Genomic DNA, 72,089 nt, shown 5'->3' with positions numbered 1-72,089 from the left:
TAACAGGATGGCAGAATCAGCCTCTGATACCATTTGTAATGTCCCCAACTCCGCAATCTAAAGAAACATATAAACAATGTATTTCAACGGTCGATTCTTGGGTATGAATAATTTATCTAGAGTGTAATTAGCCAAATTCACTTAAGGTTATTTGTGATCAATAAGTCAATTCCCATATTTGATTCCTAATGAAATCGAGAGGACTAGCCACCATAGGATGCCCGTAGCGCTTATCAGGCCCAAGGGCGGTACACTCCCCCTTGGCCCAACTGTCAGTAGACCCTTAGTCAACTGCAGTGGGTGGCCTACCTGACAGAGGCCTAGTTCCTACTATCCCTGTTGCTTAATTCCTCATCTATCTCACTAGGTTAGGATATGCAATTGCCTTATTCATCATCTTGGTAATATCTCAGTTCATTCCTACTAGTCCTTAATTGAATAATGCTATTTATTCTTCAAATTATAGATGTAATCTGCTTAATTAATTTAGTACATGTAGATGTATTCATATTGTATACCCATATATATATATATATATATATATATATATTATATTGGTTTTCATTATATAATTTCCATTTATGTAAAAAATGTATTTTAGCCATATCTAAGTATATATAATTATATTGAATTAACCGCTACATAAACTTATGCATCTATGAAATAAATACTTATCTATTTATAAGCATGTAACCCCATTGATATATGAAAATATTACTGCAGATCTAAATAAGTGCGGTAAGTGTCTTACATGCGTCTCCTGCCTTTCCTTTATCGCTCTCCTTTTTCCCTCGCGCCTTGTGTGTCCCTTCCTTCCTCTCGGCTTGCATTTTAAATACCGGCGGGGAAGGTGTGTGAGCGGATACCTCCAAGGGTCGTGACTGCTGCGGTGAGTGGTGGTGACTGTTGGAGTCACCGCTTCCTGCTCCAGCCGCACTAACCCTTGGCGCTTCAATTAAAAGTCACCGTGGTTTCATCTCTTGCGTCTACTTAAGGTAATACGCCCTTTCTATGGTATGTGATTAATAAAATTTGTTTAGTAAATACTTTATAGAGTTCTAATATCGTATGGTGTTTAGGTATTATTCCATAATAATTATAAAGTATTTCTTGGATGATTTATATTGTCTATTAATAATATTATATTTTTTTATGTTTATTTTATAATATATTATATGATAAATATAATGTTATATTATATAATATTGTATATCAATATTGCATTGTATGATAAATTTAATGTTATATTATATTATGTATCAATATAAAGTTCATTTAACAGTTAACATTAATAATTTTAAAAATATGATCAATATATGTTAAAAATAAAACAAGGAGTTATTTCCTTTTTTTTTTTTTTTTTTAAATAATGGGAGATATAAATGTTATCTTTTATTGAATAATTACAAAAATGTGGGGTTATGACACATTCATCTTCCATTCATCATCACTTTGCCTTGAACTTAACTTATCAAACCTCCTCCTATCATGATCAAGTCAATTCACCATCAATTTAGCTTAAAACAAGGTTATTTTAATGCATTAGGCAAAATAGAGAGTCTTTCTAGGAATTTCGCTCCAGTACCCTTGGAAGGACAGGACCTTAGATGAATTTCACTCTGGACCCTTTGGAAGGGTTGGGAGCGAAATTTTGCTTTTTGGCTCAAATTCCTCATAGAACTTCATCTCACTTGGTTGCAACTCACTTCAAAGGTATGCATGAATCAACCTTGCCTCAATCACACCAAAGATTTTGACCCAAACAAGGATATCAAAGGAAATTCGCTCTAGACCCTTTGGAAGGGTCCGGAGCAAAATTTGCTTCTTGGTCAAATTCCTAACATTTTCATCATCCAATCTTGTTTGAATACACTCACAAGGCATAAATAGGTCATTCCTCATTCAATCAAGGCGTAGGAGCAAGCCTTTTTGACCTAAGTTAGGAGATCCAAGGAAATTCGCTCTGGACCCTTTGGAAGGGTCAGGAGCAAATTTCGCAATAATGCTCAAATTCATGACCTTTTCTCCAAATTTCTAGGTCTAAGTTTGTCCAAGGCGTCCAAAGGGTGAATTCAAGCTAATTTCTTCCCAATCCACACCTTAAAGCGAAGGTTTTGTCCAAAATAGGAGTCAAAAGGGAGCTAAGGAAGATTTCACTCCTGTCCCTTTAGAAGGGTCAGGAGCGAAATTGAGGTTCTCACTCAAATTCCTCATTCAACTCTCAAATTTTCAAGTCTAGGCTTGGTCACTAGGCATTTTCTAAGGATAAATAGGTCAATTTCACATCAATCAATGCCTAGAAGTAAAAAAACTTCATAATTAACTGGACCAATCTCAAACCCTCAAAGGGAAGAATCCTTGAGAACACATACTCACAAACCTCCATTCACTTGCTTAACTCAATGACATAGGTCTCAAAAGGCAAGACTCCTAGCATGACACCGAGACTTCCTTAAACTCAATCAAGACTCGACCCAAGACCCAGGCCTAACCAGGGGGAGGCTTTCAACAAAGACCCTGACCTGGACCACCTACTGACCCACTTGAGCCTAAGCAAACCATCCTATCCTAACGAGCTCACTGGCAACTCTCCAATGCAAAGATTAATAGCCAAGAACCTAAAAGACCAAGAAAATTAACCCTAGAAAGCAAAAAGCAGGGGTCCCCATTTGCAATGGGGCGATGTGTGAATACGTCACAACAATTCCCAAATTGCATCATCTTGATGATCAAGTTTCTAACTTTTCTTAACTCTTTTGAATGTCTTGATCACATTTCACTTTCAATTTTGAGATTTAGGAATTCACCTTCTCTTGTGATGCATCTCCACTTTCAACCTTTGAATCTTGAAACATTTCTTCACCTTGGAATGTATACCTTGTCTTGAAATTTCCTTGATGTAGAGATAATTCCTTTGAATTGTTGAGTTCCTTGGTGTAATTATTGACTTCCTTATAGTGTGAAACTTGTCTTGATACCATCACCCTCTTGAAATTTTGGATACCCTCGACCTTGATCTTGGATTTCCAAAGGAAATCCAAGGTTGTCTTGGATTCTTCCTTGTAAAGCAATCCCACCTATTCCTTTGGTGATTTTCTTGGAATCTTCTTGAAATTGTTGATCTTGTCCTTGATTTCTCCTTGTTTGTATGTTGCCATAGAGTTCTTTGTTGTATCTTCATTTTCTCCATCAATGTTTTGAACCTTGATGTCTTTGCGTTGATGATTTTTCTTCCATCATAAAGAAAACTTGCATTGTTGAATCATCCATGTCATGATTGCATCTTTTTTTCATCCTTTTTCATATGTTGTAATACTTCTTCATTGTGCAAAGCAATGCTCGTCTTCTTCTTTCCATCAATCCTTGACATTGAAACTCTCTTCCTTCACATTGTTGGAGGCCGACCTAGCTTCCTAGAAGGGTGCATTTAGAAGACTAAGAGGAAATTTCCTCCAAGAAAGTGCAATTGCATCATATAGGTGGATTAGTGCCCTTGCAAAGTGAGATGGGCAGGATTTGCTAATGACTAGTGAAATAGTGCCCATGTATTGTTTCTTTCATTGGGCGAAATTGCGAAGGGGAGAGGAAATTGCACCCTTGTCTCATGACTTAGCTAATTCACCACCTTCCTTGCACGACTTGATTTTCTTAAATGTCTTGAACTTGTCTCCTTTTGCACTTTCAACTCCATATAGTTGAGGTATCTCTCTTCATGTATCATTCCTTGCATCAAAACATAAAATATGTTTTCACAAACGGAAACGAAATTAAATATTGAATTTGGAACACAATGCAGTGATAACTTCAAACTTGCACATCAACAAATCTTGAGAAACCTCTAAAAGACAACCATGCTACTCAGTTCTCATAAGAAAATTGTAAAACTGATTTCAACAATATCATTCACATGCTTTGCAAATCTTAAGTTTTTACCTTTGCACAATATCTTCCAAAAATAATGATCTCAAATTATGTCTGGTTTTTACCTCTGAAACGTTACTTTCAGATTGGAGAATTCTGGAAATGGAAGTGTCAATCTGAATTAATGCTTATAGTGCTGATTGAAAATGGCTCAGGTCTGAAAGAAATGGATTTGTTTCTTCTTCAACACATAATCAGATATCTGGTCTTTTTTTACCTTAGCTACAGTCTGATCCAAATTGACCTCTGCTTGTATTCTGCTCCAACCTCTCTTGTCTAACTCGCACATCACCTTTTCTCCTCTTGCAATCTGCTTCTGCTCTGCTTGCTTGCGAATTGTTTGTGGAGGAGTGCATTTTGAATTGTGAAAATGGTTTACCTTGCTCCTCCTTTATATGACTCTTACAAACACCCACCACACTTGCTTTGAGTCGGCCAAGGGCATTTTGTTTTGGTTCATCATATTTTCCCCCAAAAAATATTTGAAATTGTTTGTTCTTTTAGTCTGGTCGGCCTCATTGTTGCTCCACAAGTTTCAAAGCCTTGTCCTTTCACACGTTTCCTTTTTACATTTTAAGGTCTTGTTGACGTGTTTGTTATGACAGTGCCTAACACAGAATAAAGTTACCAATGGTCACTTCACTCTCTCTTGATCAAAGTTTAACTGTATGCTAAGATTGTGGAAAGTTCAAACGGCTAACTCCAAGGTTCCTTCACGCAACGAACATGACTCAATTAGCGGATGTGATTGTTGGTAATCCAAGGGGCCTTACGTTTGGATCGTTCTTTCACTTCTTCACTATGGCTGGAACTTCATCATCGGATATGGCAATTTTGTGATGTTGCTGCTTCGAACAAACTAAAATGAACTGAAAATAAAAGAGAAAGGGTTTAGAAGGATATAAATCTACTCCTAAGGGCAGTGATATCAACAGATAATGATTTAGTGGACAAATTCCAAATAAACCAAGCTCTGCTTCACCAAGTTTAACTACAACTCCGCAAGAACTGGTGCAATATTCTGAGGATGTTGGAGGATTTTCACATTGAGAAAGTGCATTTGAATACCCAACACGGCGCAATCCAAACGACTATTCACAATCAAACTTAGCACAAATTTGGGGTTCAGACTAACTTTACACTGCAACTTACAATCAGCAAGATGCAAAATGTATGAACCATGGAAATTCATCAAACACCATCACATTCTCTATTGAAATCAAAGTACTTTATCTAACTACTGAGAAAATAAAATTCTACTCTAAGTGAGGAAGGTGAAACCATGCAAGTTTTGAAAAAATAACTTAAGTGGACACCATCAAAGAACAATGTTTCACTGTTATTATCTCAAAACTTATCGCAACAATTTCATACAATTCTCCCTCCTTTTTACAAATGAAGGGATCACACCTTTATATAGGCCTCAAGCCATGATTACATGTGAAGCCCTAATTAGGGTTTTCCCAAAAAGATTCCCCACACATGATGCAACAAGGTGGGAATCAGCATTTAATACCCATTAAGCCCAAATACAATCAATTCAAAAATACCCAAAATAGCATCCATTTATGCACTAAATGCACCACCTTTACCAAATTCGCCCACATGCACTGAATTTTCCCTCATGCAAAAATCGCACATAATGCTTTAAATGCTCTACCATCTCCACATGCGACGACTACATGCAAAAAGGAATCTGCCACAATGCCATAAATGCGATGACTACATGCAAAAGATGCTCCATTACCTTAGCATGCGTTGACCCGATTGCCACTTGGCGAGAAACCCTTGGAGGATGAAAACTTAAGGAGAGAGAATCTTTGACTCTGGAAGCATTTTCTTGAAGTTTTTTCAACTTTCCCTGTTCTGGAGGAGGTTTTCGACGTTTTTCCATCATCTCCTTTTTTTTAGGAATTTTCCTAAAATTTAGGACCTGGGTCCAAGAGAGAGAGAATTCTCTCATGATTCCAAATCTACAAAAATTTTGAAATTCAAATGAGATTTGGTGTCTAAACATGGATTTTTCCTAAAAATTTCCTGAGGGGATTTCCGCTTTTCATTCATCCTTGACCCTTAGATTTTCATGCCTTAGACAATTTCTCTTCATTCTTTGACTTGAACGTGGAATCCAACTTGGTGAAGGAATTTCATTATTTCCATGCCTTAGAAAATTTTCAACTTCCTGACTGGGCTTGGAATTTTAACTTTGGTAGAGGAAATTCATCCTTTCCTTGTTCTTCCTTCATACCTTGACTTGGGCACTTGCCTTTGGACTTGGGCAATGATTCTACACTTGGTAAGGAATTTTATCATTCTTGCTCTTTCAATGACAACCTAGGTTTGCCACCCTTACCTTCTTGGGTGCTAGAATGCATGCATCATGGAATTCATCCATGCTTTGATTTTTCCAAGATCCATTGACTTTGGCGCCCTACCTCGTCTTAGGGCGGAATTTTGCTAGGTGGAAGGAATTTGAGGCTTTTGGCACTCTCCATGGGATTGTGGTTTTGGAGCCTAAGTCTCCCCATGAGCGCCATTTTGCTTTGGAGATGGAATTTCATCCATTCATGAATTCCAAGGACCCCCCATTTTGGCGCCCTATCTCTTCCTACGGCGCAATTTCAACTTTGTCATGGAATTCATGCTTTCCATGTTGACTTCACTTTGGCACCCTCCTTCACTGTTGGGCGCTCTTTCACCCTTGGCATGGATTCTCGCAATTTTCCATCTCTCCATGCATACTTCATTTTGGCGCCCTTCCTTGGCTTGGGGCGGATTTTTGCAATGAAGGAGGACTTCATCATTTTCCATGAATTCCATGGCTACTTGAGTTTAGCGCCCTATCCTATCTTAGGGCAGAATTTTGGCTTGAAGAGGGAATTTTATCCTTTCCTTGCTTCTTCCAGACTTGGTGAATTTTCTGAGCTTTCCTTTTCAAAAATGGGCTTCCAACACAGCCATTTTTGACTGATTTTGTCTGCTTTTTGACTTTCCGGAATTGGAAGTAGTCGTGAATGCTTGATCTTAATCACCTGCCCGAATGGACCTGTCAGAAATAAACTTTCCAAGAATAGAAACTTTTCAGACCATCAGCGTAAGACCCCAAAACAGGACATCAGATGACTTACTATAAATAGAAACTTACTAAAAATAGTACCTTTGATTTTTGGCAAAATGAAGACATTCCGGGACTCAGTAAAATCCCTAAAAAATAGGAACTTTCTAAAAATAGAAAGTTGCTCCGTTTTCATTCAAATTTTACTAGGAGGTTCCTCGAAAGGTCTTGATTCCAGTTTCATGCTCAGTTTTCCAAAACCCTAACAGAAACCCCTAAAATCTAGGACTAAAGACAGAAACCCTAAAATTGACAATATGAGCCCTAGACTTCACCAAAATCACTCAAACGAAAAGCAGACTTAATCAAATTGACCCCCAAACATTTGCAAAAGCAAAGAGACCGAAGAAACTGCTGCAAAAAGACCCCAAACAAAATCCAAACGACCAAGAGGGCCAAAAAAGTAGGGGGTCCCCATTTGCAATGGGGAGATGTGTGGAAAGGTCACAACAAGTGTAATGTCCCCTTTTTTCGCTCTAGTTGGTTTTGGGGACTGTTGGCCAATTCTTAAACCCGTTGGCCCATTAGAGGCATGTTAGGATTCCCAAAGATACTGAGAGGGGGGGTGAATCAGTATCTAACTGGTTGTGAGATTTTCTGAACTTATTTAGTATTTTGCATTCCAAAACAATGTACCGGTAAACAAGAATTAATGCAGTAAATATGAACAATAAAGACAACATAGAAAGAACACCATAACACAAGATTTGTGGCGAGGAAACCCGGTGTGGGAAAAACCTTGGTGGGATTTGTGACCCACAATATTCACTCACTAGCCAATGAATGGATATTACTTATAATGAGGTACCTGCACATGCAGGAAGGCCAACTGCCTAGAGCTCACTGCTCAAATACAAAAGGAAGTCTCACTGACTTACAAAATGGATTATGAGAATCCAATATAATGTACTGCTATAAAAGTCATCTACTATGTCAGGTTCAGTACTGGTTTAAGCTCATACAATAACCATAAACCTTACTACAGAATCTGCCTTTTTATTCGCTCTACATGTCCATCTTATCATATATATCACACACACAATGATCTACAAGATCTCATACTTATATATGAGTCTTATTACAATATGCCATGTCGACTTACAAAAGATATTACAATTAAATACAAAATACAATAATCAAAATCCTGTCAGTTAGGGTGTCAGTAAACATTATTGTCGTTGTCGGTGTACTATCTGTCGATGTAGAGTCTGTCGGTGCCGGTGCCATAAGATTGCAAGGTTGCCATCAATGACAACACCTTCAATCACCTACAATTTGGAGTGTGTAATGCCAACAATCTCCCCCTTTGGCATTGATGGCAACACTCATGAGAAAAATTCAAAAATGCGTTCCAAAATTGAGTTCCAAAAATCTTACCAAAACTGTGTGCTCCCCCTGAGCAGATGATCTCTTCTGCAAGTCATTTTTCTCAGTTCTACTACTCCCCCTTTGACATCAATGACAAAGGTTGTCAAAATGTCAACTGAGTGCAGTTTCAGTTCGAACCTTGTAACCGGTTGGTTACAATCTGAAATAAGTCTGCTAATACCAAATTCAGGCTCTGAGTAAACCTGTTACTGTCCTTTAATGCTGCCTCTGTCCTCTAAATAGTACCGGTGAGGTGATGCATTTGTTCTTCCGGTGTCTTCTGTCCTAGAATAAGTGCCTCAGAGATCTCTTTCCTTAAAGAGATGAGGTTATCCAATTTAGGATTGGGTCTACATTTTAGCTCTTTTGCTTTGCCTTTTATTCTTTCCTTCTCTTTTTCCAATTTTTCAAGTTTCTCCTCGAATCCAGCTATCTCTTGTTCTATAACTGATATTGGTTCAGATGAACCAATGATATTGTCAGCTATATCATCAATTTCTTTTTGCACTTTGCTGATCTCCTTGTCAATATCCACTGTCAAAAGATTAGTCTTACATGTGTCCCTGTACAGTTCCTTAAATTCCATTATTGTTGTGTTCAGTGCCAGTAAGAGGGTGTTAATGTGTTCCGTGCACTTCTTTATTGTCTCTTCAAAGAATTTATGTTTTTCCTTATCCATTTTCTCTTTAAATGTCTCTTCATTTATTTGGTCCACAGTCAATAAATTGCCGGTTATGTACTTAGACAATGTGTCTAACGGACTCAAAGAATCTTTATTATCTACATTGCACTTGGGTGCAATCAATTTAAGAATAGGAATGGTGTCATCTATAGCCTTATATGCCAATACATTACAATCTGTTATTTTCTTAATTGAATCTAATAGTACCTCAGTCACATTTGTTGGTCTAAATTTTGTCATGGAAGTTCCAGATGTCTGCCCAACTGCTTTCACAATCTCCATGTTGTTGGTGTGAGTAACCACTTTGCTTGTCTCGACCTCTGGTAGGTCAGTTTGTGTCTGCATTTCAACTAGCAAAGGTTTAGGTTTTTCAGCAGTTGTCGATGGCACTGTCTTTGTGTGTACCTGAAGATCAACATGTTTGTCAGTTTGTGTCTCTGTCTGTTTCACTGTGCTCTCTTCTGCCGGTTTTTCTGATGGTTTCTCAATATTGACAGTATCAGTAACCATTTCATTAACTCCAATCTCAATGTGTTCCACTGTATGTTCTGCTTGTTTAACTTGTCTCTCAATGTGTTCTGCCTGAATCTCAACTTCAATATTATCAGCCGGTTGCTCAGAAGCAACATCTTTCTTCTTTTCCTCAGTATTCTCTTTATCAACTACAATATTGACCTCTTCAGTGTCTATGTTCATGGTATACAAAATTTCAGACTCAGGATTTGTATCCTCATGTGGAGTCTCCACATCATCAGTAGTCGGTGAATTATCAGTTAGTACCTGTGGAGTAACTGAAGGTGGTGGTAGATTATCTGTCACTTTTATATTTGGTGGTCCACCTACCTTGCCTTTTCGCTTATCCTTATCCTTTTGGTATACCTTGAATGCTTTTGGTCTTTTTAGCTCTTCTTGTTTCTCCTTCTCTACAAAGAAGATGTCCCATTTATCTGTTGTCTCTTCTAAGATTTCATTAACCCTGTCGGCCATTAGGCTTACATGCCGGTGTCCACTAGAAAAGACTGTCCTGTTGGCTTCACTGATTAACTCATCAATTTCTTCAACTGATTTTACAGGGTGAACAGCAAGTAATTTCTCTATCTTTATTTTCTTGTCAAGTTCCATAATAGCTAACCTTTTAGCATCAAGCCGCCTATACAAATCACTAGGTAAATCATCTACAACCTCTATCAAAACTTTCTTATAAATGTCTAGGTGTAAGATGATACTGTTTTCTATGCTTTCTTTCTCCTCATTTGTAAAAGTATCATACAATTTACTTACATTAGACAAATTACCATCATCTGTTATCTCATTCAATAGGTTGTCAAGTGGAGGAATAACATGTTTTTCCTTTCTCCTTTTAGGCGTCATCTTTTTAGCTGGTGGCCTCACTACCTGTTCTTTCCTTCTTGCCTTCTTAGGTGTAGGAGAGGGTACCGGTGAAGGTTTTCTCTTCCTATCTACTCTTTTAAACTCTGCAGGGATTTCACTGTCTGATGAAGTTCCAACAGGTGAGAGATGAGCTTCCGGTTGCAACCCTTTTAAGTCGCTTTCTTTGATACCGGTGATATTCATTATGTTTTCCTTTATCTCTTTTACCTGCTTGGTTGCACTTCCCATGTATTTCTCTCTTCTCTTACTCTGTTTTAGTGTTTGTACACCACTCTCTATAGTCTCAGCATTACCAAACACTTTTTCTTTTGGTTCTCTAGGGGCTTCAAGTAGGGCTTTGGCATATGTTTCAATTATGTTCACATCAGCCTCATATCCCATCTCTGTTACCCAAACAGTTCTAGGAAGAACTGCCTCCATCCAAATTTCATCCTTCTTGATCACAAAACAAATTTCTTTCTAATACTTGTCTACAATGCTTTGTGGTAATCTCTCCCTTGTTTTCATTTTTGCCTTAAAGGCTTGGATTTACTCTGTTATTTTGTTTTCCCTATCTGTCCCCATACCAGTGAATATATCTAACAGTTGTTTCCCTACCGGTATGTCATAACCAAAGTCCTTTTTGCCTATACTAGGAACCTCTTTTGTAAGATATAGCATTAAGCATACAAGAAGATTACCAAAACGGAAAGTACCTTTCTTATCTCCTTTAATTTTCTTCAGATTATCAATCAATTCATCTTTCAACCACTCACATACATCTATCTTAGCATCATTGTTAACCATATCATATGCACTTTTGATACATAGACTGGAAACTGAGTTCAATCGGTTAGCATGTGTGGCCTTATATCCTAATATCATGCTTATGAATCTAACATTCTCATCCTTTACATCATTAACTCTCAAGGATCTGTTGTCATAAGTTGCACCTGTTAAAGTCATCACTGTTTTATTTGAAACTTTCTTGGTTTTATTTGGCCTGCTACCGATGGAGGGTAAGCCAGTCACTGCCCTAACTGCTTCCTTTGTGATTTTATGAATAGAGTCCAGCCAAAAGAATTCACCATGTATGAATAGAGTCCAGCCAAAAGAATTCACCATGAACTCTACTAAGCACTATCCTTATTACTTCCTTAGGAAATTCTGGGATATCAAGGATTTCCACAAAACCTAGGGTTTCTATAACCTTATGTTTTGGTTTCACAGTTCCATTTTCATCACAGATAACATTCTTATACATTTTCATGATTTCTTCTGAACCTAATTCCTCAATGTGGCAATGTATGTAAATTCTTGGGTCTTCTGCATATGCAACTCCTTTAGGGATTGTTGAAAATGCACCTAGGATATCATCCTGCTTCGCTACTTCGGGAATAATCTTGAATACGGGCCTAGGGCGTTTAACCACTTCTATAATAGTAGGGTTTGCAATGAATTCTGGAGCAGAGGAGGAAGCCATTGACAAATACCTTAATCTGCCTGATCAGTTTGGATGCTTGTAAGAACTTTGCTTCACTTCTCGCTAAGGATACCTTCGCTCGGAATCTTCGCGCTCTTAGGAAATTTAAATGCTCGGTGAATGAAAAAGAGGGAAAAACACAGATTTATAATGTCTTTTCCTTCAACAACCACGATAAATGCATGTCGGTTAAGTGAAATTTAACACATCTGCCGGTAAAGAAGAAGTTCATCTTCTTACCATCAACCGAGGTGTAAACTTGTATGATTTTCAACTTGTTGCCATACCCCCAAAAGGTTTCTTTTTAGTTAGATGAAGAATCTCCTGCCGGTGGAGTGATACTTTGTTCTACCGGTGAAGGAATAGTCTCATCAACATTCTGATCTCTCTTTCTAATCCACTGTTTTGAAAATTCTTGCTTTACCTCATCTACCTTCTCTTTGCCTTTCAAACAGGGTCCATTGTTATTTGTCGGTGATGTCTTACTTCTACAAAATTTTGCAATATGTCCATTCTTGTTACAAGCATAACAAGTCACATTGTTTTTTTGAATAGCCTTTCCATATCCTATGCCGGTATGTGTTCTGCATTGATTAGATAGGTGTCCAAATCTTCCACAAACATAACATCTTACATTCATTCAGCAGTTTTCTGAATTATGACCAATTTTGTTGCATTTGGAGCATTGACTGGTGGGTGCATTAATGTTCTGATAGTTTCTAAATCTACAATGATTTGCTTTATGACCATACTTGTTAGAGTTAAAGCATATCCCATTAAATTTGTAAGCATTAGGTTGTCTTACCGGTTTGCTGTGATCATGATTGTTTGCAGTATCGGAGCTTTCACCAACTTCAAAGCCAAGTCCATTAGTATCTCCATTAGGTTTCTGATTTTTCAGCATATTATCAAGTTCTTCTGAACTCTTCTTGAATTTCTCTTTGTGTTGATTTGCAATAGCCAACTCATTTTCCAAGATTCCCTTCTGTCTCATAAGTTCAGTTTTATCATTTTGTAAGTGCATCAAGTCTGTCTTCAATATATCACTTTCATGACTAAGTCTTACATTTTCATTTCCAGCATCATTGAGTCTCCTAGTCAAGTCATCTTCATTCTTCTTTTTGTCTTCAATGTCTTTACAAAACCTCATAGTCATATCTTGCATCTCATTCCTTATAGCATTGTTTTCTTGCCTCAATTTGTTCACAAGGTCATTAAGAGTTTCTTTTTCATCATCATCACTCTGCATTTTCTCATGAAGTTCTCTTCTTTTGTTTCTAGCAATAGTGAGATTTTCCTAAAGTCCTTGAATGAATTCCTGTGCAGTCCTCAAGTCATCTTCAAGTTTGATATTCTTCAACTTTTATGCATCAAAGTCTGCAAGAGCTGTTTCCAATTGCTTTCTCAAGTTTTCCATCTGTACCGGTGTCAGGATCTCCCTCAAGCTGTTAGACTTTTGAAAATAGAGGACCAAGCTCTAATACCAATTGTTAGGATTCCCAAAGATACTGAGAGGTGGGGGTGAATCAGTATCTAATCGGTTGTGATATTTTTTGAACTTATTTAGTATTCTGCATTCCAAAACAATGTACCGGTAAACAAGAATTAATGCAGTAAATATGAACAATAAAGACAACATAGAAAGCACACCATAACACAAGATTTTTTGCGAGGAAACCCGGTGTGGGAAAAACCTCGGTGGGATTTGTGATCCACAATATTCACTCATTGGCCAATGAATGGATATTACTTATAATGAGGTGCATGCACATGCAGGAAGGCCAACTGCCTAGAGCTCACTACTCAAATACAAAAGGAAGTCTCACTGACTTACAAAATGGATTATGAGAATCCAATATAATGTACTGCTATAAAAGGCATTTGCTATGCCAGGTTCAGTACCGGTTTAAGCTCATACAATAACCATAAACCTTACTACAGAATCTGCCTTTTTATTCGCTCTACATATCCATCTTATCATATATATCACACACACAATGATCTACAAGATCTCATACTTATATATGAGTCTTATTACAATATGCCATGTCGGCTTACAAAAGATATTACAATTTAATACAAAATACAATAATCAAAATCCTGTTGGTTAGGGTGCCGGTAATTATTATTGTCGCTATCGGTGTACTATCTGTCGATGTAGAGTTTGTCGGTGTCGGTGCCTACCGGTGCCATAAGATTGCAAGGTTGCCATTAATGATAACACCTTCAATCACCTACAATTTGGGGTGTGTAATGCCAACAAGGCAGAAATTAGGGTTTCCTATTTTCTAGGAGGATGCTTTGGCAATTTTGGTGGCTTGCATGTTGGAATTTTACAGTTCTGATTCTGGATTCCTTTTGGGTTTTCAGAAAGCTTCGCGATGAGGCTACATGCATAGCAAGTAATGGAGTTTGACTGACTTACTATTTTTAGTAAGTGTAGGCAGAATCAACTAAGTTCTCTAGGTTTTTCTGGGTTTTCTGAGAGCTTTGAGATGGTATAACATGCAAACCAATCCAAAGACCTTTCCGGGACTTACTATTTTTTAAGTTTGGCAGCTGCTCAGAATGTGGAGAAAATCACTTTGGAAACACTTACTATTTTTAGCAGTATGCTATTTATAGTAAGTACTATTTTTGGCAGTGTTATTTTTAGCAAGGGCCAACAACTCAGCTCAGTGTCTATCTCCGGCAAATACCTTGGCCTCAGTTCATTTTGGCAGTATTCAAGTTTTGGAAGAGGAAGTATTTTTTAATACTTTATTTTTTTATCCATGGCCTAGGCGAAATTTGTTTATGACTTCTAGGGGCCGATTTGGTGTTAGAGATTAAATTATAACTCAAGGCAAATGGGCGATTTCCTTAGTATATTGCCTTAGTTGTATTTTTATTTTTGAAGTCATATTTGGGCATCCACTTAATACATTATTTTATGTGTCTTACACTTATCAAAATGGCGATTTATGGTGAAAATGAATGGGGCGAACTTGTGCAAGGAAATGAAATAAAATGCAACGCCAAATGTGGATGAAATGTAATGGCATTTGGTTTGGGCATATTTGGAGTGCATTTGAATTTGAATTTGGCTAGCAAAAAGTTATAATTCAGGCCTTGGGCTCTCATTTTGGTATCCATTCTTGTTTGATAACGAAGTCTTGTCGAAATGTTGTCAGGCTTTCTACTTCGAGGGATGCTTACCTCCTAGTGCTTCAATTTCGTGCTTGAGAGATAGCACCTAGCTGAATCTAAGACTGTTTCTCATCCAAAGGAGCAGATTGGAGCTCATTGAAGATGAAGATTTTTGTGGTGTTCTGATTAGTGTTGTAGTGTGTTTTTTCGGGTTGCTGGTTTGGTGTGGCTGAAGTGAGTTTTCGTTCGTAGCTCCTTGTGTGTGCATCAAATCATTCTGGGTATTTTCTCATTCATCTCCTATGTCATGGGCGATTCATCTTGTAAGTTTTCATTGGTTTTCTTAGAGTATTGAATTTTATTATGCAAGTCGAAGTTTTCTGCTGTAAATGCCTTTTTCTGGGAGTGCTTTGGGTTGTGTGCCATGGGTTTGGGCATTGTTAGTTGATGCCTTTCATTTCCATCCTTATCGCCATCATTATATCTCTCATTTGCATCTGTTTGGAGGTGATTCAGTCAGGTGTGGATAGAGTTATGAGTAAATTAGTGAGTTCCTAGCTTGCTGGTCTGTGTGTTTTCAGCATGTTGGGAGTATATCAAATATAGAGATTTTCCGTTTTGGAGTGTCTTCTTGTGTGGAGGTGGTCATAGGGTGTGTGGGTTCTTTGGTGTGGAGAGAAAGTGATCTTGATAATTGTTTGCAGTTGTTGGTTCTTCATTCTTATCTTCTATGATTCATATTGTAATGTTGGTAGTATGTAATGTCCCCTATCTGATTAACATAATTAATTAATTTCAATATACTAAAATTGATTGAAAGACTAAACATGGAGCCAGTCGTTGATATTCTTCAATTAGTTATTAACAAGTACTTGTGTATTTTTCCTCGTTAGACGATTAATCTCGTTATTCCTCCCATTGACTATTTCCTAAGAGTTCTTTCTAATTTTTTTATTGACCCAATATTATTATTACTTTTATCAAAACATCCTCTATATATATATAACCAATTATCATGAATTTTATTATTACCTTTTTATAAATCCTTAATACTACTACTTCTTTTAAAAAACATTAATCATTAATATATCTATTGTGGCTGGTCAAGACAGACAGATCTGACACATGTTAGATCTGGTCTGCCACTTTAATTAAATTATCTAATTACCATCATACAGACTACAGACTGTTAATACTATCGGGCTTCCATATATTAAGTATGCATATTAAGCACATCCTGTGCTTACCACCAAGAACAAGGATATAATCAGCAATCCAAACTGGGTATGAAATAAAATAAGTTCTTCCCTATTCCTTTGATCTGCTGTGTGCACCCATATATGTATGTTTATGTTCTTCCCTATTCCTTTGATCTGCTGTATGTTTATGGAACAGCATGTCTTTTATCAAAGAGTCACCTTTATTAACTCGTGGCTTTTGGAAACAGATCCAATAATTATCACCGTGGCTTTTCAACTAATATCTATCATCATGACTTTTCAATCATGGTTGTTCATAACTAATATTCATAACCCTTATATTATTTCTTATTCTAATTGGAATATATATATATATATATATATATATATATATATATAAATAAATGAATTAAATAATATTACCAATAATTTATGTACTTGCTAATTACCTATTCTATAAATTATTAATATTACCACTGCTTAAAAATATTTGTTATTAATATATTTAGTAGCTGGTAATGGCAGACAGAACTGACGCATGTCAGATCTGTTCTGTCACTGTCATGAAATTATATATTACCATAATACATATTTCAGACTATGTTAGTATTATGATTCAAATTCTGCATAAAATCATTATCGGGCTTCATATATTAAACATACTTATTCCAAAATGCATTAATCTTCAGAGATGAATTCCGTGTCCTCCTAGAATGAGATGGATCCTCAATATATATCTTGCAACACTAAAGGGTCGCATCTCTTGAAGGCCTAAGAGACACGGTGCGTCTTAATCACACCTCCCAGAATATATGTGAATCGGTTTGTATGCAAACTGTGATTTGTTTATTTATTTTCTAATTATTCCCTGGTAGCACATGCTCTAAATCGCTGTTTTCATAATCATTTTCTTAACCTTTATCGATATCATGACTAATCGTTGGATTGGTTAATCACTTTATCATTAATAGATTCTTAACAAGAAGATTTCATGGAGGTTATTACCTTCTCTAATGCCTTAATTCCACTGATTTGCAACCACGATCTGCAGTTGCTATCTTTATACCTTTCATCGATTGGATTGGCTTCTTGTATGACCAATCCACCATTCATTATAATCTTTGCTGATGGTACCGATTATCTAAAATATTCAACTTTCTTACGTATGACAATCTGATTCATTATCTCAATTTGTAATGTTTATAATAATATTGATTTATTCTTATTTGAATATTTTCAGAATATTATTATTAATGAATATTAATTAAATAATAATTTTTAATAAATAAACAAGTATTTAATGATTTCCATTAATCTTTCATTAATAAATATTATATTAATAATAATCATTTCATTTAGGTTTTATATATATAATGATCAAGAAGGGGACATGACATAGTAGTACTAACAGCAATTTCTTTGATCTCTCCTAGTCCCACTGTATAAGTGGAAGAGGCTGGCCTTGCCGCCTAGTTTGGACAGTGATTCTAGTAATTTTGTAATGCATGTTTGCATTGTAAAGCTGATTAGTAGTACTAACAGCTATATATTTGGATTCTTATGTACTGTAACACTATCCTCCCGCTGAATAAGCGGTCGAGTGGATTGTACTCTCATTTCAGTCCTCCTGTTGAATAAACGGTTGAGTTGATTGCTACTCCATTTCTAGTCCTCCCGTTGCATAAGCGGTCGAGTGATTGTTGTTCTTCAGTTTGTAATCTTTTAATTGGCTAGTTGCACCGCCATACTGTTGTAGTAGTTCTTACACCCGCTGGATAAGCAGGAGGGGTTGTCTTGCTGCCCAGTATTGTATTTTAGATTTCATTTCCAGTAGTTATTTGAGCTAATGATCCCCTTGACACCATATGCTCTCACCCTCCCATATTGGGCTCTCGGTGATCAGAAAGTAAAAGGGTTACTTTCAGCATTTCCTTTCTGTGCAAGTTTGATTATTCTAACCTTAACGAGTGAATCTTGTTGTGTTAAAAATCAAAAAAATTTAGGGGGATATTACAACAGGCCTCAATGCTCAGGTTGGCCTCCTCAAATCTTCATGTTTCATTGCATTTCCCTTAATTTGCACTTTAGCTTGTGTTCTATACTATCACCCTGTTGTGAACTTTTTCACACATCGCCCCATTGCAAATGGGACCCCTGTTTTTGCTTTTTAGGGTTTTGTTAGAGCTTCACAAACCTTCCTAGCACCATTTTTGTCAATTTTCAATAGTCTAAGTTTTGGAAGTCGTAAGTCAGTTTGTGCAAGCCATGGTCAGAGTCTAGACATCGTCAATGCGCCTAGAAAGTCCGAAGGACGAAGATTGCAATTAATTTGGGTCAATTTGGACAACTTTCTATTTTTGGATAGTTTTTCTAATTTGTTTTTTCCTATTTTTTAGGAAGTTTCGTTTTTGGCACTTTAGGCACGATCCTTGAAATGGCTATTTTTAGAAAGTTTTTCCTATTTTTTAGGAATGCTTATTTTTTCTATTTTTGGAAAGGGGGTCTAGGGTTTGCATTGTTGGCTCTGAATTACATTGAAAATGATCAAGAATTTCCTCCAAAATTCAAGTTTTGTCTGAAAAAGCTAGGTTCCTAGATTTTAAGGATCCGGAGGAATTCAGAGATTAAGAGATATGTGATTTTCAAATTTCAAGAAGATCCGAGTTGAAATGCATTTGTTATGAAGGTTTTGAATCTGATTCTCATGGAGATCATCTCTTTCCAAGTCCACCCAGCAAGGATGTTCACAAGGCCAAGGGTCACATGAAGTCCGGCTTGAAGGGGACTTGACTTGGTCAAGCAAGCAAGGAAGTCTGCCCATGATGTGGTGCATAAAACCAATGAACTCTGCCGTTGATTGAGTATAAGGTGCATGAGTCTCTTGAACTCCGCCCAGCAAAGAGGTTCATAGGGTCATGAGTTTGATGAAGTCCGCCAGGTTAGAAAGGTTCTCAACTCCCCTCAAGTCCACCTTGTGAAGTGCAAAGAAAGAAATGCAAAGACATATCTAAGTCCGCTTTGAAGCATGAAGTGCAAAGGTATGGTCAAGTCCGCCCTAAAGTGAGAGAAGAAGCAAGTTGAGAGATGCATGGAATCAACCAAGTCCGCCCTCCATGGAGAATGTGCCTTACGAAGTCCGCCTTGAAGAAGATTGAACATGGTGCAAAAGATTGATCAAGTCCGCCTAGAGGTTAAGAACGTGGCAATTAAGAGATGCACAAGTTCCATGAAGTCCGCCCACATGTGAAATACATTTCAAGTAGAAGGTGCATGAGTTTGATAAAGTCTGCCATGTAGATGGAGAAGAGGTTCTTCCAAGTCCGCCCTCATTGCTTGATAAGATGGAAGATATTCCATGAAGTCCACCCAAGCTGGAAAAGAATAAGAAAAATCTATGACAAAGTCCACCTTGGCTGGGAAATAGTATGGTTGGCAGCAAGAAAAGAAAAGCATTCACTCAACTATGCCAAGGAAAGAAACTCATTAATCTCGCCAACATAAGGAAAGGATTCCCATGAAGTCCGCCCTGACTTGAAAATCTGATCAGCAAGCAAGGAAAATATTTACCAACTCCACTGTGGTGAAGGAAAGAAAGTTTCAAAATTCGAGCTAGGGGAAAGAAGAAAGTTTTAGAAAGTTTCAAAATTTTGAAGAAGAAAGAAAGATGGAGTTCGATTCATGAACTCAAACTAAAAATAGAAACTTTCTCAAAGAACTAAACTCAAACTAGAAACAAAATCAGAACTTTCTCAAGTGACCGAGTTCAACTAAAACTAAAAATTGAAACTTTCTCAATGAACTGAAATTGACAAGGAAATAAGATCATGAGAATAGAAACAAGATAAGTTCGATTTGGGAAGGATGAATCATGTTTCTAAATGTGGAAAGTGAACTCTTTGTGAGTTTTTACTTATAATGAATTGTTCATTCATTTCAAAGGTTCGAACTTGGAAGAGAAAGACACAAGAGGAGGAGAAGATTTTAAGAGTTTTTGTACAGATTTCAAGAACAATTCGAAAATTATCAAGAAGCCAAGGCATGATTGTGGGGTTTTCAATCCACTTTTCAAAGTTTTGGAGCAGATTTTCAGGGATTTGGTCTAGTTTTCACATATTTTCCAGAATTAGAATTTGATTTCAACATTTATTTCATAGAAACTTTGGGACTAATTTATTCATTTTCAGACAAATTTCACTCCCAACCCTTCAAACCAGATTGAGTTTTCAAGGGTTTCTAAAATTTCCAAGTGCTTACAACCTGTCAAAAACTCTAAGTTCTGAGGAATTGGAGAATTAGAGCACACTCTGCCATCAAACCTTCAAGATTTACACAGTACGAATTTTAACTTAATTTTCTTTTGGTTTTGCAGATCATGGATGAGAGCTAAGGCGGAATCATCGCAGAAAACACAAATGGAGTTTCAAGCTAAATTCAGAATTGAAGACAGGTCCACAAGCAAGGTTCGTCTAAGCATAAAGATGGCCAAAATTTGGCTAAGTATGGGAAAACCATTTCATAGAAAAAAATTTCTAAATTCCTCCATTATGGCAAAAGCATAAAGGAATTTTTCTCCAAATTCAAGGCACTTGAAAGAATTTCAAGATATCAAGAAAGAAAGGTCCTCAGACTTGGTGAAGATATGGAAAAGTTAAATAAATTTCCAACTTCTTGAAGGATTTAATCTCCTAGAGAATTAAAGACAAGCTTCCAATCAAAATCAGATGGTGACAAGAAGAAACAAATTTCCATACTTAGACAATTTCTTCACACAAATTGGAGAATTCGGGGAAGACATCCAACACACTGAGGTGGCGCCTCGTCATCTTCCAAACAATCAAATTGTTCCAAGTCAACATGTCCAGGTTCAATGAACCTGACTTATCCACAGAAGCTTCTAGAGGGCACACTTCACAATGCAACAACCTTCTATTTTTATTGTTGGTTCATATTTAGCAAGAAGGACAAGTGTCCCCAAATGTAATTTTCTCATTGGTCGAGGGGTAGTTAGTTGTAACAAACCCTGATTAGGGTTTTGATCTTTCAATCTGAGCCCTATATAAGGTTGCCTCCTCTCATTTCGAGAGTGTGAGGTTTTTTAAATATTGTTGCAAGAAGGTCATTTTCGGATAATATATTACTTGTGTGCTTTTTAGGCTTTGTAATCTCTATTATTTGAGTGATTAGCAAGGTTTTCAATTTCCTCAACACAATAGTTTAGATTTTATTTCATGTATGTTAGACGAATGCAAGATCTGATAAGTATTGGTTTGTGGTGAATCTCCGCTCATACTTTTGATGAACAAATGATTTTTGTTCATTGTGTAAAGTTAGTCTAAGCTTTCCTTTGTGTATGCTTAACTTCCGATCATAAGCACATCCCTAGAAGATTGCATCCACTTTGTGTAGTTGTCCTAAGCGAGGCAAAGCAAAGTTTGGTTATTGAGATCACCTAGTCAAGATAGTCTCTTGAATTCTAGGAGTAGATTAGAATTTCTAAACCCTTGTCTCCTTTTCAGTTTTTTTCCATGATCCAAGTCCCAATTGATAGAGCTTCATTGTCTAAACCTTCATTGTGAATTGAACAATCCAAGTCTAAGTCCCTTTGTGTATTACCAACATATCACAACGCCCATTGAGCTTATCCACACGTCGAGACCTGACAAAAGAAAACTTGGAATCGCCATATGATCTTCTCGCAATCTTAGCATAAGCGATGATTTTTCAAGAGAGGATAGAGTATCTTTGGACATTTTATTCTGAGTTTGGTGAATGATAAAACAAACACCAACACACCCCAGCTGACCTTAATGAGGACCAAACCTATCTCACACGTTTTGCATACAATTCACCCTTCTTCTTGCAGAAATATTACCTATTGCTGGATTTTCCAGTGGGTTTGAACTTTTTGAAGCATTGTGAGGGAATTTCGAGCGGAATTCCAACATTGTTATGGATTTCCACCAAATTCCAAGCATGTGAGAAGCATCAACAAGGATTTTAGAGTGGAAATCAGGCTAATCCATGGATAGTGAAGTGGAAAATCAGCCTTATCATGGAATTCCAAGTGGAAATCCAACCTAGTTAGGAAATGTGAAGTGAAAATTCAAGATGGAGGCAGATTTAGAAGTGGAGATTTCACCTTGACATGGAATGTGAAGCAGAAATGTGACTTGATCAAGAAATGTGACAAGGAAAATTGACTTTGTCATGGAATTTGAGGTGGAAATTGACTGTCATGGAATTTGAGGTGGAAAATCGACTATGTCATGGAAAATGAGGTGGAAATGCAAGGTGGATAAGAAATTGAGCTCTCCCTACTGCGTGGAAAATTGACTTTGTCATGGAATTTGAGGTGGAAATTGACTGTCATGGAATTTGAGGTGGAAAATCAACTATGTCATGGAAAATGAGGTGGAAATGCAAGGTGGATAAGAAATTGCGCTCTCCCTTTCTCTTCCTTGGGCGGAATTACAAGGTGGATAGGAAATTTGCAAGGTGAATAAAAAATTGCAAGGTGTGAATGCAATTCTTCATCTTGAGCACATTTCTTATGTTGTCAAGAAATTGCCTCTTGAAGGGCGCAAACTAGAGGTGAGGAGGAAGTTTCCCAAGTGCAATTTCATATTCTTCAAGGAATTGAGCGCATTTTCATTATATATAGGAAATCTTGAAGTGGAATTTTACATATGACAAGAAATTACGAGTGTAATTTCACCTTTGACAAGGAATTTGTAATGCTTTGGAAGGAAATCTTAAGTGTACTTGAGATAATAAGAGGAAATTTCCTCCTTAAGGGTTTTCAAAGAATCTTCTCTATTTTCCTATCCTATCAAGGTCAGAAAATCTGACCTTGACAAGGAATTTTTTCTTGTCAAGATTGTCACATCATTAAGATTTTCCACCATTTTCCACACTTAGCATTTTAACTCAACAATCTTCCTAACAACTTGTCTTGACGACATTGACAACTTTTCTTGCACTCTGACAACATTTAACAACTTTGTCAACATTGTGAATTTCCATACCTCAATTCCAATCCTGACGTTTGTTCATGGATTCTAGACTTGAAATTTGAATTCTTGACTCAATTTACCCATTCCTAACTGACAAGACATCACTTCCTTCCTTAAGAGCTAGGAGACGAAACTACTGCCAAGCTATGCAAGACTAACCTAAGAAAAACACCTATGCTAACGAGAAAAAAAGTGGGGGTCCCCATTTGCAATGGGGTGATGTGTGAAAACATCACAACAAATACTAAAGGCTACTAGGGTGTTGGCCCTCTTCATCTCTTACCTAAGTCAAGAGAAAGGATGAATATAATAACTTGGGATCTTCCAATTATTAAGATTATAAAGATGAATAGGCCACTAATAAATCATTTTGCATGCATTAATTGCAATATATCCCTCCTAGTTCTTTTTAAAAGCATAAGAAAATGAAGAATAAAAGCACAAGAAAATGAAGAATAGAGAGCCAAGATATCATCTAACTGCCCAATATCAGTTTAATTTATTACAAGTTTCAACTTGTTCGAATGTCTATTTTAGACTCTCTTCAATTATTCTTCTCTAAACTACAATATGTCTTCATGCTCATGTTGTTGTGGTCCTCCATATTGAGGGGTTTGTTCTAGAGAAACTCTTCATTGTTACCTAACATCTCTTTGAAGAGAAGAAACAAAAGGTATTCCGCATTTTGGCCTTAAGATCTAACTGCAATAGAAACTTCCATATTGGATTCTCTTATTCAATACATACAAGTAAATAATACCCCCAAATACCCAAATAGAATTGCATGCATTAAATCGTGAAAGATGTGGTATACATCAAGGTGAGTGCATATAGTAGCTTAGGCCAAATATAAAATGCATTTGTACATATTATCTCAAAGTATTTGCAAAAGGCACCTTTAATAGCAGAAATAAACAAAATCCAGAACAATCCAACCAACAACAATTCACTTTCCACCAAATTATAAAATGAGCAATAAGCAAACGACATTTATAGTTATTTGTATGATTCTCCAAGTTTTCTACGTAAAAACAACTATTCCAATGAAAAACCCTATGAAATCGTCTTCCAAAATTGTTAGTTTAATGAAGTTGTTACTAGAACAAAAGATTAATTACAAGCTACTATGAACCCTAACATATTGATTAAGGGAAGGACTTAACTACATCTTATGCCCTATCTAATGAATGGAAAAACACAAAAAATATATATATATGATAAGCATTCACCTCAAAATCTTTCCAATCCATAAGTTTCATATTTGATGTTTTTACTAAGGAACCGAAGTTTGAACAATTTCGTTTGAATCGTCTAAGTCCTTTGAATGACCCAGCAGGATCTGCAAATTCACAATCTTCCTTGTAGATTGAAATAGTCAAGTTTCCTGTTCACGTTAAATTAAATCCTTAAAAATTATCTTGTTCAAGGGACCCAATATCAAAGAATAGTAAATACAACATCCATAAGCTAGGAATTAAAATTGTATTCATCTGGTTATAAATTTATGATAATTCTAATTTTGACTAAATAATTTCAATTAAGAAATAGTTATCAGACAATAATACTTACGAAGAGGAAGACATTTCCCATCAATATTATACTAGAGATTTGTCAATTACAACTAAAAAAGTTACTCATTTTTTCACCTGACATAAAAAGAATACTCAAAAATGGATAATCCTATTGAAGAGGACAAGTTCAAAATCAACCTAGAATACTTGGACTTGGGAGTGACAATTCAACAAGGGCCCATCGGTACACATCTCTGGCCCAATGCATGACATTTCAAGCATTATGGGGCAAATGGATGAGGACGAAACTTTCCCCTACCATCCCTAACACCTAAGCCCCTAAAAGGAGATGTCGCCTTATTGGGGGATGTGTGGGGATGTGTGGGGGTGCCCTACTATCCCCAACACAACGAACAAGACATCTTAGCATCCCTCAACCCCTGACAGGGAAAAAAAAGCAATACAAAAAGAAAAAGTGTTGATTTACATTACATTAAGATAAAAAGTTTACATCTAACCTCCAAGACAAAAATTGGGCAGCATTTTTCCTTACAAAATGATGTCTAGTTGATTACAATACCCCCAAAAATATGAAGGCTAAATATAAGAAATTATGTAAGTTCTAAATGAGAAACTAGAAACCTTATCCCACAAAATTTCACAATCTTCAACCAGCACATCCAAAAGTACACTCTTGATCTCCTAACCTACAAATAAACTATTTAAAGGTCCTCCCTCACCTTCAACCTGCACGAAAACCATTGGAAAGATATCAAACTTAGCTCATTTCTCTTTTCATAACCTCTTTAAGTATGGTTCCTACCTATAAGATTATAATCAACTAGTCAACAATGGTGCTCCCAAATGCATATGTACTAGTAAATAACGCTTTCTACCTATTAGAAATAAATTTATGAATAAATAAAAAATACCTTTGCAAGTTGGTTATATCCAAAATAACTGCTATGTTCTATCTACATTAAGAACCTTTTTCCCGAGATATTAAAATATTATGATAAGTTTCACTTTTTTATCATGTCCCCATGAGACAAATGATAATTCAGATCTACTTATCTAAGATCTGTGTAGCAGTAATACAAAAGAAAATCCAAAGGAAGTGTTGTCACAAAAGCTTGCACCCTTGCTGAGCTATCAACTCAGCTACCTTGTGAAACATGGAAACAACCCAAGTGTGGGACCTTGAGCAAGGGGTTGAATCTCCGAAGGGCGCCGGCTTCCTTCTCAATCCAAGTGTAGGTGTTGAACCAACTCAACACTCCAAATTTTACTTCTAAACCTATCCTAACAGCTTGTAGAGGAAAAGGAAAGAGAGAAATGCTTAAAATGAAAGGAGGTGATGCACCAAGATAAGAGATGTTTCTCTCCCCACCCGAAATGGCACAAAGAATCAACCGAAATGCCCAAGAGATGCACAAGCTTCAGTCGCATGAATGACCTCAACCCATGAATGGAGGTTAGAGCTTGCTGAATGTCAAGAGGGGAGAAGGTTTCCCACAAGTTACACCTAGGAAACAGGTTAATACAGCATATATGTGAAATAAAGCCACAAACATACACTTACAATGAAGGTAAGAACACATAGACAACATACATAAGTTGAAGTAAGGCAAGAATGATGATTTCAATTCATTATAAGGCCAATGGCCAAACTTACAATTGCAGAAATGCAAGAATAATACAAGTCTTTAAGAGAAGTGAAAGAGCATAGAATAGCTCAAGCCAACAGGGAGAGAACCCTTTACAATGAGGCTTAACAGCCTTTACATAGAAAACTGGTCGCAGAGGAGAGACCATTGGTCAAGGAAGAGAAGCCTTGACTCTTGTGCGTGCACAGAAATGTCAGCCAGGGAACGCAGGGAAGTGCATGCACCTGACATTGTGTACATGCAAGCAACCTGACCATACCCTGACAATGTGTTGACGTGTCTAAAGTCGCATCGCTGCAAACTCCATCCGGCCAACGCAGAATAGAATGTACTCGCTGAGTATCCTATCCTCTCTTGAGATAAGGAAATCCCTAATGCTGTTTTTTGCGTTTGATCAAAGGGGGCGACCTCAAGGTTTTGATTGTCAGGTCTTGACTGCGAGATTACTCAGTGGTTTGATGTGTTTTGCTGGAAACACAAAGGGGACTTACGGTGAGATGGGGAATTGCTGGATGAGTTCCCTAAAATTCTAACAGTCTCGTTATCGATTGGTTTCAGTTGGATTGATACTAATTCAGCAAGATTGCGGGGTTTCTTGGTAAAAAAGGGGGAAAAAGAGGGATAGGGAAAAGAGATACAGGAAATCTAATTATTTAACTAAGATAGCATTTTCAAGGAAAAATAGACAAACACCTCCAAATAACCAGATTAAACACTATCAGCTATTTAAGCACAATGTTTGTAAGAATCTAGTGCGATATTCAAGGGAAAATTAAGATTTTCATGCTATTAAACATAGATTCAGAATTTTATATTCATTCACTAAGTGTTCAATAACTGAACTAAGCATATGAGAAGGTTCAGATTAACCATGCAAAAGGAATGACAATCAGTCAGTCCCTAATGGTATGAACAGCCAGGATTCTATCAGATGTTTATCTAGAAAATGCTATAGAAAAATTAAAGAAACATAACAGAATAATTCAAATGGTGAAGAAGGAGACCATGCGCTCACAATGAAACAGAAACAACCTTAACTTTGCATTAAATCCTGTGTAAATTTCGCCAGAGCTTCAGCAACAATCCATGAACTTCTTACAAAATGAGGGAAAACCAGTCCCTTTAAATAGATTTCCAAAAATAGATGAATGGCCAAGATCTAAACTAAACAAGTGGCCCAGATTCATCTTTACAAAAGGTACCCATACCCATAAATGGAAGGTAAATATCAACCACCACCCAAAAGGGAGCAATAACTACCTAAAAAATGGTAATTAAAATTATCCATAACAATTCAAAAAGTGCACATGCACAAAGTTTAAAGTTTACAGTTGACTTGGCAGTCAAATATGAACTTTGGCCAAAAAGTGATTTTTCAAATTTGAAAGAAAAAAGCACTTTAGGAAAGCACTTTTTCTTTTCCAGCTGTAGATTCTCTTTCTAAAAATTCATCTTCGTTGTGCAAATACTCTTTCCAAAGGTCCCAACCTACTGCACATTCTTAGCGAACATACTCCTGGAACCTGATGCACAATTGGAACAGCAAACTGAACGGAGGCATAGGGGGATGACGAATTTTATACTGCATGCCCTCTAGATAACGGTCTACGTGCTTCAAACCATCCTGCCAGCTGGACCGATTACGCTCAAAACACAACATGTCTGAATGTAGTTGACCGCCAAAACCAAGGTCCTCGGTTGAGTAGGCGATCTTGTCTATTCTCAATCTTTTCTCCCAATCTGGTTGCATTATGTCATCGGACAGATCATTTTTCCACCCCAAAACCATTGATCGAAGGATTGTCTTGCCAAGTTCCTACATGTTCTTCAGAATTCCCTCGCATGCATCTTGCTCTTTGTCAATGATCTCTCTTGTCTCACTCTTCATAGCGATAATCCAGTACCAATCTTTAAAAACGCTGATATCATGGGGGTCCAGGATGGCGGAGAGTGTAGGGATATGTGCTTGGGTCCAGAAAAGAGCCCTTATAAGAGGAAGAGTTGTAGCAGCTACCTCATGGATCCTAAGGCATTCCCATTTTACCTCGAGCAACTTGACCAAAATGGTCTCTTGATGGTGAGCCATTTCCTTTACCTCTTCAATGATTTTCTCTCCTCTTCCTTTAAGGCCCTGCATCCATTCCTTGACGGCCTTGGCAGTATCTCGTACTCCTTCAAATTCAATTGTGGTCCTTTGCGCCAATGTCATCAGGGGAACGTGGGATTCGGAAGCATTATGTAATGGTCTCAGGAGTTGATCAATGTACCCCTCGGCCTGCTCAGCACAAACTCGATACATGTCCTTTCAGTTGTTATCTCTTCGAGTTGTCTAAGCATGTTTTGCACGGAGTCCTTGAACTCCTCCCTTTCCTGTTCCTTGGTGGCTCGTCCGATGGGGACAGTTGTGATGCTATAATCAGCCAGTGTAATTTGATCTGTTGGCTTATCGACAGGCGAGGTGGCGATATGGAGGGTACGGTTCCTTTGCTCATCTCTAGTTATCCGGGAATATGCCTTAGGCTTTTTCTTCCCCTTGGCCTTGGCTTGGTCTATGCATGAGAAGATGTCTTCCAAGTCGATGGGTGGCTTGGTGGCTGCCTTGCGCTGAGCTCGAGCAATTAACCAATCTTGAGGTATAGTCTGTCCTGATGCTATGGTTAAATTTGCACTCTGTTCTTTAATGTTTTCAGCTGGCTCATTGCATATTTGTAGCTGCTCTGTTACAGGAGGAGTGGAGGAAGTGTCAAGTCCTTTGCTCGCAACTGAATTCTCTCCTACTTCACTGAACAGTTGTCCAGTATCTTCATGTGATGGTTGTTCTTCAGTCTTTTCAGGCTCGCGAGTCTCATCTGTCCTTTGCTCTCCTAACAGTGGAGTCATCCTTGGCAGTACCATGCAGTTGTAATTCATGGCGGCTCTGTTGGGTGGGTTCATGCAATTCAAGCCCCTAAGTGGACAGAATTTCTCCTTCCTCAACTTGATTCTCAGGTTCGGCAGATTCAATGGCTCTTATCTCTGTATGTAGCCTGTCTTGTTTAGGAGGATCATCAGCTCTGAATGCGTCAATATCGCTCTGGGAAGGCGGAGCAGGTATATAATCTAGTTCAACTACATCATCAAATGAACTGGGGTCTTTTTGATGATGAAGTTACCTCCGGTCTCCTAATAGGGATCTTCTCCCTTCTTGTTTTTTAGATGTCCGAGTCCCTCTGTTGGCTTTAGCCTTCTTCCTTTTCTCGGGCTTTTCAACCTCTTCCTTAGGTGCACTGGAGGTTCCCTCATCTTCGGAGGACTAAGAATCAAGGCTACCCATCAAGTGGTAGGTGAACTGGACTCCCTCATGAATCAGTCGCTCAATTTGTTGGTGCAACCACCGGTCAGTGTATCTTCTTGGGGCTGCCATAACCGCCTCAAAATCAGTGATTGGATCTTGCAACCAATCAATGCCTGGCAAGAGATGTCTTACAGCCTCGAATTCCCGGACTTGTAGGCAATTTCCTGAATCTGTTAGTTGATCCGGGACCCGATGATATTCATAGAGTCGCATTTGTTGCACACTCAGCCTTGAATATTCGCGTCGTCGGACTTCATAGTCATCAGAGCAGTTCTTCCAATAATCTTCAACTGACTCCTTTGCTTTGTATCGCCTGCCATAGGCTCTCTTTGCCAGATTGTCGTGATCAAAACATTTCCTTGGGAAATGTTCTTGTAGGCCGTAGGAGGCTAGTTCTGCAAGGGATTCCTCGGCATGAGCTGGACTCTTCAGATGGACATCAAGGTTACCTATGATCATAGGGAAGACGAATTCAGACTGCTTTTTGTCTCTGAGTAAATTGTTCGCCGGACGCGACTGCCTTGCGACTTCCAAAAGAACTATTTTGTCGGTTGGGTATCGCGGAGGTCAGAAAGGAGCACCCTCAAAGCCAACTATTCGGATGTAGAAGAATCTTGGGAACTGGATCAACCAAGCGCCATACCTCTGTACCAGAATAGTAGCTTTCTCTAAGAGCCTTATGTGTAGTCCTCCTTGCATTAGCCTGACCAGGCGCATTGTGAAGGCGTCATTGACGCGCTCATACTGACCAACTGCATAGGCAGGGCTATTCTTTTCCCTTTGAGCTATGTCCTGGTAGTGTAGTTGTGGATAACAATCATATACCTTCACCTGATTGGGTCCATTCCCAATTTCACCTTTCATGATTAAACCCGGCAATGGCTAGTTTCTGGCGAACATGTAGACCAAATAGGATGTCATAGTAAAGTACTTTTTCGCCTCAAGTTCGATCAATTGGGTATGGATGTTGTCACTTATGATCTGGACCCAGTCGAACTTGGATTTCCCAGCGAAGACCTGTTCTGTGAAGTAGAACGTCCACTCTTCAAAGTAGTTGGATTGGGGGAGTCCCATAATCTTGCTAAGCAATGTGACCATATCTCCATGCTCATTATGGAAGTCGCTTCTGGGGGTCTTTTCCCCAATCTTGATGCTTGGAGGTCTTCTCTCTTTGTACCACTCCTCATTTATCAGGGTTCTGCATTTGGTGGGGTTCATATCATACGCCACTTGTGCTTCATCTATAGTTGTTGCTATGGGGTTATTCGGGAAGGGAATATCAAATGCGTCGCCAATGGCTTCAGGAGTGAAGTCAGTGAGGACCATATTCTCGAGGAGCACCAATCTGGTGTTTGGTTGGTAATGTCGGGCAGCCTCTACTACTAGTTCATAATTTTGCCCTGACGAGGGAAATCCTGCTGCTTGGGCGATGCCACTTTCCATCATCCGCCTAGCCCTGCCATAGGCGTTAGGGGAGAAAACTCAGTCTCTGAAATCTTGAATATCAATGTGCCCCAGGTCAGTATCACCTATATTTTCCCACACACTCTGAACTTTTGATTCCCTCGGTCCTCCTCTCTGATATTGATATTCCATCTTTTCGACTCTGCGAGGGATATCTGACTTGGATGCTCATGACGTCTCGACTGCACCAGGTGTCTTTGATGATTCTATCGCCGATTTAGGCATTTATCCTGCACAGCTAGACGCGGATTATGAGACGATATAAAGGAAACGAAGCGAGTTAGACAAAGGGATACGCCAGCATACAAGGATTAATTTGAAAACCGAATTTAAAGAAAAGCATAATACTTCAGCTAAAGAGCTTGATTGATTTAGATATGAACATTATGGAGCTCTTTGACTACGAATTTATTTATTCGGATGCGGTTCAAGGACTTAGACGATTTCGACTGCTAAATTTACACTTAGGCATTTTAGGATCAATTTCAAAATGGACGAAGTTTAAGATTTTCCTAAGTCTGAAAAATGTGCTTACTGGTTGACTTATGGGAATGGACTTCTAATTTCAATTGCTTCGCCTAACGCCTTATAAACAGGAAAAGATGTGGTTTTAAGATTTAATCATTTTAATCAATTTCATACAAACACATCCATCCAATTTTGCATATATTTCAAACGATTTTAAGAGATGCAACAAACTTACCTAGCGAAATGAATGGCGTGAATCCGCACAACTTGGTTTGCAAGAATGATTTCCTTTGGATTTGAAAAATGATGCCTCTTATGCCCTATGTTCGAAAAGACAAACTCACAATTTGCAAATTTAGGAATGAAAGAGTTCTGCAATTTCAAACTTTAACGGTTAACCCCTATTCCCAATTTCGCGCCTAAGATTAGAGAAGAAATGCAGTTTTAAACACTTAGGCTTAGCAATGTTTTACCTTGGTTGCAATTTCTTCAACAAATTACTTGACCTCCTACACTTTGTTGTGTGAATCGCACACCCATCCTCGTCTTGGACAGGGACCCCTCGATTTTGTGCCTTCTGTCTTTGCGGAAGAGGAAGGGGATATGAGGGATCAAGTTGGTGAGTGATGGAGTCTGGAATGTCATCTTGATCTCCAAATGTCATCAGGATCTGGAATTTCCTGATCTTGAAATTTGGCTAAGTCTGGAATTTCCTGATCCTGAAATTTGGCTAACTCTGAAAAACTGAGGAATCCTCCAAAAACTAGAATTTGCAATATAACTCCTGGAGGGCCGAAACCACTCTCAAACATTCTGAAAGCATATATGGAATATAACTTAAAGTATAAGAAACTTATACTTAAATGTTATATTCCATGAAATGATCCTCCGAGGAGATCTTGACAAACTTGCCCAAGTGCCCAAGCTCGCGCTTCTTGAAGAAAACGTTTAAAAACGCTTGAAATGCCCAATTTTGGACCCTGGGGCTAAAATGTGAAAAAGTTCAAAAGTTGCGAAAATGCCCCAGAGGTCTGAATTTCACTTAAAACACCAATTTCGGACCCTTGGGCCGAAATTCAAAGTTTCTTCTAAATTTGCAAAACACGTTTATAGGTCCGAAATTCTTCTAAAAATTACGAAATATGCCTTATGGTCCAAAATCTGGGTAAATTCGCCAAAAGGCATTTAACGTCTGAAAATTCCAAAGTTGGCGAAAATCGTGAAAGCCCCGAAAATCGCTTAAGGTTCTTATTTTCGGACCATGGGGCGAAATCGAAAAAAAGGTATAAAGGTGCGAAATCTTGCAAAGCTCCTCCAGGTCCGAAGTTCGCCTTAGACATCCATTTTCAAACCCCCACCCCGAAATTTTAAAACCCATCAAACTTACCAAAAGGTGGTTTAGGTCCGAAAATATTCCCAGTTCGCCCAAAACATGAAAACCTCCGAATTTTCAAAAACGCCTTCAAACCTCCGAAATTTGCAATCGCGTTTATAGATCCGAAGTTTTACAAAGGGCAATTAGGTCCGAAATTTCTACAGGTTATTAAAAAACACTGGGAGCTCCGAAGTTTGTTTAAGTTCACAAAATATGCTAAAAAACGTTGAAAGCTCCAGAAGGTTAAAATTGCGAAAAATACCTTTGGGCACCAAAACGTTAAAACCTCCAAAAAATCTGAACTTCACTTTAAGATTCACAAAAACGTTGAATGGTCCGAAATTCTGGGCAAGTTGTAAAGCACCTTATGGCCCGAAGTTTTCTTTTAAATTCCAAAAAACGCCAGAAGGTCCGAAAATGCTTAAAAGGTTTGTAAGAAACCCCAAGAGCTCCGAATTTTGCCCAAAACATCAATTTCAGACCATGGGGCCGAAATTTAATATTTGGAAGAGTTGCAAAAATCCCCAAATGGTCTGAAATTTCACTTAAAACGCCAATTTCGGACCCTGGGGGGCTAAATTGGAGGATATGATGAAATTACAAAAACGTCTAAGTTCTCCGAAATTTACCAGAAAAGGCATGAGAGTTAGAGTTTTAAAATTTGCAGAAGCTCTTCAAACCTCCAGAGTCGCGCTATAAGAAGATTTCAAAACGCCCAAGACTCCAAAGGTAAAATCACGCAGAAGTAAATCGACCAAGGATCAGATTTCACATTCGAACAGAAAGGAGAAGCATTTTCAAGATACATCTCACAAAAAGCTTCTCAAGCCAGACGTCGTAATTAAATTTAATGTTTGTTAAATTAAATTATTTAATTTTTCAAATTGATTTAATGAAGTGAAATTGGTTGATTGATCGCAGGACGTCATCGAAGAACCAAGAAAAAAAACTCAAACGCAAATCAAGGAAGGATCGCAATCCAAAGCCAAGCGCTGAAGATTGGAATAGAAAAGATGCAAGAGCGCGAGAGCAACCAAACATTGGGAACCGTGCCGCTGAACAACGATGAAGTCCACCATCAGGACCAAAGACCAAAGAACACTCTGAATGCTGCAAGTTTATGCATTATCAAGAAAGTGCACAGCTGGATTTAATTCAAGGAATTCAATTCCTAAAAAGATGAAATTGCTTTATTGTAAACTGCCTATGGGTCCCGTGCAAGATATTTTTGTGGATAACTATTCCCAACCACCAAGAAGATTGGATAGACTCAAATTAATGCCAAAACAGTTGTAGGTGGTTGAAATTGTGGTTGGTTGGATAACTGAGAATTGATTAGGCATGGGTTAAAGCTTCCAGCTTCTGGAAGACAGATCAGGACCCTTGGATGCAGTCCATCCTGGCCTCTGATTCAAAATTGTAATATCTATAAAAGGTAGAGGCCTTTCTTTTGTAATGGGTTAGATGGTTAGATAGTTAGATTTTAGAGTTAGAATAGGTTAGATCTTAGCAGTAGCATAGAGATGCTGCAGAAATTATTGTAATAGGCAGTTGAGATCAATATATAAACATTGATTTGGTGTTTATTGTCTTGTTTTCATCCTGTTTGCATGGTTTCTTTCAGCATTTTAGATAGATCTTTCTATTTTGGGTGTGCAGGTATTTGATAGATTCAGGCTCATACCACTGAGGATATACTGATTGTGTATCCTTTTGTGTGGTTAACCTGAGCCTTTAATTGTGCTTAGTTCAATTGCAGGTGTCCGTCTGAGCTGCGCCAGAATTGGGTGCTTAGCCGTGCATCTCCAGTCTGAAAATCTTCCAAGTCCCTTTGAAGATTGCACCGTTCCTGCAAGGTTGTGAGCCATTCTGGCCAAGCAGGAATTGGTTATGTGGAATCCGTCTACCCGCATACTCGTGTTGTTAGTTTTAGATCTCCTAACCCTTTCCTTTTGCTCTTTAGTGCGTAATTCGAGAATCACAGCAGACTAGCTTGTTGCAAATCGTAAGTCCCCTTTTGTTTCCAGCAAAAACACATCAAGCCACTGAGAGGTCCCGCAGTCAAGACCTGACAAAAGAAACCTTGAGGTAGTCTCCTTTGATCAAACTTAGAAAACAGCATTAGAGACTTCCTTATCTCAAGAGAGAGTAGGATAATCAATCGGCTATTCTATTATGCGTTGGCCATATGGAGTTTGCAGCAATGAGATTTCAGACACGTCAACACACTTCCGCGATTTTACCTTGGGCGATTTTTTTTTTGCCTTAGGCATGATTTTCGAAGAATGGGGGTTTATGACGTTGCAAGGATTAAAAACTCGTGGCGCAACTTTACCTTATACTGCGATTTTCAAACCTTACACGAATTTCGGCAAATCTGTCTTTTGCAAACCATGAAAAACTCATGACTTCGCCCAGCTCGCGAACTTTGGCAATTCCACGTCTTTTGCGAACTAAGAAAGACTCACGACTTCGCCCTAGTTGCCGAACTTAGGCATCTCTGGAGGTTTTGAAAATTTTAAAACTTCTAATACTTAGCGCACTCGCGATTTTCGGCAATAGGAAGAGTTTTGCAAGCTTGTAAGTTTTCGCACTTTACCCTCGTTGTGCGATTTTCGGGCTTTTGGTTGATTTTGCGAGTTTATAAAATAAATCATGATCTTTCCTTGGTATGGCGAATTTCGGAGAATTGATTGCTTTTGCAAGTTTTCTTTTCAAACTTCTTACATTTCCCACTTACCTTGTAATGCGATTTCGGGATTTGGAAGGAGTTTGCAAACTTTGTAACGTTTAATATTTTTCTCTCACTATGCCATTTTCAGCATTTTGAGGGGGTTTTGACAATTTCAACTTTTCGCACTATTCCATTACAATGCGAATTTTGGGGATTGGAGACACTTTTCAAACTTTTAAATTTTCGCATTTTTACCTTATTATGCGAATTTCGAGGTTTATGTGCCTCTTGCAAACTTCGGCGATTTGGAGTGTTTTGCAAACTTCCGCAATTTGGAGTGTTTTGCAAACTTCGGCGTTTTGGTGCACTTTACCCGAACTTCAGCATTTTAGAGTGTTTTGCAAACTTTTTTCCCTTTCGCACTTTTACCCTCTAAAATGCAATTTTCGGCATTTTGAGGGGGTTTTGCAACTTTTAAAAACTTTTCAACTATCACTTGTCCCTCATTGTGCGATTTCTAGTGAATGGGAGGAGTTTGTCAAGTTTTACCTCTTGTATTTTATCCAATACTGGCGAATTTCGGGGATTTCACCCATTTTGCCAATTTTTAGAAACTCATTTAATTTCCCCCCCCAGTGCGAATTTCAGGATTTTAAGGAGTTTTGTCAGTTTTTTGACACTATGCATTCTTTATCTCCTTTGTATCCCTTGGCGAAAATTGGCACCTTGGGTCTTTATGCGACCTTCAGACGCTTTACTTTTACTTGGGGAATTTTGCCAATTTCTATCATTCCAAGCCTATCTCAAGCAATTTTACAAGTTTAAACGATCTCTTGGAATTTTCATGCCCGAAGACTCAACTCACCTTGCGAATTCACAGGCTTCCGCTCATGACATCATCATCTCATGGACTGATTACGGGCATGCTCAAAAGGACGCGAGACACCTTGCGTGGAACTCCACAGGGCAAAGGCGAAAAGACCAAAAAAAGGAAAGGGGACCCTGTCGACAACAGGGAGCGTGTGCAACACACAACACAACGCAATCCCAAGAAGAAAGGGACTTCTAGAAGGTGGATTGCCTGACATTCCAAAGTCAAAGCATGCAGGCATCACATAAGTAACCACAAATAAGCATGGCCTTGTACTTCTCTTGATGGAAATCCTGCAAAAATCATTAAATGCACCTCTGTAGCTCCACGAAAGGTGTACAAGTCGCAAGAGTTGTTGGAGCATTAAGAGCTTTGAGTGTTGATCACACCATCTGGAAGTGTTGCAAGCCAGAAGGAAGTCAGAAGATTTCGGAAACACGGGTTCCCAAAGTTTGGAAGACTTCGAAAACACAGGTTACCGAAGTTTGAAAAGGCAAGGACTTGGCGATTTCGGAATTCAAAGGTTCCAAGATTCCGAAGAAGGGAAGGGCAAGAACTAGAAGGGAAGACCGGAGTTCCGGGGTCAAGGAAGGGAGGACCGGAGTTCCGGGGTAGAGGACTTGGGGACTTGGGAACTTCGGGGTTCCAGAGTTCCGGAGAAGAGAAGATTTAGGAACTTGGGAACCTGGGGGTTCTGGAGTTCCGGGGAAGAGAAGACTTAGGAACTTGGGAACTTTGGGATTCCGGAGTTCCGGGGAAGAGAAGACTTAGGAACTTGGGAACTTCGGGGTTCCAGAGTTCCGGGGAGGAGGACCTAGGAACTTCCTTCTGAGAAGACAACACTTCACACTTCATGATTCCATTGTTTTCTCTTTGATCAATTGAGGCAGCGCTGGTCCATAGAACATATCTCTGATCGGTTCTCACTGATGGACCAAGAGTGTCATAAAATGACAACGGGAAGCTTTTTCGTTTCATTCATACTACTTTTCCAAATAAATATCTATCCTTGATATGATGACACCTATTACATTTTTTACTAATGATGTAGAATTCATCTAGATCATTAGTAATCACATATTTTGCTTTGACTCACTCACATGAATGATGAGTAAAAAAGCAGCATGAAATGAGATGAACAATGCAACAGTAATAAATGTGAGGGTATTTACTTCCATGATTGATTTTCCCTTCCTTTTACATAACTCGAGATTTGATCTCATAGTATATCTCAAAACCAAATTCCTAAAATTAGCAAGTTGTTTAGTCAAGTTTGGAACTGATTGGTAAAAACAAAAGAAAAGAGGCACTGAATGCATTGCCACACACCAATACAAGGCAACACCAAAAGTTTATAAAGCAAAGTAGATAATCAGACCAAAAGTGTACACTATTGAGGAAGTTTGTTACAGGTTTTTAGTGGATTTTCAGTGTAAGGTTTCAGCAGATTTCCAACAGGTGGCTGTCCATTTGCGGCACTTTCCCATTAGCTTGTGATGGGATTTCAAGGGTTGCAAGAGAGGATTCCATCTTTGTCCTTCATTCTCAAACATCTACAGCAGGTTTTCATCGTTTAGTTACTATCACAAAAAACTTATTCAGCAGATTTTCAAGTGTTTTAGAAATGTTCAATGATAGCACATCATTTAGCAATAAATTGTATTTTTTTTAATTTTTTCATTGACGAACCTAGTTCCTTCAAAAAATATGTATGGTGATATCAATTGGTGTGAAATTGTTACAGTCAACAATTAATCACATTTTTTGAGTGATTTCTGATGCTATGATAAAAGCAGCTTCTATTTTTCTAAAAATGCATTTGTTTGATTGCTAGAAATGATTTCTTCCACTTGAAGTTTGGATAAATGGGGCAACAGATCAAAAACTCATCCAAGATCATCATACACAGCAGATTGAGGGTTTGCTGAAGATAAAGCTTTCATAAATTCGCCTTGTTTGCCATAAAGAAAGAAAAACTTCTGACAGATTCCTTGATCCTCTTCCAAGTAAGAAAAAAACGAAATTGTCTATCCAAGGATTTGGAAGCAAATGAAATTGTCCAACTATTGCTATCATGATCAGCAAGGTCGAAGATAACAGACTTTGCTAAATATCCTAAGTTTTAATCATCTCCAAACCTACCTTGGAAGAGAGAGATTCTTCATATCTGATATATATAACCTCCCAAGTTTGAAATGAAGCAAGCACAAATCTTGTCCAAGGATGTGGAATGTCCACCCATGTTCAAAGAAGAAAATCCTGCTAACAAAAGTGTTTAAACCTCCTCCAATTCTGCCTTGGCAGGGATTTTGTCCAAAGAAACCAAGCACAAAATTTGTCCAATAAATTGAGAACTTCGCCTTGTCAAGAGGAAGAAATGCAAGCATGAAAACTTTTCCATAAAAAATTGACATCATCCAAGTCCGCCTAGGGTTGGATAAATAGAGCATCACATGAAGACAAAGTAAATTTTGCCAAAAAGATACGACAGAAAGACAAACTGTCTGATCCATCTTGAAATTAACCATGGACAGCAAGCACAACAACTTCCAAAATTCACTAAGTATAAGAAAAATAGTTCATGACAAAAGAGACGCATGATTGTCCAAGCTCACCAAGATATGATCGATAAAGATTCACCTAAAGATGAATGTCCAAAAGTTCTTCCAAGAATCAATCTAAGACAATCCAAGACATGAATTGTCAGGACAAACAAGATCAAAAGACAGGAAGACATGTAATTGTCCGAACTTTCAAATCCTAAGGCATGAGGAAATTGTCAAAACCCTTGCAAGTTTGTCTAACACAAGTTCAAATCCATTCCAATTATCCAGGCATAAATGGAATATGTGAACATGCCTAATCAGGGACTTAAATTGAAAACAAAATTGCCATGCCAGGAGGATATAATTTTGATCACAACTCACATGAAATCATTCCATCAAGTTGGAAAAAAATTTCTATTTTCCAAAATTTTTGGGAATTACAATTTTCAACACTTGGAAAATTTTCAAAATTCAAAATTTCCAGAAAGTTCTAGAAGATTCCTGGATAAAACCGAATTTTTGTGAGAGGAAATAAAAATTTCCATTTTGGAAAAGATTAAAACAAAAAAACAAAAAAAAAACAATAAAGCAAATCAAAAACTTCTAAATTTAAGAACCCTAAACTCTATATATTTTCAACCAATTCGCTTTCACAATTCATTACTCAAGTTGAAAATTTTGGAGAGCATTTGAAAGAAGTTTTCTCTCAAATTTCATAAATTTTGGATTTTTGAAGAAGAATTGTCCAGAAGATCATTCTTCTAAGTGTCAAGTGTCTAGAAATTAAGCACTTTTCTCTAATTTTAAGGCAGAATTTCAGAATCAGAGGTAAATTTCAGTCATAAAGAGGTTTCAAAAACTCAATTTGACTGAATTTCCTCATCTTTCTGTCTTATTTTTCATTAATTTCTGGACCAAGTCCTCAAAAGACTTAATCTTTAACAGGTTGAAAGTAAAATTTTCAGAAAAGAATTTATAATCAGAATTAAATTCTGAAAATAACATAGAGTTTTTATGTGTTGTTACAGGTGACAATGAAGTTCACCAGCAAGGGAGCACAGTTGAAGTCCAAACTCAAGTCCAAGTGGAAGAATATCACCAATATAGATCTCGGACATGTTGATATGGAGGAATTCAAGAAAAGAATGTATGGACGTGATGGAAATATTCCTACACCTATTGCAAATGATGCATAATGGAATTGTCCAGGCAGTTGGATTCCCACCAGCCAAAGAATGTGTTGAGTTGATAGTCGAATGTGCTTTGCACTATAAAGAACAATCGAGAGAAACCATAGCACCAGATGGAAGAGTCTTGGCTAATCTTTCAAAATTGTCCATCCAGGAGACATTTGGTATACCAAAGCACAATAAAACCACCTATAAGACTAAGGAGCAGGCCCAAAGGGTTTATGATAGTTAGTCTGAACTTTGTGCTGCAAATCTAAACAAGTCTTGGCTTGAGAAGAAAAAGACCTCAAGGAAAGGTGCTGAAGTATTTGTTGCATCCATTCTTCAAGGAAGAGTATGGTGATATCATCCTACTGTTGAATAGAATAATGGGCAGCTCTAAGGGTCAGCTATTTCAGACATGGATGTACTATTTCATGAATAAAATTACCTCAAGAACCAAGATATTCAATTGGTCCTGCATAATTAGTGATAACCTTCATGAGCAGTTGATAAACTTGGAAATGACAAAGACATTCCACATGAGTTCCTACATAATTTATTTGCTAGCAGCCACTTACAGATATTCAAGATTGATTTTCAAAGGCATAGTAGGAGGTGGTGAGAATGAATTCCGATCATATGATTGTTATCCTCAACTGCAGCTCAAGGAGAAAAGTTTCCAAGCCCATGAGGTATTCCTGATGTACATAACAAGAACACTCAAGGAGGCACTCATAACCGACTTTCTCATGAATCTAAAAGTTTGATCAACCGATAATGATCCTAGTTTATCCAGTTTCTGAAGTTCACCTATATCAGAATCTAAGGTTTCACTGGGCGTTCCTATCGATTGCCAATCTATCCGACCAATAGGATGGTCTTGCTAGAAGTTCTCAAACAATTGGAGACATCAGAGTTTCAAAAGAATAAGACAGAAGGCAGCCGTATTTTTTCCATTCTTTATTGGAAACATGGATGAATCTTGTTCAACTGCACAAGCAGCTGAGGGTGCCAGACTTGAAATGCAGTGGTATCCTTTTACCTTCTACCAATCCAGAACCAATTATGATCCTCACAATAACATCAAATCAATAAAGGAGGAAAGATTCAGGCATAGAGTAGATATAGAAGATTTCTAGGCAAATTTTGTTGATGAATACAAAATCAGGAAAAGGTTACATTCCAGGCTATCGGTGAATTTCATCAGATAAACTCAACCTTTTCTCATACCAGATCAGATAGAAGATAATGGAGAGCATACTCAACCTGGTTTTGATGAGCATGCACCTCTTCCTCCTATCAAGTGGTCAGAGCCGGATCATGCAGACTTAGCCACCCTAATGCGGCTAGTCCTGAAACATACTAGATGGTGGATTAATCAGCACTGTCACAGGGTGAAGCAGAAGAATATAACTTTGACATATAATCTGATGGAAATAGCAGAAGGATATTCCTCAAATGAAGAAGCAACACAAAATGCCAGACCAAGTGAGAATGCTAAAAGGAAGGGGAAGGCAATTGAGAATGAAGAACCTGTTCAGAAAAGGCAGAGGATAGAACCATCTCATTCCGCCACATCAAGGAATGAGAAATACATATTGAATATTGATGAACCATTGATTGAAATAGAAATTCCTTCTTCAGTTCATGAGGAAAATGCAAAATTAATCCATCGGGAAGATGAACAACCACCATCATCTACTGGCACAGAAATCCTAGAATCAGAGCATGACATAGATATTGAAGAGGAAGAGTTCCAAGAAGGGATCATTTCTGCTCTCCGAGGGATTGCACGTGACATAGAAACAAAGGATGACCAACAGGTAGAAAGCATTGAGCAGCCCACTGTTCCTGAATGGCTGAAGGTGAGATTGAAGATGAATACACTAGCAGTAGAAAAACAAGAAGAAGATGACATGGCAGACTTCTTGGCCAGGTTAGAGCAAACTGCTGTGAAGAAGCCAGCCAAGAGATATTCTACCATCCAGAGAGATGAAACAGGCAAGCGCACAGTGCAAATAGTTGTGCCTAAGGTGAACAAAGCAAAGGGAGACATTGCCCCTCATGAGTTTGAGATCACCACTTTTGACTTAGGCCCAGTCACAAAAACCCAAGCCAAAGATGACTTAGATAATTCAGTCACTTCCATAAAGGCAAAACTGGATGAGGAGACAGAAAAGAAGAATGAACATAAGAGAGAAGTAGAGCGCATGAAAGAGTATATCTGACAGTTGACCACTAAGCCACTTGATCAAGCCAATCCAGAAGTTCTCTTACTTTTGGATTCATAGCAAGTAGTCAACAATTCTGAAGAAGATGCAGTGACAGCCAAAGAAACCAGGGATTGGATGGAAAGTATGTAATGTCCCCTTATAACTTATGAAATAGGGACAACTAACTTGCAATTCAATTACAAGAGATTTCTTTCTATTAAACCTTTGCCAATACAAGTGAATCAGCTTAATTTTTGCGACAGTTATAATGACAATTGACTTGTATAATGATGATGGTTTCTTCGTTCAATGAGTCTGATGCATAAGAATTCATTTTTTCTTGTATCAATTTTAGACTATTCAATATTAAGAGATTACATTGATAACCAGATATCGATCCAATATAGACTCAAAATATATGAATGATATCTCTGAAATATACTGGTCTTTATCTGATTTAAGAGTAATGCTTCTCCTAATAGTGTTGTATAAATATGCAAATGGCTCCCTTTGATCAACCCGATTGCTTATTTGACATGTGTCTTGTGTAATTACGATATACTACTTATTGGTCGATCAATATTAACTGGTATTGCTTTATCACTATGCAACGATGAACTTGTTTGGGTCTGGTAAGACCTTCCGACTTGTACGAATGGCCTGATATGCCCGATTATAATGGCGATTCTATATGATACCATTTCTGAGTTACAACACTTGTATTTGTGTGTCCAAGCCAAAGAGGCTGCTGCTCAACTGGAGTGCTCCATAAATGGGTATGAAGTAGAAATAAAATCTGTTCGATATTTATATTCCTTCCTCACGGTGCCTTTTAATATCTGCGGGGGGGGGGACATGTTGGAGCGGGCCCTCCAAGAGTCGTGGTCGCTGAAGAAAGGGTAAGCGGTGGTGATTGTTGGAGCCACCGCTCCCTGTTTGAACCGCAATCACCCTTGGTGCCTTTGATTATCTTCCCCGCGTTTTAACTCAATGCTTTTGTTTAACAAGTCATTCGCTCTTCCTTAGTATGGTTAAGGAGAGCGTTTAATTTGTAGTCATAAATAGTTTATTTTGTATATAGGTTTCTATCAATGGTATCGTATTAATACGATATTAGTCCAAATAATAAATATAATGTATTTTGACAATTTTATATTTATTTTATATGGTAAGTGTAATATTATATTATATTTTCAATATATCTATTTTATGTTTATTTAATTAATAGTATTTTATGGTAAAACTTCTTAATAGTTAATATAATATTAATAATTGTAATATGAACGTTATATTAAAATAAAATAATAAATAATAATCATAACAAATAATAAACATTAATAATCATATATTAAAGAAAAATCGTGAAGTCTCATAAATGAGACGATTTTTCAATATTATTAAATGTTAATTAATAAATGTTTTAATTATCGTCTTTATTTAATCCCATGTCCCAAGAGGGGTTATGACAAAGTACAAAAGAAGAGGCAGCCAGGTTCATAGAAGAAATGTCATCAGCATATGAGCAAACTTCTTCTTTGCTTTCCAGGATTGAGAACGTGGCAGAAGTGTGGGCAGACTTTCAAGATGTCCAGGAAAGAATCATTTTGTGCCTTCGAGAACTCAAAGGAATCTCATCCCAAGAGTTGGTTAATCATAATATAATTGAAGCAGGGGCTGCTTATGATTTCCATAGTTGGCTGTGGACATTGGTTGCACGGAATGAAGTCTTGGAAAAAGTACAGATTGATGCTGATAAAATAGAGGAGCAAATAAGAGCCATTCGAGATAAGACCTTCCTTATAGTTGCAGAAATACTTGAGAAAGAAACAATCCGAGAAAGGGATATGCAGTTGGAGAATATGAAGATCAAAATACAGGACATCTTCTTTGCCATCTTAGGACCAGTCTTGAAGAGCCACCTAGCGAAAATATCAAACCTCTTGTGCATCAAGGATGCCTTTCAGAAGCATCAACTAGACTAGGAATTCACCTTTTCTCTTTGTGCAAATGACTTAGAAGGATTGGAATTCAAGGTCAACCTATTGCCACTTGTCACAATGGAGGAAGTGGACCGAATTGTGTCCAAGTTCAATGAATATCAAAAGAAAGGGATACAATCCTAAAAAATAGCATCTTGCGACACTTGTCTCCTTTGTAATTGATCTTTGATATTATTTTGGGAAACTCTATCTAGGGTTGGGTTGTTTAGATCTCAGTCGTTGATCTTAGATCGATCTTGGCCATTCATTTTTCTTTCAAAACTCTATATAAACCCCCATTCTCTCATTTCATTGTGTTGTGGAGAGTTTTATAAAATTGTTGCACAGAGCTATTTGAGTAATAAAATATTCATTATCAGTATTGTTTTGAAATCTTTTTATTGCTAAATGGTTGCATGGTTACATACTCCCTTCAACAATTACATTAGATTTGCTTAAATAATTTGTTTTCAAGTTATTAGATGAATGATAGATCTGATAGTATTGATTGGTGAAATCTTGCTCATACTTTTGTTGGATGGATGATTTCCTTTCAATGTGCAAAGTTAGTCTGAGTTGTTTTTAATATGGATGTTTAACTTCTACTTGGAATGATATTGTTCAATTGTTGGTATTCTTCCTAAATATGTAAATCTTAAGCATAACCTTAGAAGATTGCACCCGCTTTGCGTAGTTATCTGAATGTGGCGAAATAGAGCGTCGTTATCGGTTTCACCCAGTCATTGTCGTCTCTTGAGTTCATAGGAATAGCTTAGAAGTCGTATAGAATCCCTTAACCTTCATCCTTTCTATCTTTTTGAATTCCCAAATCGAAAATCCAAAAACATAGAGCATAATTTGTTAAATTTGCCTAATTTCAACCTGTGAGTGATACTAGTCAACAAAAGTAAGTCCCCCCTGAGATTTTCAGCACACACTACCCAAGCAGCTATCCCACTAAAGCCGATCATTCGCACATATAGACCTTGGAGTCGCCTTCGGGTCTTCTCGCGATCTTGGCACAAGTAGTGATTTTGTTCAGGAGAGGATAGGATATCTGTGTGGTATTTTATTCTAAGTGTTCGGTAGATGATAAAACGTCCACCAACAAGGCTCATTCCCTTTAAGGAGTACTAGGAAGTCAAAACCCGAGCCAACACAAGTCAAAAAAAAGACCACTCTGACAGAGATCTCAAATCAAAGGTAAATAAGATGACCTTACCATGTTTTGATGGCTCCGGAAAAGTCATTGCTCGATCATGGGTCCAAAAACTGGACACCTATTTATCTCTCAGCCCTATGACCGAGGAGAAAGCCATTAAGTTTGCCATCCATCTATCAGAGCTAGCCCACAATTGGTGGCATCATGGCATCATCAATCAAGGCCACCAAAGTATACACACCTATACTGAGTTCACTCAAAAACTCATTAGTAGGTTTGATCAAAAGGATTCAGAATGGTATTTCAAGGAGCTGACTCACCTTAAGCAGCATGGAACCGTAGAAGACTTATCAATGAATTCCAAAGATTATCCATCATGGTCCTAGACTTATCTCAGAAACGACTCACCTATTTGTTTATTGAAGGAATTAAGAACTCGATTAAACATATTGTGAATCCATTAGAACCACGAACCTTGAAAGAAGCAATACAAAAGGCGATGAGAGTTGAATCCAATTCTTCAAAGGAAAACCCAAGAATCTTCCACCTAAGACACAGCAAAAATGGGAGGATACAAACAAGGATGCCAAGGGTAGAAGATGTTATGTATGTCGAAGACAATGGAGCACTGATCATCAATGCCAAGCAAGAGGGGAACTAATGAAGAAGGGATTATGTTTCAGATGTAAGGAACCATGGGGGCATGACCATCAATGCAAAAGAGGACAGGCACATCAAGTAGAGGAAACTCATGATGAAGAAACGCCTAGTAAGAGAGCAAGGTTCAGCACTAATGAACATGGGACCCTAGCTGTTATATCTCAAGAGAATGAACATAGGCCATTCCGAATCAAGGGAACATTAAAAGGGCAGAAAGTAATTGCCTTGGTAGATAGTGGGGCCTCCACAACTTTATCAGCAAGAATCTTGTACAAAAACGAAGATTGAAGACCCAAGATTTCAAGGGGTTCAAAGTAGCATTTGCTAATGGACCCATTGATCAATGCGCCAAAGTCATATCACAGCTAGAAATCACTTTGGGTGAACATACAATTAAAGGAGATTTTTATGTTGCAAATCTGCAAAATGATGTAATCTTGGGGATGCCTTGGATAAATTCCTTAAGATGCTTCACCATGGATAACCCATATCTAGAGATATGCTTTAAACGGGATGGACAAGACATAACATTAAAGGGAATACCAAATGGTTCCCCAAAGGTGGTAACTTGTAAAGGAATGGAACAAATCCTTAGGCATGACCAAGGGGAATCGATTTCTTAATGCATGGTCTTGGATAAATCGACTCCTTATGAACAAATAGTTCACATAGATATCCGCCCCATCTTAAGAAAATACAAGAAGGATTTTGAGGACATTCCTCCGGGTCTCCCTCCAAAAGGGGGTTTTGAGCATTCCATAGAAATTGAAGAAGGGGCAAAGCAGGTAATAACCACTCCTTATAGGCATCCTCGGAAACTCGAGGAGGAGATTGAAAAGACTATCAAAGAATTAATGGAAATGGGTCACATTCAGCCAAGTAGCAGTCCATTTGCATCCTCAGTGGTCTTAGTTAAAAAGAAAGATGGCACTATGAGGATGTGTATTGACTATAGGGCTCTAAATAGGAAAACCATTAAGAATAGATATCCTATCCCTAGAATAGATGAGTTGATGGATGAACTCCATGGAGACCGATATTTTTCCAAAATCGATCTAAGGTCAGGGTGCCATCAGATTCGAATGAGGAGGGAGGATGTACCCAAAACAGCTTTTAGATGTCACTATGGACATTTTTGAATTTCTAGTTTTACCATTTGGCCTTACCAATGCCCTGGCTACTTTCCAATTATGCATGAATCACATTTTCCGGCAACAAATAAGAAAATTTTTGCTTATATTTTTTGATGATATACTTATTTATAGCAAGACATGGGAGGAACACTTACAATGCATTGAAGAAGTTCTAAGTATTCTTGAGGCAAAATCTCTATATGCCAAAATCTCAAAATGCGAGTTTGGGTTAGAAGAAATACTTTACTTGGGGCACAAAATCAATGCAGAAGGTGTGAGCATAGATGAGGAGAAGATCCAAGCCATCAAAGAATGGCCCAAGCCCAAAACCCTAACTCAATTAAGGGGATTTGTGGGTTTATGTAGCTACTACACATGATTTGTGAAGGGATTCTCTAAGATTGCCGCCCCTCTTACAGATTTGACAAAGAAGGGAGCTTTAATATGGAATGACACAGCACAACAGGCATTTGAAAAACTTAAGGAAGTCATGAGCTCATGCCTCATCCTTGCAATTCCTGACTTTACAATGCCATTTGAACTTCAAAGCGATGCATCGGGTGAAGGAATTAGCGCAATACTTATGCAAAGGAAGCATCCCATAGCGTTTGAGAGCCGCAAATTCACAGAAATAGAGAAACACTACTCCATATATGACAAAGATATGTTGGCCATTATGCATGCCTTAACCAAATTCAGGCAGTACCTTGTTTGTGGAAGGTTCGTTGTCAAAACCAACCACAACAGTTTGTAATTCTTCATGAACCAGAAAGATCTCAATGACCAACAGCAGAATGGTTGAGCAAAATCCAAGCCTATGACCTTGATATGGAATATGTCAAGGGAAGTAATAATGGAGTTGTGGATGCCTTGTCTAGATGCCCTCATCTCAATACCATCACAAGCATTTTCGGGAATTGAAAAGTGATATCATTTTGAGTACATCAAAGACCCGCAAACGAAGGAGATCCTAGAAGGAAGGTTACCGGATGAAGAATACAAGTTATGGGACGACAGCATTCTATACAAGGGCAGAATATTCTTAACCCCACATTCAAAAATGAAGAACAAAATCATGAAAGAATATCATGACAACCCTTTAGCCGGCCACCAAGGGTATTACGAAACCTATAAACAAATCAGAGAGAAGTACTCATGGAAAGGATTGAAGAAAGACATCCTTAAATATGTACAAGAATGTATGACATGTTAAAGGAATAAAATGGAGCAGACTCACCCCGCCAAACTACTACAACCACTACCCATTCCCAACCAAAAATGGGAAAGTATTTCCATGGATTTTATAATAGGGTTACCCAAGGTACACGGAATAGATAGCATATACGTAATTGTGAATAAACTCACCCAGTATGCCCATTTCTTTACAGTTTCCACAAAATATAAGGCACCTCAGATAGCAGAGTTGTTTTTCAAAGAAGTCTTCCGCCTCCATGGATTACCCAAGAATATCATTAGCGACAGGGATAGCAAATTCCTTAGTAAATTCTGGCAGGAACTCTTTTGACTGGCCGAGACAAACCTAGCTCCAAGCACAAGCTATCATCCACAGACGGATGGGCAAACGGAAATAGTTAATAAATGGGTGGAAGGATACCTACAGAATTATGTCACGGGACAGCAGGCTGCATGGATTAAATGGTTACACTTGGGTGAATATTGTTACAATACCACCCATCACATCTCAATTGAAATGAGTCCGTTCAAACCCCTATATGGATATGAGGCTACATCTTTTGGGAGTTTAATCATTCAAGATAACAAAGTACCAAGTGCACAAAACTTCGTACAACAGAATATAGATATTATGAAGGTCCTTAAAGAAAATTTACAACATGCTTGAAATCACCAAAAGATCTATGCAAACCGGAATCGCATAGAAAGAACTTTTGAAGTTGGTGACTTAGTATTTTTTAGATTACAACCCTACAAACAATCTTCAATCAAAAAAAGTGGAGTAGAGAAACTCAGACCGAGGTTCTACGGTCCTTATAAGATTATAAGAAAGATTGGCGAAGTGGCCTATGAACTAGAGCTGCCCAAGAATAGCAAAATTCATAATATCTTCCATGTATCCAGATTAAAAAGGGTTCTTGGACAGCAAGTTACCCCCTGCACCGAATTGCCACCTCTAGATGATGAGGGACAACTCATTTTGGAACCAGAAATAATTTTGAAAACTAGAGAGAGAAAATTAAGGAATAGAACCATTACGGAATTCCTGATCAAATGGAGAGGATTACCGGAAGAAGATGCTACATGGGAAAAAGAAGAAACTGTTGGTATGCTTGAGGAAAAGCAAATTTGGGAAGGGCGGACTGTGATGACCCTCGATCAGCAAAATTTAATCGACATGTAATCAATGATGTATATAAAACTGATTATTAACTTATTAGGAACATTATAATGGTTCTCTATGGTTTTGGGTAACATGTTATACAAATAGTTATAAGCACTATAATATTCATTTATTACTATCGCTGTGGAAGAAAGGTTAAATCTTGCGATCAGCTAGTCGCTTTGCAAGAGTGGTTATATCAACCATGAAATAGCACTTACCAAGCAAAACCAACATACTGTCTTTATTACCGTTCAAGGAGGGATTAAGTTAACTAAATCATAAGTTACGAAAATAAAATAATGCAGCGATTAAGGGAGGGGTGTGATCCCTAGAAGTCGATCAAGCATTAACTAAAGGGGCGCGATGAAGAGTCTCCCAATTAGGCTGCGATGAAGGGACACCTCTCATCATTTCTTAAACTTTGTTATTTAAGAGATTCGACACCATCCCAGTCGGATCAGAGGATATTTACAAGTAATTACCGATCACATACAGCGCCGTTGTGAATTGCTATAATTATAAGATATATAAGCAAGCATTCATAACTGAAGGTCTTGTAGAATTACCAGCGTAATCACGTATATCAGACAAGCAATCAAGTTGATAGAGTGAATCAATTATACCGAGCATCATCATTCTACCGCCATCTCAGATTATATTTATCAGCAGGGGAAGGAAGAACTATTTCGACCATTCTCACTGAATAGTCGACTAGAAAAGAGCATTCTCAGTACATCCCTAGTGAGTGAAGGGTTTGGATTCAAACATTCTTAGTGAATGTTGGTTACAGGAACATCCTTAGTGGATATTGTGATTACATTCTTAGTGAATGTTAGTTACCAGAACGTCCTTAGTGGATATTGAAATTACATTCTTAGTGAATGTTAATTACAGGAACTTCCTTAGTGCATATTATAATTACATTCTTAGTGAATGTGCATTGCAATCTCAGTAAATATTATAATCACAGAGTAAAGTTGTGTTGGAAATTTGATCTTTTCCCTCAAGACTACTCAACCCAACAGGCAGTCCAGACGAAGGAACATTACATTCACTATATTGTTAGAATATCTGAAGAAAATTCTAAAAAAGTGGATGCAACATGGTGATTTCCGGATATATTTTTCAAAAACTTTATTATCTGCAATTGTTAGGATTTTATGGATCACTGAAATAAGCTGTGCTTCAACACCCAAGTTCTTTATTTTTCTTTTCACGCCCAGGTTTTATGATGCTTTAATAACATTATTTCTATGATTGGAAATTCGAAAACATAATAGAAATAATGGCTTTACCTGTTACAAAATAGGATGTTTGATAATCATTCCTAATTGCGTCAACGACGGCATCTCGGGGAATGGAGCCTGTGACCTCATCCTGCAAAAGTTGAGATTGTGAATGCTGCTCAGAAGGATTTGATGTTGGCTTGAAAAGTGAGGCTGCAACCCCGAGGGCCTCGGAGGCATACCAGGCAATCTTTAACACAACATTACTAGAAGAAGTATTCGAGTCACCAGACTTCTCACGTCCTGTAGAGCAAAATATTCTCCTACCCTTACAATTCTTCCCTCTCTTGACCGTTTTACTTATATGGGGAGCGTGAGTAAAAGAAGAAGAGGATAATTGAACAGCTGAGTTGAAAGGAGTTGAAGCCGAGGATACAGCCACACTCAGGACTGCCATGGCAGAGCTATTACTTGCTTATAACTACTACTTGAAACTTTATGATGTGCAAGAAAAAGTAATATAACGACGTAGAGTTGAATGTTGAGAAAATAGTGGTCCTTATAGCTCTGCGTAGCGGTCGTATAGATGCGGTTTACTTAAATAATTTAGTGGGGATTCTTAAGAATATTTAGAAGTTTTATAATTATGGATAAACTTAAAAATTGTAAAAGTTGATACAATTGAAGATCGAGAAACTCCAACGATGTTGTCAATCCTTACAACTTGTTAATATAAATTTCAAAACCACAAAACACTTCACACAACAAAAACATGTATAGATGAAGAACTAATTTGCATTTCACATAATAAAATCCAAAAAGAGATTACAATTTACTGACAAACAAAATCTTCAACTTCACAAGTTTTCATGACCTTGCATAGCCTTCACAATCCATATCTTCCTTCGCAACTACCTCCTTTTACTCATCCTTTTCTTTATTAACTTCTACACATCACTTCTTAATTGCATTCCCCAATCTTTTAAATATAGCAACTCATTATTTTCTTTGTTCAAGTCATTGTTGTTTTTATCCACATTTTCCTCACGTCTTTTCCCTTCTCACCTCTAAGTTGTTCTTCCCATTTTAATTTGTTCTTTTAATAGGGCCCAAAAATGGGTGCTTAACTTCCCCTTCCAACACAACCCTCTTCTCATTTGGAATTGCTATTTAAAATTAGATTCTAGTTGATTTTAATGTCCCCTTTAATCTCATTTATATGTCACTTAATCTCCTCTATTACTCAACCATTTATCAAAATTAATCAAATAAGTAAAAATGGTGGCTCCAATAGTTTCAATGCATCATATGGAGGTGGTTACCAACTAAAAAAAATGCATATTTAAAACTACAATGATTCCCTCATAAAAGAGACACCATATGAGAATATTCCCACGTCTCTTTTATTCTTATTTTCCATGCCTACTCTTCCACTCCCTTTTCTAAACCACTTCTCTTCTATTTTCCCATGCCCATTGTAAGATTTGGCTATGATAGCCACCCAAGATCTAGAGGCCTAATTAAAAGCACAAGAACAAGAGAGAAATAAAGGGCCCAATTTTGGATCCAACAAAAGTCATAAAATTTGAGCGAGAATTCACTTCCCTTGTTGGCCTATATCAAAATTTCACACACATTTGATACTCAATGAGGTATAAAAGCAATTCTTAACCCCTCATTTGAACAAGTCCATGTTACATCCTCTCCACATGATTCAAGTCCAAATTCAACTCCTACAATTCAAATTCAAGTGAGTAGGAAATCAATCATTTTCAATTCATTGAAGGAGAGGTCAAGTATTCATATTTCAAGCATTAAAGATGACATCCATGATCAAGACATTATGAAGACATCATACATTCCTACATGAAAACATTAGCCTTTGCATGAAGACTTCAAGAAAAGAGTCATCTTGAGGTATAACATTTCATTTGAGCATTTCAATTTAGATCTAACCTTTGCCCTCTAAAGGCGAGCTTTATACTTTCCTTACATTTCAATTTCAATTTCAACTATAGGGTTAATTCTAAACTTAGGGATTGACCTAGGAAAACCCCTATCCACAACACCATTTCTCTTCTTTTGTGTGTAGGCAATAGGTTCAGAAGTTGTAATTGCAAAATCAAGTAGAGTAGACAGATATGATCAAATCCAACTTTTGTAGGAGCAAAAAGCGAAGGACAAGGTCACCCACACACCTATGTCCATCAAATCTCTAGTGACTCTTTAGGAGGATATTCAATATTGTATTTTGATCTTGAAAAGATATATGTTGTCTGCATCCAAAATTCCAAGGACATGGTCACCTAGAGCATCCTTTTCCTGCACTTCTAGGCTTAGGTTCTAGACGCAGATTCCACTTTGCTCTCTAATTCTAGATCTGTTTTATGTTTGCATACCATATCTAAAACTATATGTTTATGTTAATTTATGTCAATTTCGTACCTTTAGCCCTAGATCTTGCATTCAATTTGTATCTTTGCATAGCTCATTTTCAACTCAAACAAAGAAAACCCAAATCTCTCTTATGCTCAGTCCTTCTTAATCAAATTTGTGATTGAGCCAAGTAGATTTACCCTTTCCTTTGATGTAATGCTCAAAAATAGGGTTTGTTCCTTGTTTGCATGCACAAACTAGTGAACACTCATGCATCACATTTTCAGTAGATTACACTTTGGTGAATTTAACATAGTGCTTGCAGTAATTTTGACTTTCATTTTTAGATCTAATTTGTATGCATTTAATTAATTCACATTTGCAATCATTTTCTAAATATATTATTTAAGTACTTAATTTACACAATAATTCACAAAAACCCTAATTTATTTTAATCAAGTTGCCTTATGGGTTGCATGATTTTGGATTTGTATGTTCAAACCTGATTGTTATTGCATATTTTTTTCAAATTTAGAGGCCCTAATTATTAAAATATATCATTATGTCTTTCTTGATTGGTGAACTAATCAATCATTATATTGGGAAATTGCATTATTTAATCATATTTTCTCCTTGCATAATCAATTGTATGAGAGATATTGTAAATACAAATCCATTCATTCAGCTTTGCCCTCTTTGTGCATGAGTTTCATTACCCTTTATCTCACATCCAATATCTCAGTGAGAAGAAGTTGTAGACTTATGGCTTCCCAAAGTTTAAATACTAAATGGTGTGAGTGAGGGTTGAATAACTTATTCCATGGGAACTTGGGTGAATCCTCTATTCCTACACGAAACATACCCAACATTATGGAGAGTCATTACCCTCACACTTCTCATGATGAAGATGACTCCTTAACTTGAGAAACTATTGACTAATAGGGGAAACTCTATCAATCCTACATATAGATCCTCCATCATGACTACCTCTACACAAAATGTTAATCCTGCACATGTTGGTAATGGGGGAAACTCTATCAATCAATACTCCTACATAGCTCCTACCACTAGCCTTCCATTTTTGTCACAACCATCTCATACCCACCTATCATAATGTTCCACCTTCTTATTCTCTAGCTCCACCTACTTATCCTAACATTACACCTCCATCACAATCCAACATGTCCAATTCCAACTCATCCATTGAAGCCACTATAAACAATCTAGTTCAATGTGTTTCATCCTTACAACAACAATTGGTTCCTTAACCCAATCCAAATTCAATTTCTCTACCATAGATATGGGTAGCCTATTTGTCAATGACATTGTTTGTTCTCTTATCCCACAATAAATGGAGGTTCCTCATTTGGAGTACAATGGAAAAGGTGACCCCCAAACTCATGTGAAAACATTTCAAACATTGTGTAATGAATTTTCCCATGACAAAACCATTCACCCGTACACTTAGAGATAAGGCTTTGTAATCATATTGTTCCTTGTCTCCTAGATCAATTCATTGTTTTGATCAATTCTCTAATGTATTTATGTAACATTTTCAAAATAATATTGGTCCTCAAATTACTATAATTGATTTGATGCATTGTAAGCAAGGAGTTAAAGAGAAAGTGGTTGATTTCATTGGTAGATACAAACATTTGCATTCACAAATCACTTATCATGTATCTGATTGTGATGTTCAAAGAATTTTCATTAATAATTTATAAAATAATATTAGAGATAAACTTTTGTTTTTTTATTTTACATCTTTCACACATTTATACATAGTGCTTCATAATTATCAGCTTCAAGTGAGTCAATTTGAATCATCTCCATCAGTTTCTTCTGTTGATAAGAATGAGGGTACTCAACATTAATAATTTTTAAAAGTTTCAAAAACAAAACAAGAACTTCATTAAGATCAACAACAATTCGTCCAATCACATTGATGTACAAGCAGTTGTGGCCCCTTTTATCATCAATCTTCATGCATTGTAATTTTACTCTCATTTTTAAATCATTGCACAGTATCATGTTTAAGTTAATTAATGATAATGTGATTAAGCTTCCTACCATCAAATCCATAGATCCCTCCAAGCCTTTGGTAGTTTCCTGTGATCCTAAAACTTTTTTCCAATACCATCATCAATCCAATCATGATACTAAGAAATGTTATAGGTTGAAGCATGGGACTCAAGATCTTATTAATTTCAATACTGCAAATGTGGAAGGTGTGATTCATAAAGGAAATAAATTTGTAGCGCCTCCTACCATTGATAAATGTTTAAATTTCCCTCATGATGGGCATATTATCACAATCAATCATAATATTTATAAGCCCTTAGCAAGATTTTGGAAACTTCACCCTAGATTATTTTTTGCCTCAAAAACCTAAAACTTTAAAACCTCGAGAAGATCTCCTTTTCCTATCTTATCAAATATTCAAAATGAAAGGATATCAGCCTCAAGTAGACCTAAGGATCCTTCACCTATGGATATTTTTCCTCCTCATCCTAGACTTGGACTTCTTCCCGCACCTTATATTACTCCCATATATGTTACGGTCCCACCTCCTACATCTTATAGAGGAAAGCACCCATCATTTTGCATCTCTCAAACTAGTGAGCTTTCTTCTGTGCATGTGCACACACACACACACACACACACACACACACACACACACACACACACACACACACACACACACACACACACACATATAGATATGTATGTATACATATACATATATATGTATATATATGTACATATGTACATATATATACATATATATACACACATATGTACATATATATACATATGTGTACAACATATATGTACACACACATATGTATGTATATATGTATATGTACATATACATACATACATATATATGTATGTACATATATGTGTGTGTGTGTACATATATATATATATATATATATATATACATACATACATACATACATATATATATGTGTGTGTACAGATATATATATATATACACACACATATATATGTGTGTGTATATATGTATATATATGTGTGTGTGTATATGTGTATATATGTATACACATATATACACATATATAGACACACGTATATATACATATATATGTGTGTATATATATGTGTGTATATATACGTGTGTATATATATGTGTATATATGTGTATACATATATACACATATACACACACACATATATATACATATATACACACACATATATATGTGTGTATATATATACACATATAGACACATGTATATACATGTGTACATATGTCTATATGTGTATATATATACATATGTACACACACACACACACACACATATATATATAGGTATCTATATACATATTTATATATATATGTACGTATGTATATATATATATATGTATGTATATATATATATATATACATATATATATATATATATACATATATATATATATATATACATACATATATATATACATACATACATATATATACGTACAACATATATGTACACACACATATGTATGTATATATGTATATGTACATATACATACATACATATGTATGTATGTATATATGTATATGTACATATACATACATACATATGTATGTATGTACATATATGTGTGTGTGTACAAATGTATATATACATATATATGTATGTACATGTATATGTGTGTGTGTACAGATATATATATATATACACACATATATATGTGTGTGTGTATATGTGTATATATATGTATATATATGTGTATATATATGTATATATATATGTATATATATGTGTATATATATATGTGTGTATATGTGTATATATGTATATACATATAAATACATATATCTACACATATATATACATATATATGCATATATACACACACATATATATGTGTATATACATGTGTACATATGTCTATATATGTATATATATACATATGTACACACACATTATACATACATACATGTACATGTATATGTATATGTATGTATGTACGTATATGTACACATGTATATGTATACATATATGTATATGTACATACATATATATACACGTGTATATATACATATAATATATGTATACACACACACAAAGATATATATGTGTGTGTGTGTGTGTGTGTGTATGTATGTATGTATGTATGATATAGATACATACATACATACATACATATATATGTATGTTTATACATAAATATGTATAGAGATATACATATATACATATATGTATGTATATATATGTATACACATATATGTATGTATATATGTTCTATACATATATATATATACATACATATATGTATACATGTTCTATATATATATGTGTGTGTGTGTGTGTGTGTGTGTGTGTGTGTACATATGCATATACATATACATATGTATGTATGTATGTATGTATGTATGTATGTATGTATGTATGTATGTACACATACATATACGTGTGTGTGTGTGTAGATACACACACACACACACACACACACATATGTAGTGTCGTAAATTGTCACCGGTCCAATCTACACCTCATGTTTGTGCTCCCACTTTAGCATGTCCTACCCTCATCCCCTCTCTAGGTCTGATTTGACCTCATTCTCCAGATTTGAGGCCATGAACACGCATTGGTGGGTCCCATGGTCAGGTACTTCTCTCCCTAGTGTCTTATTTTGGTCCTATTTGCAAAGGACCAGGGCATGGAGTGCTTTGGTTTGGACCATGGCGCCCCAAAATGGCATGGTCCCTCTCAATGGGACCCAAATTTGAATTAAGGCAGGAGTCATATCTCTTTAGTGGGATTTGATTCTTGTGGCTATACATGATCATTGGAGGTCATCCTAATAGGTAAATTACCTAGGGAACCCTATATAAAGACATTTTATCAACTTGTTTTCATCGAAGCTAAGCAATCTATGTCTCCGTCTACAAGCAATCTAATATTCATGCATCCATGAAGTATTCATCATCAAGCATTTTCATAGATCTTCAAGGTTGCATATTCATCATTCAAGCATTATGGAGAAAAAATACATCAATCTTGTGCAAGCATGTGTGTGTGATTAGGGTTTTTCATGTTCATGTGTTTGTCATGTCCTTACATACAATATTTGTGATTACATTCAAAGAGAATTGCATCATCATCAACAATTACAGATCTGAGGTATATCTCCTTAACATTTATTTTAGTATTTACATTATTTCATTCCAGTTTAATTCCTAAATCGAAGTTTGACTTAGGCAAAATCCTATTCTCAACATCTTTCCCTTTCTTTCTGTGTGTAGGAAATAGATACAAAGATGCACTCGGGAGGATCGACAGATTTTAGAGAGATGAACAAGTTCAACTTTCAACGACGGGAAATTTGGAGGACCATGGTGAATTGACACTACATGGTCTCAAAAAATCAAGTTGAAATTTTGAGAGCAAGTTCTAAACATCTTATTTTTCCCAAATCCAGGTTAGTGGCTCTGTGCGACATTTGTAGCTTATTGTTTCTGCCAAATCACTTCACTTATCACCTATTTTGCCCTAATCATCAACAATCAAATTAATTCAATCTAGGGAAGGAGAAAGCCCCTGTCAAAAGGAGCTTGGAATATGATTAGAATCTTGGTCTTTTAAGGATAGATCTATTATATTCCTCTCCTCCCTAATGTAATGGTTAATTAGGCAATTTAGTGGTTTTATTATCTTAATTTAACCCTAACCCTAATTTTCCCACCGTTACAATTTGGTGAACCATTACACCACTATTTATGATTTGTGTTCTTAAATTTGATTTGCATGCATTTTAGTTTTCAATTTTGCACTCATAGATTATATTTTTTAATCAAATATACATAAATTTAGAGGTTAAATTCATAAAAACCCTAATTTATTTTGGTTAATTTGATTTGTGGGTTGCATAACTTGTAACTTGTGTTTTCAGATCTGATCTTAGGCATTCATAATGACACTTAATAGATCTGATTTGCTTGACACTTCACATATAATTCTATTTTTTTCACTTATATTTGTCAAAATCATGTGTTAGATAATGGTTTCTTTCACTTGACATATCTTCTTTTCATTCATAGCACTTTGGCATATTGCATTTTTAGAATTTCCAAAATGTTTCTCTGAAAGCTTTTATCCATGATGTATGTTGTTTTATGGTGATATTTTTAGGAAAATGCATTGCATATGTAGATCACGTAAAAGATTTTGTAGACCATAATCCTATAGATGCTAATGAAAAACCTAAAACTTGTACCTCTCCTAGGGTATCTCATGTGAATGAAAAAAGAGCCAATACTCCTATCAATGATCTCTGTAATGGAGACCAAGCATTAAAGAGAAACATGGCACCATATTCTTCTCATTCACATACCCTAGTTTAAGGGGGGGCAAGATCAAAATATTGGTGTTTCAATCTGTCTAGATCCCCCTTATTATTCTAGAGCTTATCTTAACCATCAAAACATTTGTAGAGAAGATGATGTTATACATTTTATTCATGATTTATCTCCCCACATAACATTAAGTAAATATGAGGCCTTATATGATAAGGATCTTCCTTCCCAACCTATCAAAGAGGATATGAATGGTGATAGAAAGGAAAATCTCTTTATAGAGGATATCCTTCTTCATCTACTTCTCCCTTTGTTCCTTCTAGATGTACTTACACTACAAATTTTTAAAAAAATTCATTATAATATTCCTTCTTCTCAAATAAAACATTCTTATAGGAATGGCTATAACATAATATCAAAACAAGGTTATAGAGGACAAGGAATTGGAAAATGTGAACAAAGAATCAAAGTCCCTATAAACCCTCCTACACAAGCTAGCACCAAAGGTCTAGGACATTCTCATCATTCACCCGTGGATGATCTCCTTAGGGTAAAAAATCTTAAGGAGTAATTTTCAAGACATAATCTATGTTGTCCATCTAAAGGTGCTTCTTCCTCAAACACTTATTTTTTCTCACATCATCAAACTAATGACCATGATACCAATGATTGTCTGGATTTTGAAAATGGAATACAAGGACTCATTGATAATGGCATAGTTAAAATAATATAAAACAATCCATCTCCTTCTAACAATCCTTGTCCTACATCTCAAGAGACAAAACCTACTCCTATTGATGACCAAGAGAAATTAGCTACTTGAATATTTTGGGTATTGAAGTATGATAAGAAATGTTGTATTTTCTTTCATTAAATTTAATCAAAATTATAAGTGCAAAGAAAGTGATGAAAATTGTCTTATTCATCATGGTTATTCTCATTCTCTCAGATATTGTAAAGCATTCAAAACATTTTTTCAAGACCAATATGATAGAGCTCACATAGCTCTTACAACTGATCCTACACTCTTTCTTGGTGAAGAGGTAATGCCTTCCATTCACCCTCCATGTTTCTCCTCACCCTATGACACTAGTAGTTAACTTCATTAAGGGATCTTTGTCACAAGTGGCGATGTTATTTCAATAACAAACATCTTGGGGAAGCAACACATATTTATTCATTGTTTCCTCACCTGGGGGGAAAGGTTCATACACATCTAATTACCTCTTCTTTAGAGTTGCATTTTTAATATTTTAATGTCTTTTCTTGCATTGAATATTCCTTCATGCGAGTACATGTGTGTTCCTTGTTTAGGACCTTTTGTTGGTTGGAATAATACATTCTCTTATGTATAATCTCTCCTTAGAGTTTGTCTAATTATTCTCATTGTCCATACACTTGGGGAGCATTAATTTTCCTTATCCTTTATAAGGGTCCACTTTTCCTTTGTTAAGTGGTGTTTTCTTATAATGCGATGTCATTCCTTGTGTGAAGTTGTTTGTTTGCTCAAGGATTCTCTCTTATGCAAGAGGTGTTTGTCCTTGACTACAACCTCTTCTCCATTTGGCAATGTATATCTATTTTAAACAAATCCCTCCCTTAGGGTCAAAAGTGTGTCACTCTTCATCAAGAATCCCTTTACCTAGCAATCGAGGGAAAGTATGCATTCTTGTTCTCCTTCCTCCCTTTTGGTAATTCTATATTTTTGTTCAAAAACTCCTCTTGGAGGTAGATGTCTTTTGAGAAAAGATCTCTTCCCCTCCAAGGATTCCATTTACACTTGTTGCAACATATATCTTTTTCAACTGTCTTATCCTTGCTTGTAAGAGTATTACCTATGTAGCTTGGATTTATGAATATTATTTCCCAAAAGGATATCTCCTTGGTGTTGAAGGTGCATATCCTTGTTTCTAGCTTCCTTAAGATATCAACATAGGGTTATGTTGACATATTAAGGAGGGGGGCATGCATATCACCCTCTTTGTACTATATTGTACTATATTTTTGCAAGTCTTAAATTGGGTGTTCATTCTCAAAACTAGACAAAACAAAGTCTTACAGAAGATGTTTAGTGATCAAAACCTTACGCAACATTTATATATGTATTATATGGGGTTACACATTCTTGAAATTAGACAAAAAAATTCTTACACGAGTTGTTCCTGAAACCAGGCACATATTTGTCTTACACAGGGTGTTCAAACTCAAAACCAGAGAAAACAAACTCTTATACGAGATGCTTCATTCCTAAAAATAGACACATTTGAATTTTCATTTCATGTCTTATACAAGTTATTGCATGCTCAAAGCCAACGAAAACAAACTCTTATATGGGATGCTTAACACCTAAAACCAAATAGTTGCACACACAACAAGATGAGTGAAACTAGCAAAACACAACTAGACTATTTAGACTCTCCTCCCCAACATGGATCACCTAGAAAAACACACCCAGTTTGTGGAATCCATGTCCTCTCTTTCTATTCTTCTCATGGATCACCTATAAAAATGTAGCTAACCTATGTTATCCACGTCTCCCCTTTCTTCTCTCCATGAGCTCATAGCTTTGCTATTTGAGGTTAATGGCTTGATGCACGATCTTGCTCTTTTTATGTGATCACTTGTGTCCTTTTGATGGAATTTCAAGAATGATATAAGTGGTTGAGACATTTTTTTATTATTGAGGTCTCTTCCGCTAGTTGACTTGAGGTCTTGTTTTGGTTTTTAGCTTTTGTGTTGTGTGTCTTTTTCCTTTTGTCTTTGTTTGCCTTTTTATCTTTTCCTTGATTTGTGTGTCCTTGCATGCGCTTGTGTGAGTTAAGATCCTAATATTGGGGGCTTGGTTCCTCATGATTAGTGATTTGTTATACTCCTTGTTATCTTTCTCCTTATTGCTCATCTCTCTCTTCATCTTTCATCTACTTTACTGCAACTTTTTGCATAGGCTTATACTCCTATTAAAGTGGAGGCTAAATGTAGTGTTGTAAATTATCACTAGTCCAATTTACACCTCATGTTTGTGCTCTCACTTTAGTCTATCCTACCTACATCCCCTCTCTAGGTTCAATTTGACCCCATTCTCCAACTTTGAGGCCATGAAAACCCATTGGTGGGTCTCATGGTGAGGTGCCCCTCTCCCTAGTGCCTTATTTTGGTCTTGTTTGAAGAGGGACTATGACATGGAGCGCCCTAGTCTATATCCACCCCAAAACACCATTGTCCCTCTGAATGGGGCCCAAATTTGAATTAGGGAAAGAGTCACATCTCTCTGGCAGGAATTGATCCCCGTGGGTATACATGATCATTGGAGGTAATCCTAATTAGTAAATTGCCTAGGGAACCCCATATAAAAACATTTTATCAACTTATTTTAATCAAAGCTAAGCAATCTAAGTATCTATCTACAATAAATATAATATTGATTCATTTGTAAAGTATTCATCATCAAGCATTTTTAGAGATCTTCAAGGCTGCATCTTCATCATTCAAGCATTGTGGAGCAAAATTACATCAATCTTGTGCAAGCATGTGTGTGATTGGGGTTTTTCATCTTCATGTGTTTGTCATGGAATTACATACAACATTTTTTATTACATTCAAAGAGCATTGTATCATAATCAAGAATTTCAAATATGAGGTATATCTCCTTAACATTTGTTTTAGTATTTGCATTATTTCAATGAAGGTTAATTCCTAAACCGGAGTTTGACTTAGGCAAACCCCTATTCCCAACATCTTTCCCTTTCTTTATATGTGTAGGAAATAGGTACAAAGATATGCTAGAGAGGATCGACAAAGTTCACAAATATGAATAGGTTCAGCTTTTAATGATGAAAAATTTGGAGGACCATGACAAATTGATACTACCTAGTCCCGAAAAATTAGGTCTAACTTTTGAGAGTAGGTTCTAGACATCTTACATTGCCTAGATCCAAGTCGGTGGCTCTGTGTGACATCTGTAGCTTATTGTTTTTGTCAAGTAACTTCATTTATCACCTATTTTCCCCTAATCGTCAATAATCAAATCAATTCAATCTAGGGAAGGAGAAAGCCCCAATCAAAAGGAGCTTGGAATATGATCAGAATCTTGGTCTTTTAAGGCTAGATCTATTAGATTCCTTTCCTCCCTAATGTAATAGTTAATTAGACAAATTAATGGTTTTATTATCTTAATTTAACCCTAACCCTAATTTTCCCACCATTACAATATATATATATGAATCATCATTGGAGGCCACAAACTTGGAATAAGGTAAATAACACTTCCATAAAGCTTCCTGGAGATCCACAACACAAAATATTCAATACAGATGAAACGCCAACCAAGATACTGCATACTACTGGATGTCTTGTTCTATCTCACCAGACCTCACTAAAGCTCAATCACTAGATGTCTCTTGCCAACATTGGCAATGTCTCATCGAAACCAACTTATCTCCCAGAGAATGCGACTTAGGCCACTAGCTAGAAGAGTCTAATCCAACACCAAGGTCACAACAAAATCCTATCTTGTTGCCAAGACTCATCAACTCTCTCATTGAAACCATAGCTCCATCGGCAAGAAATCATAATTTTGGCTTATCGCTTGACAAGTCTCAGCGAACACCGAAGTTACCCTGAAATTCCTAATATATGTATATATGTATGTATATATGTATGTATGTATATATATATGTATATATGTGTATATATACATATATGTACATATATACGTATATATATATATGTGTGTGTGTGTGTATGTATGTATGTTTATATATATGTCATGAATTTTAGGGTAACTTAGGTGTGCGCTGAGACTTGTCAAGCGGTAAGCCAAAATCGTGATTTCTTGCCGATGGAGACAGTATCGATAAAACATAAGAGTGGTCTAGGTGAAGAGTTGTTTTCGATGTGAAACTAGTGTTCAGTGAGATAGTTCGAGCAGTTTTCCAGAGGCATGTCTCTCACTGATGGACTATGGTTTTGATGAGACAGTTGATGAGTCTTGGCAATAAGCTAGGATTTCGTTGTGACCTTGGTGTTGGATAAGACTCTTCTAGCCAGTGGCCTAAGTCACATTCTCTGGGAGATAAGTTGGTTTTGATGAGACATTGCCAATGTTGGCAAGAGACATCCAGTGATTGAGCTTTAGTGAGGTCCGGTGAGATAGAACAAGACATCCAGTAGTATGTAGTATCTTGGTTGGCATTTCATTTGTATTGAATATTTTGTGTTGCAGATCTCCAGGAACCTTTATGGAAGTGTTACTTACCTTATTCTAGGTTTTTGGCCTCCAATGATGATTCTTGAGTGAGTTGGAGGTCCGGTATACAGGTTTTTGGATAGGATAGTGTTCATTAGCAATCTCGTGTGGATAATCGTTGTGCGGATTTTGTGGATTGATTTTGGTGGTTGTAATTGTATTTGAGGATGTTTAGCTGACATGTGGGAAGTGTTTGGACAATTTGTTTTGGTCCACATATGCATTTGAGTTTGGATTGAGCCGACTTGGTATACACGTTTCATTTGTGTATTATGCATTTTTGGGCTGGCATGTAGAAGACCTAATTTGATGTTGCAAATACATAAAAGAAATTAATATTGTCATTTTGGTGATTGATAGTTGTGTGAAAAGTATTTGTGAGTGATTGTGCACAGTTTCACGTACGCAAGTAAAGGATTTGTGCTCTGAAATATAGCAAAACAACAAAACAGAGCAGTGTAGTAGAGCAGTTTACTTTGTGCTTAACCGGAACTGTATTTTGGAATTTGCAAATGTTGTTTACCAGTTCAAACATTCCAATTATCTTTTGTAATCATTTTGTAAGACAGTGAGCCTTCTGAGGTTGTATCCCTTATTGTATTTGAGCAGTGAGGTCTAGGCAATGTTCCTGAATGTATGTGCATTCCCCTCATGTAATATTTTTATACTTCTAACAAAGTATATTAATATAGTGGGTCTCAATCCCACCATGGTTTTTCCCTTAACCGGGTTTCCACAAAAAAATCTTGGTGTTATGGTTTTGTGTTCATGCATCTTACTTTTGTTCATTTGCATTAAATGGTTGAAGAATTAAATTAAGAATTTTAAAAATTGCAAAACAATAATTCACCCCCCCCTCCCAGTGTTCCTTGAATCCAACAACTGGTATCAAAGCCTAGTTCCTTGGAAGAATCCTAACAACTTGAGGAGGATATAGGAAGGTGAATCAATGGATTCTAGTAGTATTCAACAATAGCTTGTTGTGGCACTTGAGGATCTTGATCAAACCCAAGCTAAGCTCCGATAGGTGAAAGCAAATATGAGAGATGCTGAAAAATTCATCCAGTCATTGAAAGATTAGTTGAATAAATCAAGAGAGAAGAGAAAGGACCTTGTTGATAAGATAAAGGAGAAAGAGAGAAAAAGTATTGATGACCAAATTTTGAAAGAGAAGAAAAAAAATGTGAGAAGCTTGATAGAGAAAATGTAGTTCAGAAGAATGATATTTAGTATACCACATGCATATGTTGATGGGTGAAGTTGATGTTGCATAATTGATCGTATTTGAAGTATTCAGACCTATCAGTTTATGGTGTCTGGTGTCTTACTATGTTTAACCAGTATCACCATGGCTAAGTTCAGTAATGGTGATAACCAATTGGTTTTTCTTTAGCTAGATAAGTTGTTAAGAGAGTTTTTACCTTTATTGATTCACCCCCCCCTCTCAGTTTTGGTTGGGGTATCTGTTGTTCATCATTATTCATCATAATCAGCCCCTGAAAGATAAATTTGAAGAATGTTGTAGAATTGATTATGAGAATGATCAACTGAAGCATGATTTACATGAAACCAAGGAAGACCTTCAAAAGAAGATCCTTCTTCTTAAATATGATCTTGAAGCTTCAAATGAGTACAAGGAGAAGTTCAAGATCATCTCAGCCAGACTTGATGAGATGATTGAAAGCTAGAAGAATTCTAATGACACAAGAGGTCTTGGATTTGACAAAGGTTAAAGCTCTCGATCTGGTCAAGGCAATACCAAATTAGCACATTAGATGAATAATTCTAGAAGGCCTTTGGTAAGGCAACCTAATTATCATAAGCTCAATGGTAACTATTTTGTTTGCAATAAATTTGGTCATATGGCTAGTCAATGAAGAAATAGAATGAATCAGACTAGTCCATCTTTCTCCGGTCAATGTTTCAAATGCAACAAATATGGTCATAAGGCAATTGAATGCAAAAGTGTGATGAATAACTTTCAAAATAGAGGAAATGTCAGATGTTATAAATGTGATAGATTTGGACATGTTTCTGATCAATGTAGATCAAGAGAAAATCAGATGAAATTAAGGCCTATGCAAGAAAATATTGTTTGTTATCCTGCAACAAATCCGATCACATTGCAAAATATTGCTGAAGCAAAAATGTGAATAGGAATGGTTCGGTAAACAAGAAAAATAATGTCAAGGCAAATGAGAAAGGCAAAGCAAAATTTGAAGAGATCAAAGATTAGATGAAGAAGACATGGGTTAATAAGAGTGATTCAGAAGTGGGAAGTGGATCCGCACCTAATTCTGATGCTGGAACTACATCTGGTAACTAAGCTAAGGCGTCCGACCTTGGGGGAGTTATCATGAAAATCTTATAAACCCCCCGTTTGAGATCTGTACCTGATTCGAACAGGTTGCAAAAGTTGTGTTTGATGATGACTAATCTATCTGAAGGATTTATAGAAGAAAATGAGAAGACTTGAAGATCCGTAGGAGAATTTTTGAAGATGCAGATTATCCAGAAGTATTAGGGTAAAGTGCATTTATTCCAATAAAAAGTTAGGTATGCGGAAGATAAAAAGAGATTTAATCACTTCATTTGTCACTTTGTATTCAAAGAGGAGAAGAGATGAGAGCTCTATAAGAAGAACTTTCAAAGACCAAAGCGTGAAAGAAGATCTCTCAGGCGATTCAACAAGAAACCTTAATTCAGTGGTAAAGGTATTTACCAGTGAAAACTTTTCAAGTTTGAAATTTAAAATTGTTGAAATGGTTGTACTTGGAACTGCTACCACTCTTTTCATGGACATTACTAATCGAGCCCGACCAAATTTTAAGCATCACCCATTCATTTCCATGGAAGATTATTCGAAAAGCATGTTTTCATCGGTTCCCCACAGTGTGTTACACATTGAAGATATTAGGGTTTACACACATTGCAATATTGAAGAATTGGGAATCTCCCACTTGCTAAATCTCTACAACAAACAACTGATTGATGGAAATTTCATGTTGAAACCATAATTTTAATTGTTGGAGGAAAAGGGTTTCGTGTAGTTCGTTAGATTTCTGATGTTTGATGATTCTAGATGGGTTCGGTATGTATTGAGTAGAATGCATGACGAATTCATGTGGTTGAACAAGCCCTACAAGATCACAAAGAATACAATTAGGGTTGTGATGGGGTTATGTTCATCCAGAGAGCTACCCTCATTGAAGGTAGTGAAGAATGAGGTTGTTAATAACACAACCAGATTGAAATTTGGCCATAGGGAAATGACTATCAATGACATTCTGGAGCATGATGTCAAGTTTGCCTCAATGGTAATTGGGTACAAGGTTTACTACTCCAGTAGAGAAAATTCTATCTCTGAAATAACAATCTATGTTGCCTATGAGATGGTGAAAGAGAATAAGAAGTATGACCTTTGTGAACTGCTTCAGAGTGAGCTCATGAAGAAACTGGCAAAAATCAAGGAGTTCAATAAACATACATTCAAGTATGGAACTCTGATCTTATGTTTGTTTTTCTACTTCATAAATGAAGTTCTGGGAGTAGGACAAGTTCAATGGGTTTTTGATAGACCCGTGGGAGTTTAGATTAGAGAATATTTGTATAACTCTGGTGACCCTAAGGTCCAGAATTCAAATCTTTGGCGATACTTTAAGAATTTTCATAAGGAAATGCATGAGGGGGAAATGATTCCTAAGTCAATAGTGGAGAAATATCAAGATACAATTTGTTTCATGGTTGATACAGCCTCAGATGGTATGGATCATGCTTATGGGATATGAAGTTGATGGAAAAATTTTGGATCTATATGCACAACATCTATTAAGTACGCCAGTGGATCCCTTGGAGGAGAGGTTTGGCACGTATGTAGAGAAAAGTTTGAAGCTACATCAACAATTCAAGAAGCCAAAGATCTAAAGGAAAGTGAGAAAAGAAGTAGAGGTTTATGCAGAAAGTATAGGGATTTCAAAGGAGGTGGTCCGGAAGGTGAGAGATAAGAACATCCTCTCTGAAGAGAAGACTATTAAGAAGGCCAAACCGAAAGTTTCTGCACCAAAACCAAAGCAATCAAGAAGCAAAACTCCCTCCTCTGGTTGTCAAAATCCTGCAAGATCTTTAGTCAAGTCATCTAGTGGTGGTGAGAAAAGGAAGAAGACAATAAGATTTATCACTATGGATGATGAAGAGACCGAGTCAGATGAGGTTGTTAAGGAGGTTAAGGCCAAAGCTTCTAAGGCCTCTAAAGTTACTAAAGCAAAGCCATTCGGTGGAGCAAAGACAAGCAAGAAATCAAAGACATCAAGAATTGATGAGGTAATAAAGCAAGGAAAATTTATTGTTAAACTTCACATAACATTAGATGAGATTGTGAATGAGGCTGTGAAGAATGGGAATTTGAAACCATTATCAGAGTGGTATGATAATTTTGATGAGAATGGGAAAAGGACATTAGAGGAAGCTACTATGGAATATTTGAATGTATATAGCAAAGGTTTAATAGAATTAATGTTGGAAATACCAAAGATTTTATATGATGTATTGGATATGAGGAGAGTAACTACAAAATCAGAAGAGAGATTAAGAGAATATGTGTTAGTAAATTTATGCTCCACGATATCAAAGGAGGAAATTGCATGAATCCTTAAGTTAGCAAATAATGAGTTCCAGAGTAAAACCAGAGTGAATAATATAACGATTTGGAAAATTGATGAGGTTATTAAGGACATTGAGAAAATTCTGAGAATTTTTTGCTATAGAATCAATATGAGGTTAATTCTGATAAAACTCTTGGGATAATCAGAAAGAGCAGACAAAGGATGATACTCCTTTTGTTTCGGGAGTACAAGGAGATGATCAAGTAGAGGTGAATGTTCTAGAAGATACAAAAAATGAGGATGTAGTGGATAAGGGTGAAGGAGGTGCAGAAAAAGAAAACAAGCTTGAGGATATTCAAAATCCTCTGGTTGAAGATGAAATAGTGAAGGATGCAGAGAACGAAAAGGTTGAAGTAAAAGAATAATATATTCCGGAAGCAAGAGACACTACAAAGGCAATGAAAGGCATGCAAATAATAGATGATCCAAAATTTATAGAAGGCCCAATCAACCTTGCCTCTCTGTCCCCCATCCACAAGCTTCAATTAGCATCTTTTGCTCAAGCTAAGGCCAGTGAAGATCTCCTAAAGTCTCACACTAAAGACATTGAGCTACTTACCTTGGCATCTAGTGTTCTAGAAAATCTAATCCCCACACATCAGAAGAACACTTCAGATTCCCCATTTGGACAATCTAAGTCTAATCAATTTAATGAACACTCATTTTGAATCTTTGAGAAATTTGCTGAGGTGAAGGTTCAAAATGAATTCAATGCAAAAAGGCTCCAGACTTTGAAGAGGATAATTGTTGATGACAGAGCCACATTAGATACTTGTGTTAAGAATTTTTAGGATGCATTATCTAAAGGAGGAAGCATCTACAAATCATGCCTATCTCTGTCTAAATTCATTGAGGATTTAGAGAAAAAGTCTAAGGAGCATGAGGATGAGATAGCCCAAATTTCTCAATCAATTGATCCCTTGTTAGTTTCTCTGAATAGTCATGTAGACCAAGTAATTTCCTTACTTGAGAAAATCAGAAGTTTGAGTCATGACAAGGAAACAATAATTGGCAGAGTTAGTGATCTTCAGAGTCATATTACTCCTAATTTGGACACTATGCTTAGTGCCTTGACAAATGTTAATGATGCTCAGGCCAACAGTGATCCTTTAGATCTCAAAACAATAGAGACCCAAGAATATTTGTTCAGTGGTCTCATAATGATTTTAGAATACCTGAAGAAGGATTGGGATAGCCACTTGGAATCATTGAAGAGAACCTATGTAGATATCTTCAAATTTTTGAAAGTAAAGACTATGTGTATATATGTATTTAGCATTTTGGCTTGAATTTTGATTTCTGGAAACCTACCTTTTCCATTGATGTCCAAGGGGGAGTGTAGAAGAGTGAAAAGTGTTGATCTAAAGGGTGAGTTTTTAATTTTTAGAGTTCGGTTGTTAGATTTTTGGAGTATTGCATTGTATAGTATTTTGGTTTTGGTTCTAACACAGTCATTTTTCACTAAGTGTTGTCATCAATTCCAAAGGGAGAGACTGTTGGAAAGAGACACTACATAGATGATTAGATGTTGTCATTGATGGCAACTGATATTATAAATCTCATTCATAGTTCATGATTTGTTCATACCGGAAGTGTGATTGAGCTTTGATGAGGTCCGGTGAGATAGAACATGACATCTAGTAGTATGCAATATCTTGGTTGGTGTTTCATCTATGTTGAATATTTTGTGTTGTGGATCTCCAGGAAGATTTATGTAAGTGTTATTTACCCTATTCTAGGTTTGTGGCCTTCGGTGATTATTCTTGAGTGAGTCGGAAGGTCTGGTATACAAGTTTTTGGGGAGGACAGTGTTCATCAACAGTCTCATGTGGATAATCGTTGTGCAGATTTTGTAGATCAATTTTGGTGGTTGTAATTGTGTTTGCGAAGGTTTATCTGACATGTGGGAAGCATGTGGACAATTGCATTTGAGTTTAGATTGAGCTGACTTGGTATACACGTTTCATTTGTGTGTTATGCATTTTTGGGCGGACATGTAGAAGACCTAATTTGATATTGCAGATATATAAGAGTGATTGATATTATCATTTTGGTGATCAATGGTTGTGTGATAATTATTTGTGAGCTAATTATTTGTGAGCGATTGTGTGCAATTTCACGTGCACAAGTAAAGGATTTTTGCTCTGAAATATAGCAGAATAGAGTAGTGTACTTTGTGCTTAACTGGAACTATATTTTGGCATTTGCAGATGTTGTTTATCAGTTCAGACATTCCAATTATCTTCTGTAATCATTTTGTAAGGCAGTGAGCCTTTTAGGGTTGTAGCCCTTATTGTAATTTGAGCAGTGAGCTCTAGGAAGTGTGCTTGAATGGATGTGCATTCCCCTCATGTAATATTTTTATACTTCTAACAGAGTATATTGCTATTGTGGGT

At 36.8% G+C, this 72,089-nt stretch overlaps 1 protein-coding gene across 1 annotated transcript; it reads right to left on the bottom strand.

Annotated features, from left to right (window-relative positions):
- Positions 1–24,421: 24,421 nt before the first annotated feature.
- LOC131060568 (uncharacterized) lies at positions 24,422–51,650 on the bottom strand. The gene is made up of 2 exons (XM_057993838.2): positions 51,165–51,650; positions 24,422–24,665 (listed from the first exon to the last, which is right to left on the bottom strand). The coding sequence occupies exons 1-2, from the start codon at positions 51,550–51,552 to the stop codon at positions 24,451–24,453; spliced, it is 603 nt and encodes a 200-aa protein (XP_057849821.2). The 5' UTR covers positions 51,553–51,650; the 3' UTR covers positions 24,422–24,450.
- Between the last annotated feature and the right edge of the window lie 20,439 nt (positions 51,651–72,089).

The sequence above is a fragment of the Cryptomeria japonica genome, chromosome 8 (genome assembly GCF_030272615.1).
Source record: "Cryptomeria japonica chromosome 8, Sugi_1.0, whole genome shotgun sequence".
NCBI classification, from domain to species: Eukaryota; Viridiplantae; Streptophyta; class Pinopsida; order Cupressales; family Cupressaceae; genus Cryptomeria; species Cryptomeria japonica.
Note: the sequence above shows the minus strand (reverse complement) of the source record. Positions and strands in the feature narration are given on the sequence as shown.

Coding starts and splice junctions, on each gene's coding strand:
- LOC131060568 (XM_057993838.2), bottom strand. CDS start 51,552: ATGGCAGTCCTGAGTGTGGCTGTATCCTCGGCTTCAACTCCTTTCAAC. Junction 24,666..51,164: donor AACATCCTATTTTGTAACAG/GTAAAGCCATTA, acceptor TAACGTGAACAG/GAAACTTGACTATTTCAATC.